Source organism: Centropristis striata, chromosome 6, assembly GCF_030273125.1.
Source record: "Centropristis striata isolate RG_2023a ecotype Rhode Island chromosome 6, C.striata_1.0, whole genome shotgun sequence".
Lineage (NCBI taxonomy): Eukaryota > Metazoa > Chordata > Actinopteri > Perciformes > Serranidae > Centropristis > Centropristis striata.
In genome coordinates this window covers 31,108,996-31,169,943 of record NC_081522.1, presented here as the reverse complement: position 1 = coordinate 31,169,943, position 60,948 = coordinate 31,108,996, and the positions used below count along the sequence as shown (strand labels likewise).

The following is a 60,948-nucleotide window of genomic DNA, read 5'->3' as shown; positions in this document are numbered from 1 at the left end:
CTGTTCAAGATTATAAGACTCAAATAGGTTAGTGAAATCAAGAGTAAGAGTAAAATCATTAGAGATAACATAATATCATAATTAACCCATATAAATGAAAGAAAATGGCCTATGTATTAAAACACACAGTTCAAAAGAAGGATCAAAGTGATAGTGAGGCCAGACAGTGGGGGGCACAGGACTGAGTGATGAAAAAATAATGAGTAATGTTTCACATAACACAACCTTGGTATAAATCAGAGGTTAGGAATTGGGATTGTAACTGGAGGTTTAAATCTGACAAGTCAAGGACTGAAGTGCCCTTGAGCAAGGCACCCAACCCCCAAACACAGCTCCTTCTGAATTCCTCCATTGTTGGATTAATAAAGGATACATCTTAAATCTACAGTCATGGAAAAAATTATGAGACCACCATTGTTTTTCTTCAATTTCTTTTAATGCCTGGTACAACTAAAGGTACATTTGTTTGGACAAATATAATGCTAACAACAAAAATAGCTCATAAAAGAGTTTAATTTTAGAGCTGATATCTAGCCATTTTCCATTGTTTTCTTGATAATAACCAAAATCATGATTAAGAAAACCATGGAACATGGCTGATTATCAGCTTTTAAATTAAACTCTTTTATGAGCTATTTTTGTTGTTATCATTATATTTATCCAAACAAATGTACCTTTAATTGTACCAGGCATTAAAATGAACAAGAAATTGAAGAAATCAAGGTTGGTCTATACATTTTTCCATGACTGTATCTTAAAATCTTAAATAAAAGCAAAACCCCTTTTATTGAGGGATGAAATGTTGGAGATGTGATGCATTTGAATGGTGTGATTGACAATGAGTTGATAATATTTAGAGTGTGTGAACTCAGACAGAGGCAGAGCAGCTGATGTGGACTGTGATGTTTCAGCCTGGATATCTGCTAATTTCACGGCAATAAAGGAAAGTGAAGTGTACTGAAGCTGAGTGAGGGATGAAGTGGAGAGAGATCACGGAGTCGCTCTCTCTCTCTCTCTCTCTCTCTCTCTCTGGCAGTCTCTCGGCCCTCCCACTGCTCTCCCTCCCTCCCTCTCTACTCCCTCCTCAGAGGAGCAGCTCTGTCTCTCTCTGCACTTGTCTCCTCAGTCAAGGAGAAACTAATTGGAGGAAAGAATAGAAGAAAGGAGCTGTTGGAAAACTAAACAAGCCAAAACTTTACTTCTCTACAGCATGCCACAGAAAGGTAAACTCACTCACTCACTCTCTCTCTCTCTCCTCTCCTCTCTCTCTCCTCCTCTCTCTCTCTCCCTCTCTCTCCCTCTCTCCCTTTCTGTCTCTCTCTCTCTCTGAATCGCTCCCTCTCTCCCTCTCCTCTCTCTCCATCAGTCTGGAGTTAAAAAGTTTATTTATCAGAAAAGGACAACATGAAGATGGATGAGTTTAGAAACTGGCAGAGGAAAAAAAGCAGAAAATGTTTGTCGTCTCGCGTTAAGAAAGTAAGAAACATGAGAAAAAGAGGGGAAAAGAAAAGTTTCGAAATGATTATATTTAAACTGAGTAATTCAAATCAGAGAATAATTAAGAAAAGAGCAGAAAATAACACATAACGAAGATCGTTTTCCGATCATTTCCTATTATTTATTGGCAGAAATGTTGTGAAAGTCAAATAGACAGCGAGAAAGAAGGGGGGGAGTTTTGATTTCTTTTGAATTTATTGTAAATATAACTGATTAATCATGTCTAACAGCTTCATTGTCGCTAAATTCTCCCATAATCTGGATTTCTCTGTCAAAGTCAGAAGTTTATGGATTTGCTGGGATATTGAATTCATGGCAGCCTAAATAAAATAATCAATAATCACCTAAACTTTGTCTAGACGTCCCTCTATAATAATGATAATATCAGAAATATACACTTTAGTTGTATTTGTAAGTGATGCCCGGACTGCTTTACCCCCGCCAACCCCCGGGAGACTCCGCTCTGACTAACAACAAACAAACAAACAAACAAACAACAGCAGCTGAGGGATGTGATTCATCAGAGCAGATTCTCTGACGGCTGGCAGGAGCAAAAGCTTCCCCACATCCGACCAGGACTTCTTCTTATTCTTATTCTCAGAAAGCGGATGAAGCGAAGTGTGCTGAAAAGTAGATGCGTGTGTGTGTGTGTGTGTGTGTGAGAGAGAGAGAGAGAGATAGACGTTTAAAGTCGTCGCTTATTGAAAGACTTAAAACTTTTCGCGTTTCTCCGTCAGGAAAGTTGTTGGATTATTGGATCCCTGCAAGTTTGGACGTTTTATCATCACGGCAACTTGTATAGGCCTACTTTCATTAACTAAGCATCTTTGTCACCTACCCTGAGCTCTCATAGCTCTTTTATTGTACTGAACAACTCAAATGACACGATCGCCCATGAAGTTGGAATACATTTTTGTAATCTCTTTCCATGAAATGATTCTGACAATGTGATTTATTCTTGACATATAAAGTCTATAACTTCTCAAAACTCTTCCGAACTATCACAATGAAAATGAAACCACAATTAACAGAGGATTGTGTCTGAAAACAGAATTATCCCAACTGTGTGTTAGACTATGTGGGTGTTATCAAGACATTTATCTTGACGCCTATCAACAATATTTATCTATAATCTCATTTCATATCGGCTCATTCAAACCATCATTCAGAGATGAGTGTCTTTATCTACAGACAATAAATAATACGTGTCTGCACTAGAATCAAGAATAGAAAAAGGAGAAAACAGACAGAATTTTTTTTTTTTCAGTGCAGTGGGGCCAACAAGGGAATGACAGGGAAACAAGGGTGTATTTGTTGTGCAAGTTTAGGAGTTTAGTGAAAGCGTTTCTTAAAGTGCTTTCCAAATATTCTTTAGCATATTTCTGCGTGGTTAAAATCTCTCTCTGTAGCTCTGTTTGACTCGAACATTAAATGATCAGACTACAACACATCTATTAAAATTAATCGATTGTTGTCAGTTAATTAGAATATTTTAAACTGAAGGTCTGTGGCTTTATCAAGTAATTTACCCTCATTACTTTATTGAAACAAATCAAATACGAGCTTATCCAGTGAAGGCCGAACATTTCTATCTCTTACTTTATGGAGGCCTGAAATACAGGTCTTTAAAGGCATCACAGCTCCCAGGACACATAAAGAACAGTCAGATTTTAAAAAATCCGTTTATATTGTAATCACATTTAAAAAATCATTTAAAATGTGGTTATGATTGTGGAACTGGTGTAATAAAACACACGCTGGTGTAATTGGGGCTTTTTAAAATCCCAAACCAGCGTTATATACAAGACGATAGTGCGTCTTAATTGATTATCTAATTAAGTCAGCTGTTAATTAACATCTTAATTAAATCGAATCCAATTAACTGCATGATTAATCAGGTCGGAAGTGAATTCATCCAACATGTGAACGTGGAGCAGTTTTTGTGTGTCACATGCAGGACGGAGCGGGCTGCTCAGCGCACCTGAGCCACGTTACATTTCTGACGAGCACTGCAGGCATCCAGCTGCAGCACGCGTTTACTGTTGACACTATAACAAATTACATGTGTTGCCTTTTTTTATTCATGCAGATTGTAGGCTTACTTGATCATTAGAAGTTGCATTGGCTGAATTCAGGAAATAGACTTATTAACCCGTGTGTTTATCCTTATTATATGTATTAAATTGCATCACAGAGGCAACATAAGGACAGTATATATCATGTCACTCTGATTTAAAACACAAAGCTCATCCTCTTAACACACATTGCTTAATAGAAACTTTAATCTCCGGTTTCTTGACACATCATATCTGGAGCATCACCTACAGCTTGACGTCCACATTCAGCTCACTAAATTTACCTCACTGATTATATTTTGATGTAAAGCGTTTGTTTTGTAGCTTATTTTTGCACTTTTTGCCCTCGTTTCAAATGAAATAGCTGATTAAGTGGCTGCTGCAACACAAGTTGTCATGCTCGTGCTTTGCTGCAGGGCTCACAGTGCAAACCCTTACTAATAAAAAACATCATTAAAACAGCTAAACACCATAAATAAAACTGAAAAATAAATGCACAAAAATAATGATTGTTTGTGCACATTATGAGACTGTTATTAAATCCATACCTAAAAAACGATAAAAAGGCCTACATATATAGGCTATAATTCATATAAATCCATTTAAATATTGTTTCCATATTTGTATTATTGTTATCTTGCACTGTTGGTTGATATTTTTACTATTCTTTGATGCTTTTGCAATATTATATCAGCTATTATCTAAACTTTCGTGCCAATAAAACCAGCCGAATTGAATCCAGCTAAAATAAATAAACGCTATTAATACAAAATATTCTGCAACCTCTCTATTAAATTCAGCAGGAGTTGATCCCAGCCTGTAACCTGTTGTGAAATTGTTGCCCACCTTTTGGTCTCACAGGTTTAAACTTTATTCTAAACGGACCACAATTTCCCTGTTGAGAAAATGAGTAAAGAATGATGTGCTTTCGCCAAGTTTATAGACTTAGCTGATGATATTATAGCGTCTGTATAAGTGATTTTACTGATAAAGGCCTATTATTAATCTATAAGCAACAGTGGCCTTAACTCAAAACTGTTGTTACCGGCGTAAACATTTATTACAATGTTAAAACAAAACATTTTTTATAATAAGTGTTATTACGATTATTATTATTACTATGAAGAGGCAGTGGTGTAAAGTAGGGTAAATCAGCAGCAGTGTCCGCGGTGCTCGGCAGCGGCTCTCCGGCTCTTTTCTCCTCATATGAGCGCGCTGAATGCGCCTGAATGAAACTTTTATATTGTCATCAGTGTGTTCAACAGAACTCCTTTATGTCAGTCGTACTGGTCAAATTGGGCTCCCCGCCGCGGTTTTGTGTTGCAGGTTTTTTAACGAGCCGCAACTAACGAGGCAACGACACCAAAATCCCGCCGACACACAAAGCCTGGCGGGTATTTACCGTGCAGAGCTGCGGCTCCGCTCCTCCGGCTCTTTGTCTCCTTTCACTGGGAGAAAGGCGCTGGGTTCTAGCGGGGACAAGGTGCCTATAGCCGGCCTGTGTGTGCGTGTGTGTGTGTGTGTGTGTGTGGTGTGTGTGTGTATCTGCTCCGTGTTCATTATGCAGGTTGTTAATGACAAGAGCTTCAGAGAAGTAGCTCCTTTGAAGCCTTTATAGGTTTGCTTTTTTTAAGCCAACCTAAAGGGGCTCTGGGGTTTTTTCAGCATTGGGATGAAGTCTAACGAATGTCATGTGCTTTCTACATTCATTAATGACAACAGATAGTTAAACTGGTCATCTTATCATAAATAATCCCCCTCCTACAGCAGTGCATCTTTTAAAATTTTGGATATGATAGTTTTGTTTAATCCAGTGTTTATTGAGGGCTCGCTCACACCAGTTATGTTTATCAGTAAATCTAAGAATTCTTTAAAATTGCAAAAAATATATAAATTCTGCAGTGTGGCTAAATGTGGTGTTATTCTTATAATTCAATCTCAAGCTTATTAAGAAGTAATTTTGATATGCTTATAATTTAATTAGCCCTTCCTTATACCTGGCAACTTATATAGGCAAATGAAAAAAGAAGAAGAAAGAAATCTAATGATATAAACAAATAAACAAAAATAAATAGAATGGCCCTGGAACAAACAGTTATACTGTTCATTTTTTTTCTTTTTTTAAATATAATTGATCCTTTTCTAGAAAAGTAATTCCATCTGGATTTATTTGCTTCAAGTTATTGCAGGTTGTTTTTATTTAATATATTTTGGGGGGAAATGTTCTGAAGATAAGTATACTTTATACCACGGAACATTTTATTTCAACAATCATTCCACTAATCTCAAAATTAATTGTTCTATCTATCTATCTATCTATCTATCTATCTATCTATCTATCTATCTATCAATCAAGAGAATTGGAGCAATTTATGAATGAACAGACAATAAAATCTGTCATTGTGAAAGCAGGAAATAGGATGAAATAACAGCTCATATTAATTCACAGGTTTCTGGTTATATATGTATTTATGCAACATTTTGTCCATATTTATTTCAGGACGACTTATTGCATTGCCATAATTTAGGCCCTGAAAATTACCTGGAATTCTCCCTTCATCTTTACAGCGATAAAAGTGATTAGATGAGATTCAGTGTCTGAGGCTCCAAGGATAACTATTGAAGAAGCAGCTGAATAAGAAGCATTTTAAGATGTCAGTCCAGGTTGGCTGTGTTCTCCAGGACCCACTGTGGCTCTTGTCTTTCACACCTGCATGACTTCTTAGGGAAAAAAGCCCCTACTTCCAATATTCACCTCTGATTGATCTTGTATTATATTTGGTAAAAACTCTGAATAATCTAATATCGATAAAGTCGTTTTCACTCCTATTTCCTGCCGTTTATATATCTTCTTGAAACATACACTCCCTGATTTTCTTAAAACAGCTCTCTCCCAAATCCCACAATATCATTCCACTTCCTTTCATTATATTTTTACTGTTGATGATCACAGAAAGATTTAGGTCCATCAGCAGTGAGGAAGACGCTATCAGGAGGCATTTTCCAAAATGTGATATAGTTATACAGCGTTGAAATGCCGGGGTGTATTCCTCAGGCTGTGCATTAATGTTCAGCAACACAAAGTATTGTTGGAAACAGTGTCCGAGCAGCAGAAGCACAAACAAGAAAAAGTATGAGCATCAGTCTGCACAAATAGGTTTGACAATGGACTTTCACATAGGAGGCATGTGTTTTCATCCTGTAAGAAACTTAGTCAATTTGAAGTTAATTTTGATTAACTAGGTTTTAGTTAAACCTATCATTTAATGGCAGCCACTTTTTTTCCCCCCAGATCTTATTGGAAACAGTGTCCACTTGAAGTATATGGAGGCTTTTTTTTGTTTGTTTGTTTTTTAATCCTGATTTTGTCCCTAATTTTGTTGGCTAAACATAAACAATTAGTTCTGGGGCACAAGTAGTTACAGCTGGTACTGGTTACAGCACTTCTGAACAGTTGAGATTCAACATATTTATGGTTTTGCAAAAATGTGCAATGCCAATATGTATCCTGGTGATGTTTCTTTTTCACACGCAAACAGCTTTTGTCTTTCTTTGCCAGTGTGTAATGTGTTTCCAAGAATAAAAATGGGCTGATCTGTACAGTACAGTACAGAACAGTAAGTAAGATAAATGATTAAATAAAGAGACAGGAATTCCAATGTGATTCCAATCTTCAGTGTAGTGGAGAAATCACCTTTTAGATTAATGACCGACTATAAATACTGAAAACTAATCCTTCTCTGTGTTATACATGAAGCTGCTCTGCTTTCAGTTTGTGGCAGCCCACAGGGCCTGTGTGTGAGAGCTGCAGGGACTCCCAGAGCGAGGCTCAAGTCTGTGCGCATAACTTTATGGACAATAGCATACATTAGCATCCACGGGATGGCTTGGCATTCAGCCATTCTGTCCACAGTGTCCTCATCATGTTATTCTATCTGATTATGTATGAAGATTTCCCCCAAATCCCCAACACATTTTAAAAAGAAAATAATTGTGTGTGCGTGTTTGGTATGTGACTGTGTGTGTGTCTAAGTGATTGTGCGTGTGTGTATGAGTGATTGTGTGTGTGTGTGTGTGTGTATGTGTTTGGTATGTGACTGTGCGTGTGTGTATGTGACTCTGTATGTGTCTGTGTGTGTGATTGTGTGTGTGTGTGTGTATGTATGGTATGTGACTGTGTGTGTGATTGTGTGTATGTGTGTGTATGGATGGTATGTGACTGTGTGTGTGTATGCAACTGTGTGTCTGTGCGTGTGAATGAGTGATTGTGTGTGTGATTATGTGTGTGTCTGTGTGTATGAGTGATTGTGTGTGTGTGTGTGTGTGTGTTTCTGTGTGTGTGTTTGTGTGTGTGTGTGTTCGTCTTTATCACCGCTTTAAAAAAGTTGATGAGACCAGAATTTAAAATTCAAAAGGGAAGCTTTCTGTTTCTTTCCTTTTTTCAGTGTCCATATTGGGATGTGTGTGATATTATATACATTAAAACATATCATTTCTATTATTTCTGCACAGATTTCAGGAGTCAAACAAGCTGGGAGACCGGTGTGGCCTCCATGATGCAAAACAGTGAGTTACATCTCAAAAGTATTGTTGTTATTATCATGTGTTGCCTCTGTATCTATATCTTCTGCAGTGAGTGATCACTTTAGTAAACAATGTTTTAATGATCCATTCTATACTAATGCACATACAATATTCAGACTACTGATAAAATCAATCCTGATTTAAAACATTTAGTCTGTTTCATCACTGTTTGTTTAGACCATCTGAAATTCTGCTTGACAAAATATCTGTTAACATTAAACAATTGGGGTTTGTTACATATTGGGTCAAAAATCTGTGTCTTTATGATATAACAATATATCAAATGACAATTTGAAAATCGGAAGCAATGGCCCGACAGAGAATCTGCAGGTCCCCTCAGCTACAGAGCTTTATACTGAGTTTCTGATCACTCTCACTCCTCTTGTAGCGTCGTTTTCTGCTGACGTTTTTCAGTGAAAAGGCTTCTGTACATAAGTACATTTTTGAGTATTTGAATTTTATGTAACTTTCTACATTACTACATTTTAGAGGCAAATATTTTACTCCACTACATTTAGCTGACAGCTTTAGTTACTTTTCATGTCAAGCTTTAACATAAAAAACATTATAGTGAAGTGATTAAAGTGACATTTGTTGAAATTAAACCTCATAACAGCATGTTAAAAATGTGTTATGACTACATAATGCATCAATAATAATATATATGGAATATATATAAAACAATCTGAGTGGGTGCCTTCAGCATAACGAGTACTTTTGCTTTTGATACTTTAAGTACATTTTGATGCTGATACTTTTATACTTTTACGACAGTAACTTTCGAATGCAGGACTTTAACTTGTAGTGGAGTAATTTCACAGTCTGGTATTAGTACTTTTACTTGAGTAAGAGATCTGAAAACTTTTTCCCCCACTGCTCCAAATGAATGATAACCTACTGTTGCATCATCTGCTGGATATGTATAAAGGCAAATGTAAGAAACACAAGCAGACATTTCTTACCCCACAGTGATGTCACTATGTTTCCATATGGTGAACAAAACAACAAAAATAAGGCCCAAGTTGTAAGAAACTGGAATTATCTTTTTGGTGCAAAACAGCTATATTCCTTGAATTCTGAGACATATCAAATGCAGATCTTCAACCAATAAATCAGACTTTTCAGTGATATTTGTACGTAAATGTATGTTGAATTAGGACAGCCATAAAGAAACTCATTGGAGCCTTGAACATCATGTAAATTATGACAAGTAAATGCCAAAAGCCTCCATGATCTGAGGTTGAATAAGTGGTTAAAAATACTGAATGAATACATGATTTTGAGTGGAAATGACAATGAACTCCACCTGATTTTCTCTTTCTTACTGCGGGACAAGAGGTCCATGCTGTCTGCAGTGAAGGTGTGTGGATTACTTCTCTTTTCTGTCTGTGCTTGTCTCTTTGTCCTACATCTATCTATCCTCTGGCCAGTGTCCACACTACACCCTGCATTAATGGATGATGCCACTTAAAATATATTTTTACAGAGGTTTCTGTTGGGCAGTAGACTAGCTGCTATTATCACATCACCTCCAATTTAATCAATTCTAATTCCAAATGGTGAAAATGGAGCCACTGGAGGTTGTTGAGGAGTAACTTCAGGTGAACACCAATATTCATTTGCTAAGATCATTAGTGAGTGAAGCACAGGTTACATTAGAAATTGATTGGAATGAAAGTGGGCTCAGTCAGTCTGGACTCCTGACACTCTGTTCAACATCTTACTCTCTTTTGATCTGTACATCTATTCATGTGTGTGTCAGTGGCGTAGTGAGAAATCGAATTACAGTTGGGTCTGAATAAAAGTGGATGGGACATAACATGAATTACCAAATTTCTCATTGCAGTACATTACAAGCAAAACTTGATTCAGAATCTGAACAAGCAGGGACATCATCAATGGTGGAATGTAACTAAGTACATTTACTCAAGTATTGTACTTAAGTATAATTTTGAGGTACTTGTACTTGAGTATTTCCATTTTATACAACCTTATACTTCTACTCCACTACATTTAGCTGCCAGCTGTACTTTACAGGTGGAAATTTAACATGAAAAACATTTTCTTTTTTTAAATTCAACCTCATAAAAGTATATTAGGTAGTTAAATGAGCCCTACCTTCAGGCAATTAAGACACTGCTTACATAAATACAAATATTCTAATGATGTATTTAGAATATATAATACGATCTAAGTGGGTCCATTCTGCATAACGAGCACTTTTACGTTTGATACTTTCAGTACATTTTGATGCTGATACTTTTGTACTTTTACTTCAGTAAGTTTTGAATGCAGGACTTTTACTTGTTGTGGAGTAATTTCACAGTGTAGTATTAGTAGTATGAGTACTTTTACTTAAGGGTCTGAATATTTCTTCCACCACTGCCCATTAGATGTTAGTTTTGCTAACTAACCAACAGAATAAACTACCTTTACCAGTTTCCCACCAATCCACACTAGATTCAACGAAACATACTGCTTGTCTGACTCTTCATGCAGCAGCTCAACTTTCCTTATGCCGCAGATCCAGTCAGTAAGAAGGCTGCGGCTTGCATAAATCCATATACGTCTTCCTGAAACATGCGTTTAAGTCCTGTCTATCCAGAATAGCATTCCAAATTTGTCTTGGATCTGTAAAGCTCTTTATACGTGAGTTTTTTCCCCAAGTGGTCCCCACAGCGTCACACAGCATTATATCCGCTGCGAGGAAGTCACATCTGAGCTCTTCAGTTAATTTGCAGAAGCTGAAACACTGTTTCAAAAAAGGTGCAGATATTTTCCAACACTTTAGCAGCAGTGCACAACAGTTCATAGTGCATATGTTCTATTGGTCTATGGGAGTGGCCTTGTATGCAAACAGCTTGTGGGATGGTTTGCTTCAGGAGAACATGTACTCCTTGTCTGTTTCAAGACTTAACTGATGCACCATCGAAACAAAATCTCATGCAGAGATTGATCCAGACCCAGAGGCTCTAGTACCTACAGACTCTTTATTGATATTCCTTCTGCAGACATATCAGACATGTCAGCAAATCCAACAGCCGTAATCGGTCCTTAATCACCACGCCCTTAAGGAAACAGACACTTTTGGAATGTTTTTCTTTTTCTTTTTTGTATTAATAAAGATGCTGCACATTCCAGTGAATCTCAGGGCGAATCACTGGAAGCTGCTGGAGCCTGATGCAAATATCAGGTCTTTAGTGGAGAAAAGTAACAAAGTACATTTACTCAAGTACTGTACTTAAGTAAAATTTTTGATAAAGTTCTATTTACTTGAGTATTTCCCATTTTATGTCACTTTATACTTGAACTTTGACATTTGTTGAAAATATTCCTCATTACAGTACACAGTATTAAGAAGAAAAAATGAATCCTTGAGAAAATGAAAATGCTTCTTCCATAATTGCATCAATAATAATATTGTAAAATCCAATAATATATTTAGAATATATATAAAACAATCTGAGTTGGTCCATTCTGCATAACGACTACTTCTGATACTTTGAGTACATTTTGATGCTGATACTTTTGTACTTTTACGTCAGTAAGTTTTGAATGCAGGACTTTTACTAGTCTTGGAGTTATTTCACAGTGTGGGATTAGTACTTTTACTTAAGTACTTTTCTCACCACTGCAGGTCTTACTAAAAATACTGTATGTAAAAATATGTCCAGAAAGTTTCCTCCATTTCTCTGTACCCACTGACAGTAATGTCTTTTTTGGAACACATCATGTTAATATCTATAACTACTTTTGCACGTTGACAGTCCACTTAAAGTTGTTAAAACCAATTTGTAGATAAGTAGCAGGATTTTCCCGATATGACAATTGAGTCTCTGATTCATGTTTTGAGTTTTCTGCAGCTCTGCTCGTCATATTCTTCAAGCACTGGTCCCAGACTCTGTGTTTATTTACATATAGAGCACGGAAGTGAGAGAAGTAGTCAATATAATTGGTCTTTATATAGCAACAAAGTCTGTGTAGCGAGGTGGTAGGTTTTTGTTTATTTTAACCAACGTGTCACTTTATGAATCAGGGTTTTATTCACCAGTGATATACTGACGATTTTGCAGGCACAGACGATGTCAATTTTTAGAAATCAAAGCATTTCAATTCAGTCTGGAGTGCATGGATCAACAACGTATTTATTGTTTAATTTGGAGAACTCGTTAAAAATAACAGTACATGGAAAGTGAAAGTTAATTAAAGTCAGGTTCAGTGTGAATGAGCTGATTTAAAGTGAAAGCTGCTGAGCCGCTCCCAGGGGCCCGCCTGCTGTGTGTGTGTGTGTGTGTGTGTGTGTGTGTGTGTGTGTGTGTGTGTGTGTGTCACAGAGGGACCACAGCCAAATTGACTCCATATGTCTGTCTATTAATTGTGTGTCAGCAGAGGTAAGCCCGGGTGTGTTCCTCTGGGAAATGACACTGTGATTAACATTTCTACAGCAAAGCGATCGACCCCTGAACACAAAGTGAACATGATGTGAGGCAGCATATGAGGGAGAGTCAGAGGGTGAAACAAATCAACATCACACTCAAAGTCCACAGCAGCTTCTGCACAGGCCAGGACTCTTCTTATAATTTAATTAACCAGAAAATAAGTGAGAAGTTCAAAAACACAAAGACATTGTCGCTGTATTGGAAGGTAAATCCTAGGTGATCCGGTTATGCATCTGTATCTGATTTTTTTTTTTTTTAGTGGTGTAGCTCTTGTTCAAGGTAGGAGAGGGGTGGAGGAGGAGTTCAGACAGAATCTATCCCCTGTATGGATCGAAAGGAATTAAAAATATTACCTTTATATTAGAGGTGTGTGGCCCCCCGGTACGATTTTATCCTGAAACATTATTGCGATTTTAAGCATTTTGCAATATGGTTATTGCGATACAATATATTGCGATTTAACTGTATTAACTGCATCTTGTGTCCACAAAATTAAATCAACAATTTTTTGTCCCACTTCAGTCTTTTTATTTCTCCACAATGAGAGTCAAACCCACAGACTGACCAATAAATTATTCAGTCAAACTGAACTGAACTGATATCAAACATGTATGGACGACAACAACTGCATCATTTTCTCAAACTTTACTCAACTTTAAGCTTCACTCCTCTGAAGTTTTTTAAATGAAACATAAAAAAGCCTAACTTCAGGAGACCCAGGATTTCTACACACGGCTGTTTACTGTAGTGAAACAACAAAAAACGGCATACAGAACATGAGTGGTGTGCACAGTGTTCTCCATGTTCTCCCGTCAAAGCAAGAGACAGCTTTTTTTCATGTTGCCACAATATTTCAACCTATATTAAATACAATTATCCCCAAAAAAAGAGACAATAGAACACCAATAAATTAAATTAATCAACACAAAGACATCAAATAACTAACAAACTTATCAAATGTGTATTCAATATGTACAGTCATGTAAAAATTTATTAGACCACCCTTTTTCTTCCATTTCTTTTTCAATTTAATGCCTGATACAACTAAAGGTACATTTGTTTGGACACATATACTGATAACAACAAAAATAGCTCATAAGAGTTTAATTTAGGAGCTAATATCAATTTTCTTGATAATAACCAAAATCATCATCAAGAAAACCATGTTAAACCATTAACGACACTTTGAAGTAACATTAATCCTCATGATACTTGTCATGTCATGTTTCTGACAGGCTTGTGTGACTCTTATGTAGACACCTTCAAAATAAAGTGTTACCATAGCTTGCTTAAGTCAGAAAGGCATGTTCAAAAAAATTGCCTAAGTCATTTATTTCTCTTAAGTTACATAATTTACAAACAGTTTTATTACTATGCCAATAGCCATCCTTTGTTACATTTTGTGTTTCCTGCTAAACTTGAAAAAATGACTTAGGCGATTATTTTAACAGGGTGACGATATGTTAACTAAACACCTTAAAAAAGTTTAAGCACAAATATGAATACACAAACAAAACAAAATCATATCCATACCTGTAGAAAAACAACAAAAAACGGCAGGCAGAAGATGAGTTGTGCACAGTGTTCTCCAAGCTCTGACGGAAGCATAATGGTTGCCGTTAGTAACAGAGCTAAGCAATGCTAGCACATTTAGCGCCGAATATTTACACACACAAAAACTCCACACAAACTGTACAAACTACGGCGAAACTAACAGGTATCATCTGTGACATCGTCATCCACTATATATGTCAGTCTGATATCATTTCAACCGCATATTATGTTTATCCGAGCTTTCACTTGAAGAGAACGACAGTTTTGCGCTTACCTCCGGTCAAACCAAGAGACGGCTTTAACGGGCACGCGCACGTCCGGTCTTACGTCATCGCGCAGACAGAGCCCACACACGTACAGGTGCATCCTATTTTATACAGTCTATGGGTGTATCTCAATAAATTAGAATATCATAGAAAAGTTGATTTATGTCAGTAATTCAATTCAAAATGTGGATATAACACATAATATAGATCCATTACACACAGAATTAAAAATGTCATGTCCTCATTTATTTAATTTCTTCTAATTATAATGATTATGGCTTACATTTAACGAAGACCTAAAATTCAGTGTCTCAAAAATCTCATATTACAAAAGACCAATTCTAAAAAACGTATGTTTAATATGGAAATGTTGGCCTCTGAAAAGTCTGTCCATCTATATGCACTCAGTACTTGGTTGGGGCTATTTGACTTGAACTACTGGAAATGGACTTTTCTATGATATTCTAATGTATTGAGATGTACCTGTATAACCACACAAGAACTGAGACAAAACTGACATACAGGCAGGAGATTAAAACAAAATATAATGGATGAATGGATGAATATAAATGTTTATATGGAATTCATATGTCTGAAGCTGCTACATATGCTGTATCGATTTTTTCCCCCACCTCTACTGTCAGTACATTTTTTTCATATTGTAAGCTGGTATTTCTATTTTAAGGGTGAATACTTGCTAACAACTTGCTTGCATTTAATTTGTAGGCCTTTTTATTTATTTTTTTCAATTAGCTGCCTCTGTGTTGTCAAAGTGGTGACTTAATTTGCTTTATTTTTCATGTGTTTCCTTAAGTTGAACTCCCAGTTGTTTGTAGCAACTCTAGTAGGACTGTGTGGTCAGCGCCAGGTTCAGGTTCATACCCGTAAGAACTATCACTCAGTGTCTTTGAGGGGCAAACAATATCGTACCTCTGGAAGCGCCAGGAATGTATGCATGCTGCCCATTCCCTTGTTGGCCCCACTGCACTGCAAAAAAATACATTTCTGTCTGTTTTCTGCTTTCTCTATTCTTGATTCTAGTGCAGCAACTTATTATTTACTGTCTGCAGATACACTCATCTCTGGAAGACATTAAATCAGCCAATACCTATATGAAATCAGATTAAACATGGGCAGTTTGTGGCCTAGAGGTAAGGAATTGGGCTTGCAACTGACAGGTCTGGACTGAAGTGCCCTTGAGCAAGGCACCTAACCCTCCCCGGGCGCAGTTATGTGCTGCCCACTGCTCCTTGCATGGTGTGTTCTCTTGTGTGTAAAAAAGGATGTGGTTAATGCAGAGGTTGAATTTCCCCATTGTGGGATTAATAAAGTAATTAATATTGATCTTAATATTGTTGATAGGGGTCAACATAAATATCTTGATAGCACCCACATAGTCAACCATAAAGTTGGGATCACTTTCCATTTTCCATGGTTTTCTTTTCAAGAAAAACATGGAAAATGTCTAGATATCAGCTCTTAAATTAAACTCTTATGAGCTATTTTTGTTGCTATCATTATATTTGTCCAAACAAATTTACCTTTAGTGGTATCAGGCATTAAAATCAACAAGAAAATGAAAAAAACACGGGTCTTAAATCTGTGAAGAATAAATCACATCATCACAATCATTTCATGGAAAGAGGTAAAAATAAATTTTATTCATGCGGCCGTGTATATTATTCTTTAGTGTGGGAAAAAAAATGAATACATTGTTGTTATTGGTATTTGTAGTGGTCATCCTTCTGATGATGACTGAGCAGAACGTATAGTCAAACCACTTTTGCTCTTTTGATTTACAGCAGCCCCGCTTCACGCTTAGACTGCGCGCATGTGTGTGTGTGTTTGTGTTGGCTGGTTGTATGATTTATTAATGCCCCGTTGAGAGGTTTATAAATCTGCAATATGCTTTCCCCCACAGAGCCATTAACAGACAATAGACAATTGATTCAGTGTAAATCCCTACTTAACCTGCACAGTGTCACAGCACAGACTGTGGTCTGCTGCTGCTGCTGAGAGAAACATGTTGAGCAGCAGACAGGGCGTTTTAAGCTCCACACAAAAACCTACACAGGGCCAGTCTGCAGCTTCACCTCGTTCACCGTCACCAGTGTTTGTCTCCCTCTATCTTAAAGCTGGAATTTGGATGCTGTGCTAAAACCTCCTGTTACGTTCGTTTCTCAGGAACAGCAATAATGTTCATGGGTCAATTTCCGGGGCATGTTTAATTATTCAAAAGTGTCAGAAACTAAAAAATCCCAATAAAGATTGTTTATATTTCATCATTTACTGCATTACTAACCATCTCAATCAATATTTAGTGCAATAGTGTTCTTTACCTCTCACAGATCATGGTTCAATAAGGATAATTCACTCGTTTTTCCTAAAAAAAAATGCATGTTAAAACTTTTTTTATGTATATTGGAAATACCTACATATGACATACAATGGTTTTACATGACATTGATTTTTTGCAAATATATGAAATAAACCATTTTCATTTTATATGTTGATTACACTTATTAAGCCAAGCAGAAGAAATTTTATCCCCCCAAAATACCTTTTTTTATTTTTAAACTTTGAAATGGTGCAATTTGACCTGCAACATAACAGGAGGGTTAGAATTTAACAGTTTTCTCTTTACTGTCCAGCTGTTAAAAGCTGAGATGATCATATAAATCCACTCATCTGTGAATGATCAGTCTTGATACAGGGTTTCACACGTCCTCTTCTTCTCTAGGATTAAAGCTAAAGGAGAGTTCTGTTGCTTTGTGAATTCTTTGGCCAGCATTTCCCTGATATCTATTTTAAATATTGTTTTATATGATATAATATACACTGTTACTAAATATAAATTACAGTACATTTTTGATTATGTTTTCTGTATGTATTGAATATAAAAGAGGGTATATATTATTTTATATTTATATATATATTATTGTATCTCTTTTTGTATGAAGTTGTATATCACTGTATTGGCAGACACCTGAACAGATATAAAAGCAATACACTCACCAGACACTTTTTTTAAGCTAGCAAGGTGTACCTAATAAAGTGGTTGGTGCACTGCAAAAAAAAAAAAGGGGGGGGGGGGGGGGGGGGGGGTCTGTTTAATTTACATAAATAATACAGTGAGTGTTTTTTGTTTTTTTTTAGTTTTTTTTTTACTGTAAATCCAAATGTAAATATCAGCAAAAACCTTAATTTGGACTTTGAAGTAGTCCCCTTTATTTTAGGTTAATTGTGTCCTTGTGACATTATGGTATTTCTCCTTTAATTTCACATGAAAAAAAAACTGTTTTCTACAGTTTAAAAGTTTTGTACTATTCCCTGATTTACAGTAATTATAATTAAAGGATCTACAATGGTTATATTACATTTTTAATTTTACGCCCTATTTCTGATGCAATTTGACAGTGTTTTACTGTAATTTCTGCAAACATTTTTTTACAATGTGTAGTCTTCTGCTGCCTTAGTCCATCTGCTTCAAGGTTGGACGTGTTGTGGGTTCAGAGATGGTCTTCTGCAGACCTTAATTGTAACGAGTGGTTATTTGAGTCACTGTTGCGTTTCTATCATCTCCAACCAGTCTTATAATTCTCCTCTGACCTCTGGCACCAACAAGGTATCAAGGCTCACTGGATAGTTTCTAGAGATGGTTGTTAGATCAGACGTCTTCTCCATTCTGATGCTCGCTTTGAGCTTCAGCAGCTCGTCTTCACCATGTCTTCATGCCTAAATGCATTGAGTTGCTGCCATGTGATTGGCTGATCAGATATTTGCATTAACCAGCACTTGAACAGGTGTGCCTAATGAAGAGGCTGGTGGGTGTATATCACATGTAACATAACGTTGTTGAAATAAATAAAAATAGAGTAAAACAACATAATAAAATTCAATGTATTTGCAAATTTTTCATGTCTTTAGATTATAATACATTAAAATCCTAAAATCTAGCATGTACTGTAAAGACAGAAAGATCTTCCAAAAAAACACACGTGGAACAAATTGTTTTTGGCTCAAGATATTTTTTTCCCTGCATCCCTCCCACCAGTGTTATTAGCTGAACTCCCCCCTCCTCCCTTGTATGTGCCTGATCAGTTCATTGCAGTTAGACTTCTCTTTCCATTTTCACTCAGTTTTTCTGATTTAAAATTATTTTTAAATCATTGTAGAGTAAAGTATAGCAAAGTAAACAAATTGCTGAAAACCTATATTTTACTTTCTCTTTGTGTGCGTGTGTGTGTGTTTAGGTCACAGTGGAGTAAACCAGCTGGGAGGTGTGTTTGTGAATGGGAGACCTTTACCTGATTCTACCAGGCAGAAAATAGTGGAGCTGGCACACAGTGGAGCTCGACCTTGTGACATATCCAGAATACTACAGGTAATCTCATCATGCTTAGAAATAAAACTGGTATGAACAGTGATACGGTACCTACAGGAATGATGAGCTAGTTGCAGAACCACACATTAATACAGATAACAACAACACACAGTAAAAATAAGAGGTGTGAATCAGCAGAGGCTCCACAATACGATTTTATCCCGATACTTGAGTCACGATACGATATTATTACGATTTTAAGCATTCTGCGATACAATATATTGCTGTTTAACTGAATTTGTGTTCACAAAATTAAATTCAATCAAGAATTGTTTGGTCAAATAAGAGAAAATTCTCAGTCTATTCATCTCACTTCAGTCTTTTTATTTCTCCACAATGAGAGTCAAACCCACAGACTGACCAACAAAGTATTCAGTCAAACTGAACTGAACTGATATCAAACATGTATGGACGACAACAACTGCAGCATTTTCTCAAATTTTCAAACAACTTTAAGCTTCACTGCTCTAAATCTTTTTGAATGAAAGACTAAAAAGTCTAACTTTGCGGTGTTACTTCAACAACTTCCTGACACACATAGTGCCTTTAGATTCCTTAGATCTTTTAGTTTGATTTGAGACCAGTATCTCCAGTATATTCTGAAAAATAAAAAAAAAACTGTGAAAACACTAACGACCCACCGGCCATCGGAACGCTAAATATCGATACTTGGCAGCCATAAATCAATATAATATTGCCACTGAAAATATCGCAATAATATGCTGTATTGATTTTTTCTCCCACCTCTTGTAAAAATGTTACAAAGATTTAGAAGTTAGGGATTAAGCACCCAGGTTCACTTTGTCACTGTACATAAAGACTGTCCTCTAAAGAAAAATGGAAGCACCAGTTATTTGCTGCTATTGGTGTCTGTGACAGCAGGCATAACAAAGAAGGGAGTGGTAATGCTGACATTCAACCAGCATGCCTTAAACCAAGGTGGTGGAAATGGATGATTGATTGACAAAGCTTCTGACTTTGACATTAGAGACCACTGCTTGTTTCCTGGTTCCTACGATCACTAGTGGGTTCTTTCTAAAGAGTATTCCACTGATTAAGCATTGCATTCCCATTATACTGTCAGATTCACAATGGACAGTTTGAAAAAAGCAGAACCACAGATTGTTTGTGTTTCAAATTTCATACTTTTCCTTTTTAACTTTTACTGCAGCTGTCCTTACAAAGTATAGGCTGATGCATGCATTATGCATATAACTGGGAGATAGTAATGAATAATACAGGTATTTCTAGTATAAGATAAGATAAGACAAGACTTTATTTATCTTGCTTTCGGGAAATTCAGTTGTCACAGCAGCAGAAGATACAGAAACATAGATATAAAAGGCAGAATGAATATAAAAAAATAAGACATACATACATTCTATACACATTACATACATACATTTCTGCTATTTGGCATTCATTATTAATATATATTTTTGTTTGTTTGTTTTCCTGAAAGTACCTTGCATTTAGCAGATTTTGCACATTGGAGAAAATATATTTTAAAATGTTAAATTGGTTGAATAAGTTGTTGCATGAATATTTAAATATATGAGTGGTATATGACATATTTAATATAGAAAAATACAGAAGGCCTAATATAGGCCTAATGTGGTTGGATGTAAAGAGAGATACAGCCTTTGACATACTACGTATATATGGACATTCTAAACCTTTTCCTGATATATTAAAAAAAAGTATGGTAGTTTGGGTATTTGTAGTATGGATATAGTATCATGGGACATTGCCCACAATGCATCCAGACCACCAGCCCCTCAGTGGGGGTTTTGAGCATGTATGGTAATCGCGGCTTATGTTGGCTGAAGCCATCTAGCCTGCAGCAGAGATGAGCAGCGGGCTATGGAGGTCTGTCTAAATTCTTTCACATCCTCTGACTCAACACTTCAGGCAGTTTACCAGACTTTGTACAGCTTCTTTCAGACAGACTAAGCAACTTTTTCATGCATGCGTAGTAATAATGATAATGAGTAATAATGAGTTTCCCTTTTAACCATTGCTTTTTCCGTTGATCATCTACCAAACTGAAACTTTTTGGAAGCCAAATAATAATGTGTGTGATGCGTTCTGTCTCTGTGTCCAGGTGTCTAACGGCTGTGTGAGTAAGATCTTGGGAAGGTATTACGAGACAGGTTCAATCCGTCCACGGGCCATAGGAGGGAGTAAACCCAGGGTGGCCACTCCAGAGGTGGTGGGAAAGATCGCTCAGTATAAGAGAGAGTGTCCGTCCATTTTCGCCTGGGAGATCAGAGACCGACTGCTGGCAGAGGGAGTCTGCACCAACGACAACATACCCAGTGTAAGTCTAGACTATTCAGTCAAACCTGATTGTTACTGTACACTGAAACAGGCTTGAAGGTGGGCTTGGTAGTTTGAGTGAGTGATGTGGCACAAAAAAAGTTGGATTAGGAAGATGCTGTGCTAAAAAAAATGTTAAACTTTAAATTGCCTATCAAAAGCCATACACTAATATCAAAATCAATAAAAACGATTCTTCAGCTCTGGGCAATTTCAGCATCTTTTACTTTTCCAAAGTAAACACATGAAGCCTTTGTTAGATCTCTGCACACATGTGGAACAGTTAGTCCTTATCTATATTAGCTCAATTCATCAATGTATATCAATTTATGGAAGGAAGTAAAGAGGAGGGAAATTGACCTGTAAACCTGGTAGAACAGTGTAAATTGTAATTTAACCCTCACCAGTGGTTGAAAAAGTATTCAGATCTCTTACTTAAGTAAAAGTAGTAGTACCACACTGTGAAATTACTCCACTACAAGTAAAAGTCCTGCATTTAAAACTTACTGAAGTACAAAAGTATCAGCATCAAAATGTACTTAAAGTATCAAAAGTAAAAGTACTTGTTATGAAGAATGGACCCACTCAGATTGTTATGAATATTCCAAATATATTATTGGTGATGCATTTATATAAGCAGTGTTTGAATTTTTCAAGGTAGGGCTCATTTAAACAACTTAATATACTGTTACGAGGTTTAATAAAAAATGTCTAATCACTTTAAATTTATCATGTTTTTTATGTTAAATCTCAACCTGAAAACTAACTAAAACCTGTCAGCTAAATGTAGTGGAATAAAAAGTATAATATTTTCCTCAAAATGTAATGGAGTAGAAGTATAAAGTTACATAACATAGAAATACTCCTCAAAATTGTACTTAAGCACAGTACTTGAGTAAATGTACCTAGTTACTTTCCTACTGTTTACTATAAACAGAATACTTGGTTTATAGAATTTTTTCTGACAATATGCCTACTTATATAATAAATAGGGCTTTGTCTAAAGTCCCTCGGCTTTTTCTCTGCTACAATTGTATTTTCGATAGGTCTAACAGATGGTTTCATTAAATGGACATGATGAAGCAGGCTGATTGTTGACTGTGGGGTATGAATGCTTTGGTTTGGATTTTATTTTGTGACATTTTTGGCGCCATAGTTTCTGTTCCTGCTCTTATGTAATCCCCTTGTTGTGTTTATCACCAGGTTTCATCAATAAATCGGGTGCTCAGGAACCTGGCCAGTGATAAACAGCAAATGGGCACAGTAGGAGCTGAAGGGATGTTTGACAAACTCAAGATGCTCAATGGACAAACTACTTGGGGTGGACGCTCAGGGTGGTACGCTGGGACTACACTAACTTCTACTGGTAAGACTCTAACTCCACTTCCTCTTCTTGACAACTTCTAATACTACCACTAGTACCAAGGGCAGACTGACCAATAGGAAATTCTGTCAAAGGCCTGAACGGCCGTCCCACAGACCCTTTTTGTAGTCTTTGTGGTTCGTCAGAAAAAAAAAATCTGATTAGCGATACATGTGTTTGCTTTTATTTTGAAGGTGGATCTAACACATTCTTACCATAACGCTTAGTAAATACATGCACTGGGAAAACAAGAACTGAGAAGTTCCACGCTTAGGTCACAAGATGACAGCAAGGCCTACTCCATGACCTGATAAAAACCATAAGATGCATTTCAAGGGTTTCCAAAAGGTAGAAAGTGGACCTTGAATTAATTGAATTATTTTCCTAAACATTATCATCCTGCTACTGAGGTTAGCATGCCTAGATTGTGACATTTTTTTTGACTTGATCTCAGGTCAATTTGTCCCACTGTGCCATGCATTCAGTTGTTGTTTTTTAAAAGTAGCAGCTGCAGTAAATTATCCACTTGCAAAATTGATTAAAAATCTGCATTATACAGGGCAGAGGACACATTGTATATAGTTGACATGAGCAGCTTCCTTTCCTTTTCCTTCAGTGTGTGTGGCTGAGGGCCCCATTTGCTGTATGGAGTAGGCTCATATGCTGCTGCTCCTCCTCCAGCACCCTGGGATTACAACAGTGAAACAAAGTCATGCTATACGGCCGCGGCTGCTGCTGCCTCCCTATCAGTCTACAACATGTTTGTTCCTGTGTGTGTGTGAGACAGAGAAAGAGAGAGAGAGAGGGAAAGAGGGAGGGAGAGGGGGCGCTTGCTCTCATTTGTGTCTCTTTCTGCCTCACTGACTGTGACACTGAGCAATGGCTTCATTCTGTTTTGCAGTCCCTGTCTGCTGGGGATAATGAATAATTAGGCTAGCACCACAAATAACATGAGTTCCACAGGGAGTTGGAGTCAAGCTCCCGTCTGCTCAGGGATCACATGTTGGAGAGCTACACTCTGAAGGGCCCTGTACCTTCACTCATCTTTACCTCACAAACATGCTTTATTTTTGTGGATTTGAAAATTACACATTATATGGTCTGCTTTGATCGATGCCGGAGTTTTAGTGACGTACTGCAGCTATTCATTTACAGTAGTTGTTATTGGTAAGTGCAATACCTGCTAGCTTTTGCAAGAAGCTATTCACTCAGCATGGAATAGTTTATCTATTCTTGCACTTACATAATTCGAAATGATAAGATAAGATAAGATAAGATAAGATAAAATAGAACCATATTAATCCCGAAGGAATTTTTTTGTTCCAGATTGCACCAAACCTCCAAAACATTTGCAAAAACAATCACAATATAGGATAATTTAAGAAAAACAATGACCAAAATATTCCATTTTTTTGTTAGCCTATACAAGACTATATGCTTTAATTTAATCAGTCAAACTTTACATATCTTCTTTTTTATTAAATAGCTACATATAGATTAGCACAAACCATTTTAATTTGAAGGATGTAAAAAGGAAATATATAACTATTTGGACCAACAGTTCATTAATACTTTACAAAAAGGAGCTTTATAATTATGTTAATAATAACAAAAGCCTACAGCCTAGACCCTGGGTTCTCAGTTCCAGACCTCCTGTTTACAGAAAGTTAAATATTAAAAATTAGAAAGTTAATATTAATAACCCAGACATGGTATTTAACCGACAGTGTATTCACTAACTGCCAGTGGTGGAAGAAGTATTCAGATCACTTACTTAAGTAAAAGTACTAATACCTCACTGTGGAATTACTCAACTACAAGTCCTGCATTCAAAACTTACTGAAGTAAAAGTATCAGCATCAAAATGTAGTATCAAAAGTAAAATTACTTGTTATGCAGAAGGCACCCACTCAGATTGTTATATTTAGTATTGGGTGATTTTTATTGATGCATTATGTAAGCATAAAAGCATTATATTCTTAATATACTGTTATGAGATGTAATTTAAAGCTGTCAGCTAAATGTAGAGGAGTAAAAAGTACAATATTTGCCTCTAAATGTAGTGAAGTAGAAGTATAAAGCTACTTAAAATGAAAATACTCAAGTTAAGTACAAGTACCTCAAAACTGTACTTATTCACAGTAATTGAGTAAATTTACATAGTTACTTTCCACCACTGCTAAGTACATTTATTAAGTTGGCATTCGTTTAGTGTGATCATTTCATCATCATGTATTATATTAATAAACAACCAGTGTTGAGGCAGCAGTCCAACAGAAACTGACAGATGATTCTCTGTCATCTGTGATATTATCTACTGCTCTTGATGGACCACCCCGTCCCGCCCTCTTAGTCGGCTCTTCCAGATGCTCACCACATTGTTGTTATGCTCATATGGTTTAGGATCTGCCTGATGACATTGCAATGTATGATGTGAGGGTATGGATGGTAGGGATGTAACCCCTTTGTAATCACTAACAGTTTTATTTGTAACTGGGATTTAATTCCATATTTTTAGCCGTAAAAAATATATTATAGTTCTATTTATTTCTTAATTACATAAGATAAGATACTTTATTTATCCCGCAGTGGGAAAATTTAGTTGTCACAGCAGCTCAAGATGCAGAAACATAGATATAGAAGACAGATTAAGAATATAAAAATAGGACATATACATACATTCTTAACACACTTTATTAATACATTTCTGCTATTTGGCATGTATTATTAATTTGTATTTTTCTGTTTGTTTTCTTGAAAGTACTTTGCAATTTACAGATATTGCACACTGGAGAAAATATATTTTAGCATGTTAAATAGGTTGAATAGGTTCTTGCATGTAGTATGAATACATATATTTAAATATATGCAGAGAAATACATAGTATAGTATAGGTGGTATATGACATATATAATATAGGAAAAATGCATAACACAGTCATGTGTAACTAGTTACTCCCTAACACTGATATTAATGTAGTTTTCATCTAAATGTTGATATAAGTGAGGCAGATAATAACAGCATTCAAAGAACTGGGGTTGTCTGGTGAAACAGAGATTATACAATAGAATGGCATTACACATCCTGCTGACTAATAATGTTGGCTAAACTAACAGAAAAAATATTCCTGATAAGTATGAGCAAAACCAGTCAAGCTCTATACCAAAGACACAGACCTGTTTTGAAAGTCTGTGCATTAAAATAATATGCTTTATTTTAACTTTATGCTGATAACATGCAATTTAAGGCAACATTTGCAAAAAAAAAGTATTTGAATATTTGTGCATACTGAGGTCCCTAAACAGGCTTTGAATTACATAAACTGGGTATCACTGGAAAACTGAGACTCTTGTGCATTCAATGAGCCGATTCCTCTTCATGTGGGATGATGTTAGTTATCAGTAAAAAAAAAAAAAAACAGAAACCAAGATTATACAATTGTGTATCATCTGCGTAACAATATTACACATTCTGCTGACTAATAATGTTGCCTAAAATAAAAATAAATTATCCATGATAAGTATGAGCAAAACCAGTCAAGCTCTATACCAGAGACACTGATCTATTTTGAAAGTCTGTTTATTAAAATTATATGCGTTTAGCCCCCACAGTTGGTAGGAGGATATTACTACATGTATCTTATGGCTGGAGTTATAGATTAAGATTTCACATGTAAACTCCTCAAAATATCTATATATATTACATGAGTACAAAGGTCTTTAATTTTCAAAATTCAGCTTTCATCTTGATTTACTACATTTTGAATGCATATCTTCTACTGGTAATGGAATGTAATTATGTTGTCATGTTGTTTATTTTTTTAATTACAAGATGTTGAAAACGTTTCAAACCCAACCCCAACTTTTTCCTTCCTCCCCTGATGCAGAGTGTCCACAGGCAGAGGGAGGGGAGAACACCATATCAGTTAGTTCCAATGGGGAGGACTCAGAGGAGACTCAGATGAGGCTTCAGCTGAAGAGGAAACTTCAGAGAAACCGGACATCTTTCACACAGGACCAGATAGAAGCACTGGAGAAAGGTAACTGGTCATTGTTAGTATATCATACAGCTAGATATCACACAATTAGATATCATACAACCACATATATATGATGGGGAAAAAGATAACTATACAGTGTTCTGTTGGCTTTCCATTGACTGTAAGGTAAAACCATCTGCAGTACTATTCGAGCTTAGAGTAACAAGGAGGAGGACAGGTGGATAGATCAAACAAATCCCTGACTTTGACCCAGGAGAAATGTGTGTGTGTGTGTGTGTGTGTGTGTCCAATGCGAAACCAAGAGTCAGTGTTGTTATTTTAGAACCATCACTCAACAGCCACTACATTAGGTACACCTTGCTAGTACCAGGTTGGACCCCATTTGCCTTCAGAACTGCCTTAATTATTTGCAGCATAGATTCAACAAGGTGCTGGAAACATTCCTCAGGGATTTTGATCCATACTGACGTGATAGCATCACACAGTTACTGCAGATTTGTCTGCTGCACATCCATGACGCCAATCTCCCGTTCCACCACATCCCAACAGTCTATTGGACTGAGGTCTGGTGACTATGGAGGCCATTGAGTACAGTGAACTCACTCTCATGTTCAAGAAACCAGTTTGAGTTGATTTGAGTCTCGTCACATGATGCTTTATCCTGCTGGAAGGATCCATCAGAAGATGGTACACTGTGGTCATAAAGGGATGGACATGGTCAGCAACAATACTCAGGGAGGCTGTGGTGTTCAAACCATGCTCAATGAGCATCTTAGAATTGTGGCCTCAGTTTCTTGTTCTTAGCTGATAGTAGTGGCACCTGGTGTAGTCTTCTGCTGCTGTCTGCTTTAAGGTTGGACGTGTTGTGTGTTCAGAGATGCTCTTCTGCATACCTTGGTTGTAACAACTAGTTCCTTTCTATCATCTCCAACCAGTCTGTCCATTCTCCTCTGACCTCTGGCATCAACAAGGCATCAAGGCTCACTGGATATTTTCTCTTTTTCGGACCATTCTCTGTAAACCCTAGAGATGGTTGTTAGGTCAGCAGTTTGTGAAATACTCAGAAAAACAACCATGCCATGTTCAAAGTCCCTTAAATGACCTTTCTTCCCCATTCTGATGCTCGCTTTGAACTTCAGCAGCTCGTCTTCACCATGTCTACATGCCTAAATGCATTGAGTTGCTGCCGTGTGATTGGCTTATCAAATATTTGCATTAACCAGCAGTTGAACAGGTGTACCTAATGAAGTGGCTGGTAAGTGTCCGTAACTGCATCCCAAGTGTGGAAGTAGTTGTTTTAAGGCCCTGTTATTTTACCTTCCTGATACGATTTAGCATATATTATGTGACTACTGAAGTTTTGCTCAATTTTTTACAAGTTGTGACACAATGGTTTTTGTTCCAGAGTTTGAAAGGACTCACTATCCTGATGTGTTTGCCCGAGAACGTCTTGCTAACAAAATAGACCTTCCAGAGGCAAGAATACAGGTATGCTCTATTATGTATCATTTTTAGGCATAATGGCCATAGTGTGTGATTGTGTGTGTGTGTGTGTGTTGCAATTGACCTTTAACCTTTTAACAATCTATGCTTTTTCTTCTACTCTGGCACATGCAGGTTTGGTTTTCCAACAGACGAGCGAAGTGGAGAAGAGAGGAGAAGCTGAGAAATCAACGTCGTCAGGTGTCCAACTCCTCCAACCATATTCCTATTAGCAGCAGCTTCAACACCAGTGTTTACCAGCCTATACCACAGCCTACTACGCCAGGTACTGACATGCACTACACATTTGACTGGCATTTTTATGGGCATAAAACGAATGTGTTTTTCACTGAAAAGATTTTGACTTGTCATATGTAAAGTGTCTAAGTGTCTTGCTTTGGTTTTGGATGTGTCAGGGATGGTTCCGCACTTTCCACTTGTTACATACATAGTGGCTTTTCAAAGAAAACTTTTGTGTTCACGGGAAACAGTTAACAGTAAAGCCACTTGACTGTGGTTGGGAAAAACACCTTCTTCTACACTTCCACACTCCCAGACACAATTATGCAGGTGGACTCCAAATAAGGAAACTTATTGGGATACCAATCATTTTCATTCAACTCTACATTTAATAAGAACTTTCCTTTACTTAAGTTTAACATCAAGACAACTCAGGTTGCGAGGTCACTGTGGTCCGTGTCAGCAGTCCAGCGCACCTCATGAAACTCAGATCAAACTGTCAAACTAGGCGGCGCTGGTCAAGTGCGGAAAAAAAAAATCTGATACTGCTTATTTCTTACCTCAAATGTTTTCAGAAACAACTTATATGTCATACCTTTATTGCTAGGATTCTGTACAAATCATTGGTTCTACAATCATTTCTCCATCCTTATCTCTCTAGTGTCCTTCTCATCGGGCTCCATGTTGGGTAGGTCGGATCCAGTTCTGTCCAACAGCTACAGCTTACCAGCCATGCCCAGCTTCAGTATGGCTGCCAGCCTGCCTATGCAAGTAAGAATATTTCACAGAACAGCACAACGCACAACTTAATAAAGCATCACCTCCAAGCTTGGACAGGCTGATATACATGTGAACAGCTTTGTTGGAATGTTTGTCACGGGTGGAAACGGATCAACTAGGATTCGATTTTATTGAATATGTAAATCTACCAAATGTTTTGCTACTCTTCGGCCTCTTTACTGGTGATGGAACATGTAATAAGTGTGGAGCATTAGTTGTGTTGGAGGCGAAGCTTACTGAATTGAATGTGTGGCTCCGCACAATGGAATATCCATTTGATTTGTAAAAGCTGTCGATGCAGGTTTTATTGTTAGCATGCCCAAAGTAGTCCACTCAGTCAGTCAATCAGTCACATACAGACCTGTGTGCAGGGCTGACCCCTGGTGGTCAGCCCCAAAAAGCCACAGGTATTTCTAGCGAAAGAGTCGAGCCTGACATAACTTTTGTATTGTCATGTGTCAATAAAATACAACAAGCGTGGTTCAAGACCAGCAAAGAGTGGATGCCACTCTGAAACCAGTTTTCTGGGCTGAGAGCTGGTACTTTGGCTGTCAAAAAGGGAGGAACTGGTTTGAAATTAGGCACCGGGTTCAAACCGGCATTGGAAGTGCCTCAGTCAAAAAGGGGTGCTCTTGTGCATTGGCTTCATTGAGCCATTGGGGTTGATATTCAAATACATTGTCAAGAGTTTTTCTTGAAGGAAAATACTACCGCTACCTTAATATGGCTTGTTGACCATGACCTTTTCTGTGGGGAAAAAAGCCACTAATTGAGTGATTATAATTACTTGATAAATACTAAAGTGAATTGACGGCAACTTACTTTGATAGTTCATGACTTTGACAACACTATTAATCTTGCATGACACTAACCCAACGGTTATGTTTCCAGGCATCCAACCAGACCTCTTATTCCTGCATGCTGCCCACCAGCCCCTCTGTAAATGGAAGAAGTTACGAAACATTCACTCCTTCACACATGCAGCCACACATCAACAGCCAGTCAATGACGTCTTCTGCAACGTCGTCAACAGGTAGGAAGTTACGATGGCTACTGTTTGATTCTCTGCATTCACTCCTTTCTGTCTGTGCAGACAGGATGCATGTTGATACTTAAATGTGACTGCATATGAGAATGTTTTTTGTAATAATAAAAGTGTTCGAACATTAATTTCAACAAAACAGTAAGAGGCCAACCCACTTGAGCTGCAGACGGAAACATTATGCCTTTTGCATCTTTTCATGCACATTTCCCCAAGATTAATTTGTCATGTTTGGTATTTTTGGAAACTTTGGAATCTTTGGAAACTTTCCTATTACTAGCATTTCAAATAAATTCTGTGGGTTTGGACAATGCTTATCTGTACTATTAGTACTAGTTTGTAGAGATGTAAGGTCCCGCAGAAATTGTCAGATTTAAATTAAAAGACCCTTTTTTACAACGTTATACAGGCCTTCCTTTGGTGCTTCCAATATGTCTACACAGTTTCTTTAGTCCAAATGCCTTGTGTGTACTCTGTTCAGAAGGGCAGACACTTTATTTGCAACTGATACTTACACACAAAATACACCTTTAAACTTGTCGTGTCTGTCAACTCTAATAGCTGTTTTGTTTTCCTATTGCTAGGTCTGATTTCTCCTGGTGTCTCAGTTCCAGTCCAAGTTCCAGGAAATGAAGCAGACATGTCACAGTACTGGCCACGCCTGCAGTGATGTCATTTTTACCCAGCAATTGTTTTTGCCTGCAGGGATCACCAGCAGTGACTGCTGCAACAGGACTGTATGGGACATCAAAGCATGACCAAACCCTACTTTACAGCTTGACCTGACATGACTCATACAGACTGCACTGCAGAAAATGAATATGAAAGGATAACTCTTATTAATGTCTGCAAGAAAATGTTCAAACCAAATTCTGGAGACAAGCAGGACAGAACTTTGAGTACTCTTCCAACTACAGGATTGTAATATCACTAAAACCAGAACAAGTTCAACTCCAACTGGATCAATAGTCTTGGGGAGTTCGGTCTCCACATCATTTTCCAGCTGCCATTCAGAGTCTGGTTTGTGGCGACACTGGTACAAGCCCCGGATGAAAAACTCTAGCCTGAGCTGTACTCAGGAAGCTCAGGAAGGTGGCCCATATTTTGGTAACACTAATCTCCAGACAGGAATAAACTGCTCAGTGTCCATTGGACATTCTGTGGGAAGACATATTACCTCTAATTTCAGTTTCTAATTTATATCATGTTGGTGTATTTGTAGCAAAAAAGATGTTGACTGAAACATAAAGGGAAGAACTTAATGAAACTTGAAATTAACTGTCTGCTGTGAATTTGTTTCATCAGCAGATTCCAAAAGCTCCGGCCTGGAATGTGTATAAAATTCAGAATGTGGACTCTGGTTATATGTGTTTGGTATTGTAAAAACCCTGACCTGGATGTGATATTGACTCTGGTTTGAACTGAAAAACTATGTCTAAATCTGAGTTTGTTTTAATTCCAAAGCTCCGATGTCCAGAGATTTAACAGTGAACCAACTATTGAAAGACTGGAAGCAGAACAAACACCTTGCTAGCTTATATACAATAGATTGTGTCTGAGATGTAAATCTGTTTCTAATTTTAAAGTGTAAAGTATTTGTCTTCTCCAGTGATCTGGGAGGATTTCCATAATAAAATAATTTGAAATATATTATGGATTTGGAAAAGTTATGAATTTCTTTATAACATGTTTTCTAATTATCAAACATCCCTTGTGGATCTGCGACAATAAGCATTGAAGTTGATTTAACGACATTGCTGTTGTATGCCTCTCTTTGTTGGAGGGAATTGTCAAGCTTCACAAAGACGTTTTCCAATTGTAACAGGTAGGTACGAACTGCCTGAACTTTCTGGGTCTTTGTCCTCCACAGCTTGTATATCCTCATCCCCCTGTTCTTCATCTATATCCTTGGGTTGTTTTCTCTTGTTGGTTTTCATCTCACATATGTCACATTTTGGTGTGGAGAGTTTTTTAGCCATGTCCTTGTGTAATGTCGTCATCCTGAAGTGGAAGACTTTGCATTTGCATCTTTGCATCTGCGTTTTGGCTTGGCTAAAGAGGCATTTCTTCTGCCAGAGTCTTTATTTCCAAAGATGACATAGTTTCTATTCTCCAACATTGCAATGCATGCCAGGAAAGTCAGTATTTGCACAAGTAGCAGAGTCTGCGCCTCTCAATGTTGCAGCATATGTACCTAGCAACTGCTGAAACTTTAGATGTAATGGATCTTTTTGCTTGATCTTGTTGTAGTCTTTGTTTCTTCTTTTTGCTTGATCTTGTTGTAGTCTTTGTTTCTTCATTAATTTGTTTCTAAATTAATTGTAATCCCAGTTTCAGCCACTCCTCATATCCAATGGTGGAAAGTAACTAATTACATTTTCTCAAGTACTGTACTTATGTACGATTTTGAGGTACTTATACTTCATTTCTATTTTACGTAACTTTTTTACTTCTACTCCACTACATTTAGAGGCAAATATTGTACTTTTTACTCCACTACATTTAGCTGACAGCCTGAGTGACTTTTCAGGCAGAGATATAACTTTTTTTTTTTTCTAAGTGATTCAACTTGGGTTTTTTAAATCAAACCTTTTGATGCAATTAAATGTTGCTTACATAAATTCATCATAATATTGATCCAATAATATATTTGGAATATATAAAACAATCTGAGTGGGTTCATTCTGCATAACAAGTACTTTTACTTTTGATACTTTAAGTACACTTTGATGCTGATACTTTTGTACTTTTACTTCAGTAAGTGTTGAATGCAGGGCTTTTACTTGTAGTGGAGTAATTTCACAGTGTGGTATTAGTACTTTTACTTTAGTAAGGGATCTGAATACTTCTTCCACCGCTGCTTATGTCCAGCTTGTTCATTCTTTGCCCAGTTGAACATGTGTGGAAATGCAAAGACCCAGCCTTTTTTTCAACCAGAGATTCCACAAATCCACCAGCGTTCATGCCCCTGCAAGTCCGTCCAGTGACTCTTTTCCTTTCATTTCCCTAATGGGAAACCAGTAGTCCCTCCCAAACATGTTGCTTAGCAGCAATGTGATTCAGCCCATTCGCCAACATAGATGGGGTGATGCTTAATATAATCGGTAACTAGTTTTGTAAATAGCTTACTTTGTGGTATAGCTCTGAAGCTATATGATATATACTATATATAGTTAAACACAGAGTCTTCCCCATGAGTTTTTGATGGATATGATGAACAAAAAAAACATCAATTATCAAATTTTATATTTTTCATTGATAAACTGATTAATAATGATAATAATCATGATTAAATGGATCCTTGTTTCTTCTTTATGACACCTGAAAAGAACACCAGGATGCCACAAAACAACCCCATGCACCTGCACACATCAGACTGGTGTGGTGTAATGTGGTATTATACTTGGATTACTCAGTCTAACCTAACTTATGTAAGGTTGTTCATTTAATAATATAAATGATTCTGTATTGATACAAAGGTCAGCATCACTATTTTCATTCACTTTTACTAAACAAACTTGATCAAATAAAACCCAAATAACTTTGAATAAATGAATCCCATAAAAACACTGATTCAAACATACAGCAATACAAAGATTCACACTTAAATATCAAGTCTTGTGTATTTGCAACTGTGTGAACAATCAGTCGTTGTATTCTGTTGGATGCCTTCATCGTATGAATGAAACTAGGACAATGCTATTACTGTAAATTACACGACACAATCAGCTGATCATTTTATTAAGAAGACTTTTCACTCTGTTGATGTTGTTAGAACTACAAAAACACAGTGGAGTGATCTTGCAGAGTGGAGGTTCTTAAAACCCTGTACCAGCTGAGTTCATCTGTCATAACTGAATCAACTTACATTCAAGCAACAGCTTCATTTACTGCCAGCCATATTTGTCATTTGAACTGCTGAAAGCAATCGTCAGTACTGGCTAAAACTCTGCTGCTATATGAATATGTTTTGGAAGATGCTTTTTGCTAATCATAAAGAGATTATACAAAAAAAAACTGTAACTGTAATTACACTGACCTTCACAAAGGTGATGAGAGGCAAACCTGAATAAATGTTTCCACATTTAACCACATGTGCTTTTTTCCATATAGGGCTTACTGAAAATAATCATATGCTATGGCTAGGGCTGGGCGATATGGCCAAAATCTTCTATCCCGATATAGGTAATTTCATATCTAAATAACAATATTTATCATGATCAACAAGTTCTCCAACCTAAACGGCAGAAGAGGTCGTGTGTCAGTACCACCCAATATGACACGTATCGCGGTTCGCGTTTCAAAGCACATATATACTTATCACGGCTCGCGGCTTGTGGCTCGCAATACTACGTTCTAAAAATTGCACACACGTGCGGTTTGTGCTGTCTGTTGTCTGTTGTAAAAAATGCTGCAGTTTCTATGGATTTATGTTGTAAAACCACTGACCTTAGGTTTAGGGGAAACAACTTCCTGATAAGAAGTTATAAAAAGCTGTTCGAACAGTAAATAAATGTACGTAAATGCTGGAGTTTAAATAGTTACAAGGGTCATGTGACTATCACAAGTTACGTAAAAAACAGGAGAGCGAACCCTACTCTCCTGGGTGAAAGTATGCTGTTTGTTCGACCAATCCACCACCCCAGCCTCCAACTGAAGGTGGAAATCAGAAATTTCAAATTTGCTTCAAAGTCAATCGCTACTACATCAACAAGATGGCAGCGGACGCATTGCAGTGGTCGGTGAAATACGTCAATATTGCTCATTTTTAACTGCCTGTACCCAAGACCTTTTTTGATGGTTGAACAGGCTGATCATGATATAGCTTGTTTTCTGGTTATTCTGTTAATAAATTGTCAATATGACATAACTACATGTTGTTTATGTAAGTTACATGAATCCTGTTTTTGAACGTAACTTGCGGTAGTCACGTGACCCTTGTAACTACTTCATTTCCGGCATTTACGTACATTTATTTACTGTTTAAGCTGTCTTTAATAACGCCTTCCTAGGAAGTTTTTTGAAACTGAAACTGCAGCCTTTTTACAACTGCGGGCTGTACGTGTGTGCTATTTTTAGAACGTGCCGTTATACCGCGAGCCGCGGTACGTACCTACGAATCGTAATGGGTGGTGCTAAAACACAACCTTTTCTGCCGTTTAGATAGGAGAACTTTTTGGAATGAAAGTATTTTTTCAAAAAGTTTGAATGCTTCTCTCCACTCTAGCTGTGACCATTTCGTGTAATACACACTGAGCTTATTTGAAGCTTTTTTAACCAAGCTTCAAATAATGTGTAATATTTCTGAAAGTTTTTATGGGATTTTAAAATTGAGTGACATGTAGAATGTCGGAAAAATGGGGAACATTTTAAGGTTTGAATGTAGTTTCTAGCTGAAAGCAATTCATGCTTGAAAAAGTGTCAAAAGAGTTACATTTTCACCACGTTCCCCATTCATTTGAATTGTATAACATATAAATTGAGACTTGTGATGGAACAACATCTTGCTATGTTCAGTTTTTCTTCATTTCTCACCAATTTGTTTTAACTACCAACATTCAGTTGTAGTCCATCATGTATTAAAATGACAGGTGTGAATTTAGGTATGATCTCTATAAGGCTTGGGATGGAATGGATGCAATGAAGTGGCAAATGGCATTCAGAATACTGCAATATTCGTGCAAGTACACACACACCACCTTCAAAGGTACAATTTTCATAGACTGCAAATTCAGAAGTGAGGTACTGTTGAATAGAAAAAAAACTATTCATTGGCTCTCTCCCTCTGTTTCATTCATTCATTCAGCCCGTCATCTCTTTCTGTCTTCCATCGGCCAGCGGGTGGCTGCAAAATGAGAATGGGGTCAACCTCTCCTCATTTACCTAACAAAAGACTGGAAAAAAGAGAGAGAAAGAGGAGCTGACGGCTGTCACAGAGAGAAAGAGAGAGGGGATCCAAGACAGATGACCTGCAGCTTCACTCTGAAAAGTTTCATTCCATTACATCTCACACAATCCACATCATGTCAGCACCTATCAATTACTGTCTGCATCACACAGCACAATAGGAACTTTAATCATCAAAGAGCATTTGGAGAGTGATCAATGATGGCTTCCTACTTTCCCCTACTGAAACAAGAGTGATGACAAGATCATTAGGTTATTCTGTTCATAATGACTGTATGATTATGTGTGTACGTGCTTGCATGTATGTGTGTGTGTGTTTGTGTTGAAGGTGATGCACCACACCCTGCAGAGAAAAAGGTTTCCAAGGTGATTTAACACAGCATTCAGCTTCTCTTGGTAGACCCCACCCGCTCACTTTGGAATTGTATTCAATACAACATAAGCAATGGGAATTTTAATTAAATTGGCCTGGCCTACAGAAAATTTGAATTGGGCTGAATTTAAATGGCAAGAGATTTAAATTATTATTATTCAAGGCAATTTAACTTTAATTGCCTTCCTGAAAAATATGCACTAAAGGTGTAATGTCTAATTTGTTGCCACATGCTTCAAATAAAAAAAAATAAAAAAAGGGGCAGCATTTCACTTTGTGCCAGACTTGCATGATTTATTAATCACAGCAATGACACATCTCAAGATTGGATGAAGTAACAGTGAGAGACACAAGTCCTCTAAGATGTAAAGCAAACTTTCCAAACTAATATTAAAACCTAGGACTGAATTAAGTTTCTGAGGTCATGGTCTAGCTCCATTTCAGGTTACTTGCTCAGAGAGACACACAGAGAGCAACAGCCTGGCAGAGAAGAACAACAGGTGCCTTGACACCTCAAAAACCTCCATCTGACTGTCTTGCTGGTAACCTGGGAAAATTTAGAATGAACGCAGATTTCAAGGTCACAAACATGGCATCAACATTTTTTCGGAGTTTTTTCAAGATCCCCTCAAGCCACAATTGCCCTTGATTTGACCCACACTGGTCAATCTAAATTTCATTTTAAAAGATCCTGGATCTGGAACAGCCTCAGTGCACAAAAATCTATTGCACCTCAACAAAAGGATAACATCTCTAAATATTTCATTTTTGCACATCTTGGGTAATTTTTTACTTTGGGAAAGTAAACAAATTCAGGCAAAAAAAAAGAGAAAGAAATTTGTGAACCTAACAGAATGTACGTCTAAAACTAAGAGTCTGGCCATTTCTTACACATTGCACCTTTAAAAAACATATTTATGAGGAATTTTAACGCTGTGCCAATTAACCTCCCCTTCCCCGACTAACATTAACTGGCAAATTAGCAAATTGACTTCAGTATTTGGATCATGCTGGAGATGAAGAGGCTGCCAAACTCCATTTCGGCGTGTCCTGCCACAACAGATCTGCACTCACATTCCTCTTCATTGCTTTTCTCTTTTCATTGTAGGTTTACTGTTGTCTAAGTACGTAAATTGAATAATCTGATTTGTAATATGAAGGTACCCAGTAGTAAAGGACTTGATAAAGGTCATGAGCAAAAAGCCTGATACCAATTTTTGACTGACATATGAGTCACTTGACACAGGGAGCCTTGACCTTAACCCCTCAGGCCTTTATTCTGAGGGGAGAGCTGGGACTCTTCTTCCAGGAAGAACCAGCATCTGTCATTAAAGTGCCACAAAACAACAAAATGTTGATGTTCAAGTGAGAAAGCCCTCTAGTGGCAAATCTGCAAAGGAAAGAAGTAAGGGTGGAGGGACACGGTGGTGTAGTGGTTAGCACTCTTGCCTCACAGCAAGAGGGTCGCGGGGGCTGGAGCTGACATTGGGCGACAATGGGCACAATCTGGACAGGTCTCTAGACTATCACAGGGCAGACACATAGAGAATGAGGCTCTCATTCACTCCTACGGACAACTAAGAGTCCCCAATTAAACCAGTGCATGTTTTTGGATTGTGGGAGGAAGCCGGAGTGAAACGTGAAAGCACTAACCACCACGCCACCACATGTAGCCCTGGTTGGTTCCAAACTGAAATTAGTTATTGTTACATTGATTAAATTACTTATATCTGACCATATGGCCTTAGTACAGTTATGTTGGAAATGAGACAAATCTGCTGAGCTTATTTTTATTTGCTCTGCCAGATGAGGCTGGTCACTCTACCATTCAGACTGATTTCCAGCCACCATGTTCCCAACCGGGCCAATCAGCAGGTTTACTAGATGACTGACATCCAGCACAAGTCACAAAACTCAGATGGAACTGTCTATATAGGCATATGACAGCAACTATATAATACAAAATGATGTTTAATTTTCTTACCAACTACAACAATGCCTTTTCCTTTACCTCAACCATCCAATAGTTTCCATGCATATATTGAAAAGCGAAGAAAAAAAGAAATAATTAAAACTACTGGTGGTAAAAAAAGAAGCAACATGTCAATCAATGCAAACAAGGTCCACCATGCCTTGATGGGGCCAAGAAGTTGGTGGTCGATTCAGGGGCTGTGTTTTAAATGGATCACACTAAATTATATAATTTTTGTCACTATGACCATTATCATGTCTGATCCTCTAATACAGATAATACAGAATACCAAATAATTAATTCTTTAGTAAGAAAGATGATCTATTTCAGTTAAGTTGCTATATAAGAGTACTTTTAGCCTATTGTGGCTCAGTTGGTAGAGTGATCGAACCACCGATCAGAAGGTCAGTGGTTCGATCACTGACCACGGCAGCCTACATGTCGAAGTATCCTTGAGCAAGATACTGAACCCCAAATTGCCCACCGATGCTGTGTTCATTGGTGTGTGAATGAATTCCCAATGGTGGCAGGTGGCACTGTTGTAAGATAGCCTCGGCCACCAGTATGAATGTGTGTGTGAATGGGTGAATGAGCGCAGTCTGTAGTGTAAAGTGCTTTGGATAAAAGCGCTATATAAGTGCAGTCCATTTACCATTTTACCATTTACCAAATATCATTGGAACCCAATCTGCTACAAACTGGTGTCCTTTTACGGAATAAAATGTGTGTGTGTGTGTGTGTGTGTGTGTGTGTGTGCGTGCGTACATGTGTAAATGCGTAAATGTTTGTGTCTGTTTGTGTGTGCATGCATGTGTGTGTGTGTGTGTGTATCTGTGTGTGTGTGTGTGTGTGTGTGTGTGTGTGTGTGTGTGTGTGTGCGTGTGTATCTGTGCATGCATGCGCGTGTGTGTGCGTTCATGTGTGTGTGCGTGCTTGCGAGCATGTGTGTGTCTCTGAGTGCATGTGTGTGTCTGTGTCTGTCTGTCTGTGCATGCATGTGTGTGTGCGTGCGTGTGTGCATGTGTGTCTGTGTGTTTGTGTGTGTATAAGTGTGCTTATACACTATACGCCTCAGTAGTTGCTATATAAGTATATAAGTTGCTATATAGTGTACATTAGTCTATTAAATATCATTGGAACCCAATCTTCTGCAAACTGGTGCGCCATTACTGAAAAAAGTGTGTGTGTGTGTGTGTGTGTGTGTAGGTGTGTGTGTGTGTGTGTGTGTGTGTGCGTGTGTGTGTGTGTGAGTGTGTGAGTGTGTGTGTGTGTGCATGTCTGTGTTGTGTCCAGGAAGAACAGAAAGAGAAACTGAGGGAGAAATAAAAGAGGAAGAACAGAATATTGTTATTGGATGAATGAAAGAGCAGCCATCCATCCATTCAGTCAGTCAGTCAGTCACAGAGACAACAGCTTGCTGTCACACTCCTCTCCCACAGCTGCTGATATCTTCATACAAATAATCATCATTTACATTCTAATTAAAAATCATCATTATGTTGATCATTTACATCCTAATGGAATACATTTGCATGGTAATCACAGCAGGATGGTATTGTGACAGGGAAGCATTTTGCCTTTTTACAGACAAATAAAGAGACGGACGAACAGAGCAGACAGACAGAGAGATAAAGGCAAACTGAAATGAAACCACACAGAGCAGATGGGAATCAACTCATTGTCTGATTCACTTTGACATCTTTATTTCAATTAGGGAGAGATTTTTTTCCACAGAGACCACTGTACACTAAGACCTTATTGTGATGAAAGCTGCTGTCCTGCAGCCTCTGATAACAACTAAAGAAAAGACTCGGAGGTTGTGATTACAATGGAATCGTGTCAACTGTCAATTGTTCCATCGATGATATAATTCTATCAAAGCAATTAGTAATTAATTCAGTTACCCTCCAATTGACTCTTCACTGGGAAATAAATAAAAATCATTTCACTTAGCTTATACCATTCAAGCCTCCACAAAAACATTCATGAGTACAGATCATTGATTTTTGCTCACACATGTGGCACACATCACATACCTAATATGCATTATCTAATTTTTTCAGATCACATGTGGACAGAAATTACAATTCAGTTTTTATCTCTCTGCTGATATGGATGGAAGACATACTTTTTTTTTTATATTAGACAGTTTGTTTCCACACAAAATCCTCTGTTAATTGCGGTTTCATTTTCATTTTTGAGATTGATTCATAAAGTTTCAAGAAGATATAAACATTATCTGTCAAGAATAAATCACATCGTCACAATCATTTCATGGAAAGAGGTAAAAAAGATTTTATTCCAACTTTATGAGCGACCATGTGGGCTGTAAACACACAAAATTCTCAAGCTTGGCATCAGGGCCTGCAGCCTGGAACTCAACATTTACCTACACATATTTGACTATGTCTCCTGCAAAGTAGGATAATGTATTCGTATACCAATGCAACCATTTTCCCTCATATTCACTGTTATATCCAGTGATGGAAGAAGTATTAAGATCCCTTACTTAAGTTAAAGTACACTGTGAAATGACTCCACTAAGAGTAAAAGTCCTGCATTCTAAACTTACTGAAGTAAAAGTACAAAAGTATCAGCATCAAAATGTACTTAAAATATCAAAAGTAAAAGTACTTGTTAAGCAGAATGGACCCACTCAGATAGTTTTATATATTCTAAATATATTATTGGATTATTATTATTATTGATGCATTTATGTAAGCAGCGTTTTAGTTTTGTAAAGATAGGACTCATTTTAATATAGGCCTACTATTATGAGGTTTGAAATATCGAATCACTCTAACTTTTATCATGTTTTTTATGTAAAATCTCAACCTGAAAACTAACTAAAGCTGTCAGCTAAATGTAGTGGAGTAAAATGTACAATATTTGCCTCAAAATGTAGTGAAGTAGAAGTATAAAGTTACATAAAATGGAAATACTCAAGTGCAGTACAAGTACCTCAAAACTGTACTTAAGTACATTACTTGAGTAAATGCACTTAGTTACTTTCCACCACTGGTTATCTGCATTCCTGTTGCTCCACAGCTCATCGTCTGTCTGTAGTATCTTCTAGCCTTCTGTTCTTCAACAGATACGTTTTAATACTGTTTATTGCAGATCAGTTCTGATGGATTTGGTAACAGCTATACTTGTGGCTGGACTTGTCCTACTCATTTCTAATTACTGTAAGCAATAGGCTGCCGCATCTTTATTTTCTATCTATATTTTATGAATAGTTATAGCAGAGAGTGAGCCATCATTCCAAACTAGACCTGTCAGTGATGATGATGACGATTCATTGTCACAAAGCTGGATTTAGTACAGAAAGCCATATAAATTGTATTATATATGCAATAAATAATACATGTTAACCAGCAATATTTGTGTTCCAACACAGCAGGAAATGTGATGTTTTATTACATTTAAAGGCAGCAGCAAGCAGGTGTGATATTAGAAAAGCTCTGACAAATGCTTGTAAGATTGTTAATAAGATAAGATGAGATGAGATGAGATGAGATGAGATGAGATGAGATGAGATGAGATGAGATATGACTTTATTTATCCCGCAGTGGGGAAATTCAATTGTCACGTCAGCTCAAAATACAGACACATAGATATAAGAACAGAATAAGAATATAAAAAATATGACATATACATACATTCTATACACAATAAATATATAAATTTCTGCTATTTGGCATTCATAATTAATTTATACATTTTGTGTTTCCTGAAAGTACTTTGCATTTTACAGATATTGCACATTGGAGAAAATATATTTAAAGCATGTTAAATTGGTTAAATACGTTGTTGCATGTAGTAGAATGAACATCAATTAATAAATATATTTAAATAAATGCAGAGATATACACAGTATAGTATAAGTGGTATATGACATATATAATATAGAAAAAATACAGAAGGCCTAATATAGGCCTAATGTGGAGAGAGATAATGCAAATAAACCAAACACCATTGCTAATAGTCGCAGTGAAATTATCACCATCTTCAGAAGGCTGGTGAGAAATGAAGCACATTCAGTGGCAGGACGCTCCCCTACCTTTCTTTTTTTTTTTTTTTTTCACATGAGAAATTCAGCTGCAGAACTTTAATAGTGTATGTGCACTGTGATATACTTAGTGCAATATCTTTAGTGAATCACGACAGTTGCAAGTGATGCACAATTCATGGCGCTATCAGCGGCTGCAATTCATTCTTTGTGAATCTGCCCCTCAGTGTGAATTCTAACAATACTTTATTAATCTGTCAAGAAAAAATCAGTGTATATTTTCAGCTGAAACTGGTGGTTTTACCTCAGTGTGAGAAGTATTACAGAGAACAAGATTTTATAGATATTGCACATTGGAGAAAATATATTTTAGCATGTTAAATAGGTTAAATAAGTTGTTGCATGTGAGGAATGAATCAAAGAGCATGTCGATGTTCCTTTCGTTTTCTTTATTATCAGACATCAAATTACACTGCTTAGGTACAGCAGAAGAACAATTTGTCAGAAGAAAGCAAAAAAAGAGGGTCCCATCTCCAATACAGTCCCTTGGTTCTCTGAGTCTCTCTCTGTGTCGGGGCGTATTTAACCTTTCTGCAAACCAGAATTGTGACGACATACAGCTCAATGTATGGTGCTTGTGTTCCTACACGTGCAAGCTGCTAGGTCTACTTTTAGACGTTAAAAGGACACAACTCATACTGTTTATATTATGCTCCCAAATGGCTCCAATATCCAACATCATCTCAAAGCCCTATAGCAAGTTAGTACCTTACAAGGAGCCTCTGGCTTGATGCTGGCTTTTATGCACTCAGTCAGAATGGGCCTAAACTTCAGCAAAAAGTCTTATGATTAAAGTAACAAAATATACCACTTGTAACATAAAATATACTACAGTGGCATATAAAATAATAAAGAAAAAATACAGAAGAATAATGGACTTCAAATGCTTCATGTTGACATAGTGTTCTGTTGTTGTTAAATTTCTCAAATGCCAGACTGATTGAAATGTTCGACTGCCTAATGGAGTGATAACCAAATGGCCATTCAGTGCGAACATCAGGCAGAGTTTTGGTGTGTCACACTAACTCCTGAACGGAGCCTTGTAAAGCTCTTTGCTCTCAGTATTAGAGGCTTTTCTTCGGGACAAAAGAAGGGGTTAGGCTGCTCTGCACATCAAATGTGGAGGTCAAACTGATTCACGTATTAAATAGAGAGGCTGGCCTGGGCCACACATCACACAGCGAGGCTGTACTGGGCCACACACTGGACACATTTAATCTGAACCCGGCCTGTCCTATTGGGACAGAGAGCTCAGACAGACAACACACAGCCGAACAGACTTACATCACCTCCGGCAGCTCGAGTGCTCCTTCTCTTCATGGCTTTTCTCCCTTTTCTTACCTTCTACTGTGGGCAATCTCCTTACAGCACAATAGCATGGAGGATCCCTTTAGACCACAATGCCGTGCTGCTGCGGCATGGACAATCCTGTGCAGCTAGAAAGCAGAACATTCTCTGCTGCTCAGCTTCAATTAGCTGTGCTCTGATACATCTCAATACAGCTTCAATACGGCTTCAGCGAAAATTTAAATATGGCTCAAAACATCTCAATTCAACCTCAGTGCTTCTCAATGCAGCTTCAATACTCCGTCCCTACATCTTAATACGGCTCAGTACATCTCAATACAGCTGCAGCACCTCTAAATACGTCCTCAGAGCCGGTCTATGAGACCATTCAGCGGCTCAGATTCTCTACCTGAAGCCCTCAGCGTGCCAGGCTCAGTTTGTTGCTGCTGTGGAAGAATGAGTGACAGAATGGAGAGAATTCCACTTGGGAAACTCAGTCAAGAGTTCAGCTTGACTCATAACGACGGGAGCTTAACGCTGACTTAACAAACTGAATGGTTGTCAGCGCTGCTAACTGAACTATGTTGGCTGGCTCTGGACATCCTAAGAAGAAAAGAACACTGCCTTGGATCAACATTTACCCCAAATAATGTGGGCCAGTGTTTACTGTCCTCTCCTGAGCTCTGAATAGAAGAATAAACACTTTGACTAAGCTTGTAACTATCAAGGTGGATACTCATTTAAAGAAAAAAGTGTTTGCTTTCAACATTGTGTCTATGCATCTGATATAGTATGCCACACTTAGTCAACACTCTGTAGAGGCTATGTAGGGGATTAGTTACTTCTAAATTGAAAGTAATGAAGCTCAGAGCATTTTTAATGTCTTATTTGAAAAATGAGAATCAAGTATTTAATCTGAGAGCAATGGGTTACAAGCCTGAGTCCAAAGAAGTTATTATGCTGTGTAAAAAAGTCAAAGAAAAAGAATGCATCAAATTCAGAATGAGTACATATTATAATATGATATATAGAGGTGGGGGAGAAAATCAATACAGCATAGTATCGCAATATTTTGCATGGCAATGTTATATCAAGTATTGATATTTAGCGTTCCGACATCTACTTTTAGGAATATACTGGTATCATATCAAACTAGAAGATCTAAGGAATCTATAGGCACCATGTGTGTCGAAATAATGATGCAAAGTTCGGCTTTTTAATGTTTCATCCAAATAATTTGGGGCAGTGAAGCTTAAAGTTGAGGAAAGTTTGATAAAATGCTGCAGTTGTTGTCGTCCATACATGTTTGATATCAGTTCAGTTCAGTTTGACTGAATACTTTGTTGGTCAGTCTGTGGGTTTGACTCTCATTGTGGAGAAATAAAAAGACTGAAGTGAGATGAATACACTGAGAATTTTCTCTTATTTTACAAAACAATTCTTGATTGAATTTAATTTTGTGGACACAAAATGAAGTTAAACAGTTAAATCGTGATATATTGTATCTCAATACACACCATATAGCAAAATGCTTAAAATTGCAATAATATCTTATTGTGACTCAAGCATCGGGATAAAATCGTATTGTGGGGCCTCTGCTGATTCACACCTCTAGTTAATATATAATATGTAAATATTTTCCCTGTTTGAGCATTAGGTGTCTTGTCTTTGTGCTGTATTCATTTGAATAAAGGTCTTAAAGGAACATCGAATTCTGTTTTTATTATATTTTTCAGAGCATCCCAATTTTTTTGAAAGCAGAGTTCTACACAGACAGCCGAAGGCCCCAGTCACAGCAGCATTAATAAAAGAAATCAACAACAGAATAACAAACAACAATTTATTTCAGTGGAATTTGTGGAAATGTTTAGCACACAATATATATATATATATATATATATATATATATATAGAGAGAGAGAGAGAGAGAGAGAGATATAGAGATTTTAATACCTGCTCAGGATGTCTAGTTTTAATTATATAAATATGTTATTTTATTAGCCAAAAAATAAACCAACTGACACACACAAAAAAACAGAGAGATAAACTGGCTACTAATACATCTACAAAGCAATAGCACATACAATCACTAAATAAGTGTTAGGGTAAGCTCTGGATAAATTAAGTACACAAAAAGGTAAGTAAGCAAGCAGACGTATTCATTTTGTCAGAAGTTCTCACCTAGATAGACACACAAATCTGCTTCCTATCAACAAGCCCACGCACGTACACACACACACACACACATAAACACACAATCAGATGTGTCACAATTACACTAAAGGCTTCATTACTCAGATGGAGACTTCATTAACAAAATGGAGGGGATTTATTGAGGAGGAGAGGACGCGCAATAAAGATTAAAAATCGTCAAATCCTTGGACATTTTTGGAGCTTCATAATACACACACAGGAGGAGAAAAAGACAGGCAGAGAAAGATTAACAAAATGCACACTGGTGCTACCCAGGCTGAGTCTAGGTTGGACTGAAAAGTGGGCCATGGTCAACAGGCATATTAATAGCTGATGTATACAGACTTTCCCCCCCAAAAATGTCAAAACCTTCACTGATTGATTAGCTATTTGATATATGCAATAGACAGTATTGTCCCCATGCACCACCAGGCAAGGAGAGCATTTAGCTTGATATAAAGGTTTTCAGTGCAATACAACAACCTGTAATTATCACCATAGCTACCTATATTGTACCAGTTTCAAATTACTATTTTTAGAATTGCTGAAAATATAAAACTGTTACATAATAAAGATGTTAACTCAGAAAAGTGATAGACTTTTTGTGAAAACCAGTGGTGGAATAAGAACATATACTCCAGTACTGTACTTAAGTATAATTTTGAGGTACTTGTACTTTAATTGAGTACTTCTATTATATGTAACTTCATACTTCTACTTCAATACATTTGAGGCAAATATTGTACTTTTTACTCCACTACATTTAGCTGACAGCTTTAGTTACTTTTCAGGTCAAGATTAAACATAAAAAATATGATCAATTTAAAGTGATAAGACATTTTTTAATACAATTTCACAACAGTATATTAGGTAGTTTAAATGAGCCCTGGCTTGAGAGCACTGCTTACATAAATGCATCAAAAATAATAATCAAATAATATATTTTGAATATTTAAAACAATCTGAGTGGGTCCATTCTGCATAACAAGTTCTTTTACTTTTGATACTTTAAGTACATTTTGATGCTGATACTTTTGTACTTTTACTTCAGTCAGTTTTGAATGCAGGATTTTTACTTGTAGTGGGGTAATTTCACAGTGTGGTATTTGTGCTTTTACTTAAGTAAGGGATCTGAATACTTTTTCCACCACTGGTGAACACAAATTTGGCTATAAATGACTGCAGGGGCGGCTGTGGCTCAGATTGTCACCCAATAGACATTGAACCCCAAGTAGCTCCTGATGCTGCACAACGGTGTGTGCATGTTAATTCCTGATGGTGGCAGGTTGCACCTGTAGGGCAGCCCCAGCCACCAGTGTGTGAATGTGTAGTGTAGTGTAAAAGGGCTTTGAGTGGTCGCACCACCACTGAGGCATTTGGCTGAAAGTCTACCAGGGTCATTAATCCGTCACACCATAGAGCCAATATGGTCGCGACCAACATGTGGATGGATGACTACTAACTTAGCGGCTGGCTAGTTAGCTAGCTTGCTAATTCCATTATGCTCTAACTGCCATCTCTGACATGTCCAAAACTGCTTCTAGAGGGGCAGGGGGGGCCTGACCAATAGGAAATACTGTCAATGTCCAGAATGGACATCCCATCAGACCCTGTCAGTCTCCAGCCTCTGTGGTTCATAAGGAAAAAAAATCTGATTAGCAATATTAACATCAAAACAACAGTGGTGCCAATATGGTCATTAATCACGTGGGGAAAAGACACAAAACATGATAAATCTGATGTCCAACCTTATGTGCTTCTCTCTCTCTCTCTCTCTCTCTCTCTCTCTCTCTCACACACACACACACACACACACACACGAAGAAACCCATTTTTTTAAGAATTTGTTAATAATTTGTTTCTGGTTGAAGATAGTTGCAACTCAAGAAATGACAGGGACAGTGCAGGGATGTGCCAGGATGCTTTACATCGCAAAATTTTTATTGTTATTATTTTAAGACTGGTGCTAGCTAGGCTACATAAAAAAACACAACACAAATAATCACTGATGTGAAATGTTATTAGCTGTGGATATCTTGTCTAGTAGGCTTGTGGTAAAATATCTTGACACGTTGGCAAGTGGTTTTTTAAACGCGTAATCATGTATAGGTTGAGGGCCTAAATTTCGGGCCTTTTCTTAGTCCCAGTCCGTCTCTGTAGAAGGGTACCTAGAGAGTCTATGTTGGTTTGATAGATGTTGTATGTAAGTAAGCCTGCATTAACTAACATTGCACCGGCTGGCCATTACTATCACATATTCATTCCAAATGAAACACAAATATAATGAAATATGAATTAAAAACAAAAATGTATAGAAAAAAATGCACATGAATCACATTAAATTATAATTTTTTTCAAGTCAAATAGATTTTGCCTGCCATAACCATGCAACTACATTTAAAAAAACATTGTAATTAATAGCTTTTCGCATGTAAAAAAGTAGCATCAAATGAGCAGGTTTTTGAGAGTTGACATATTAATTACTGTGCTCATTTTGAGTTGAACTTTAAGAGGCTTTCCTGATGTGAGAGCCGTGTGAAGAGAGGGCACAGATTAGGTACTTGTAGCCGATACTCACAGGCTCCTTTGGCGGCATAAGAGGCTTTGGTTGCTCGCTGTCTGTATGGAAGCCAAACAATAAAACAACTGTAGAGAGAATGGAGAGTCTAATACAACTGTTATGGTGACTGTGGCTAATCTTAACTGGTTAAAATGAGGGAGGGAGGTCCTGTCAGAAGCTTTGACTGAATACAAGATCTCAGAACAATAGACAGCTAAATACAGAGAGGTGATGAAGACGTCCAGCCCACCCTGGTCCACTTAAAAGACCGACCTTCAACAAAAGGCTGAGCAAGTGTCTCAATAAAGTCTTCTCACACAGGACCAGTACCCTTAAAGCCCTGTGTGATAGGTGAAAATGACTGAGGTCGTCTCTGGTCTCAGTGCCCTGGGAATGTGTCAAGTCTGTGAGAAAAAAATACCACAATTTGCCTTTTAACTGGATAATTAATTATGGACACTGCAGCAGAAAACATTAAAAGTAAACCAAAAACACATTATTTCTCTTTTCATGAAGATAGAGCTCGTCTTATTTATCCAGGTTTTGAGATATTGCGTTGCTTATTCCACTTTTTCCTCTTTGAGGCAGTGGTGAGACAAATATTTTGATACTTTACTGAAGGGAAAATAGTATTGCAGCATCAAAAACTTGCATTCAACAACAGTAGTCATATCAAAATGATTACATTATATTACATTTCTGGATTATTTATTTTTATTTATTTAGTTATTTAATCATTCATTAACTGACTGACTGACTGACTTACTTACTTACTTACTTACTTACTTACTTATTTTTTTATTTTTTTATTTATCTATTTATTTATTTATTTATTTATTTATTTATTTATTTATTTATATTTATTATCACTAATGCATTACAGCATTAAACTGCTGAATGTTTAATAGGTTTTTGTGGTTTATAATAATGTATCATTTATGTATTTTATGATGTAATAAATACTGTAAAGTATCCACCAGCTGTGTAGTAAAAAGTAGAACATTTCTCAAAAGTACATTTAAGTAGTTGTACTTCAATGGCATCCCTTTTTTTCCAGAGCTCAACAGTGAGTTCATCTGGCTCTGGTAAGATAGGATAAGATAAGATACGATAACATAATGTACGATACGATAAGATACAGTACAATACGATAAGATAATGTAAGATATGATAAGATAATATATGATAACATATGATAAGATAAGACACGATACAATATGATAAGATATGGTAAGACAAGATAAGATAATGGAAGATTCGATACGATAACATAAGTTAATGTAAGATATGATACGATACGATGCCATACTATACGATATGATACTATACGATATGATACTATACTATACTATACGATACGATACGATACGATAGAACTGTATTAATCAAGAAGGAAATTCTGGTTCCAGATTGCTCCAAAGCCTCCAAAACAATTACAAAAACAATCACAATAAACGATAATATAAGAAAAACAACTAGAAAATTTCCTCTGGGGGAAATTTTGAAAGGGCCACGGGGGCTACTGCCGGTGTGTGTACACTATGATGAGATTCTTCAGAGATTTCAAACAATTAATACTAGTAATGTTATGATACTATATAATATACAAGGAGCACACCTACAACAAACATTCCTCTTCAAGTATTTATTTATACAGCAACCTATGACCTTTAACCTCAAAATGTGTGTGTGTGTGAAACATTTGTATCTGGAGGAGTGTGCACGCTTACTTGCACCAGTGTGTGTGTGCGTGCGTATATCTTTAACTGATATTACATTAAATGACCAGTGTGTGTGTGCGTGCGTGTATCTTTAACTGATATTACATTAAATGACCAGTGTGTGTGTGTGTGTACGTGCGTGTATCTTTAACTGTTATTACATTAAATGACCATTGTGTGTGTGTGTGTGTGTGTGCGTGTATCTTTAACTGTTATTACATTAAATGACCAGTGTGTGTGTGTGCGTGCGTGTATCTGTAACTGTAATCACATCGAAGCATCAAAGCGTTGGGGTCGACCAATCAGAGCAGAGCAATCAACGGAATTAACAGCTGTGGAATCTTCTGGCAGAGTGAAAGCAGCCAGAGGTGGGCAGAGTGAAATTTCTGGCCTCGAACAGAAAGCATTTTTGGCAAAACCATAATACCTATCATTGATCCGACTTCACTTTGAGTGTCCTGAGTTCTTCCTGAACCTCTACATATGTTTTTTTTTAAGAAAAATGAAAAAATAGCTTTGTTAGAGCGATCTAAAAAAACAGTTAAATCTCACTTTTTCCGAAATCTTCCTGCGTTTTTAATATGGGACCCAATGAGGCTGTTGGTGGTTTTGGTGGCGCATCTTTGCGTCGTACGCCCAAACTATAACTCTGACAGCTTTACCAGAGGATTGTGAGTGAGAAGACAAATTTTCCTACATTTCTATGTATAAATTATTTCTGTAGAGTGGAATTTGCGGCTTGGAGTGCAGTTTTCAAATTTATTTTTTGACAGTTTTACCTCTCCCTCTACACTCTGAGCGATGACATCACACACTCTGACACGAACATTCCGTGCAATACACACCCATTATAATCTCAGAATTTCTCCAAAAATGATCATGGTCATTGAACAGGGATTGATAAAAAACTATATAACCTATCGAAATGCAAATTAATACACCAATACACAAGACTTGTGTCTACTGTTTAAAGTTGAAATGGAGTCTCTAGGGGAAATTATGCCGGAGAAGTAGACGTCTGAAAATCTTCGATTAATGTTCTTTTTTGCTCATTTTCTTTCGGCCGTCCCATTCATTTCAATGCAAAATTTTGGGCAGTTTTTCGCGACTTACGTCGCGAAAAATTCGTATTCCATAGAGAAAAGTAATAGCACACCGATCCCGATCAAACCACACGTTTTGATATATAATTTGTCCTGCAAGTCTAGTAGCGGGACGAAATTGCGTCCGCAAGAGGAATAAGAAGAAATCCACAGTATAACAGTAGTGCTCGGGGCTTTGCCCCGAGGCCCTTATAAACAAAACAGGTAAAAATAACAATATATAATATATCACATAAAAAATTAAGTGTCTAAGGAGTAAAGTGAGTAGAGTGCAGATGACTATCAAAACCTGGCAAAGCACCTAGGCTACAGTATAACTAATGTTCACTACAGGACTGTAAGAGCTGCTCAAATCTTTTTCACCTAATTGCAAGCATACACACACACAAACACACGTGCACACACACACACACAGAGAGAGAAAGAGAGAGAGAGAGAGGGAGTCAGTCTCCCAGACAGTGTTTGTCATTATTTAGCTGGTGAGTACAGTTGTTTTCCTGCGGGCCCCTGGGGACCAACCTGACACACAAAGAAAACCCAAGAGGCTCCACCATGTTTCAGCCTGCCAAACACACACTCATATACACACACGGGAAAACAACTCAGTGTATGTGTGTGTGTATTCCCCTCAGGGAACAGCAATGGTTCTTGTCAGACACCCCCACCCCGGGGTTTCTATAGCAACAGGCATGTCATAACAGTTCCCTGCAATGGCGTCACCAAGCTACACACACACACACACACACACACACACACACACGATCATCAGTATCATTATCTTGTCAATGGTAATATCTTGACTTTACTTTATTCAAGAGGAGGAAAAATATATAATATAACAAAAATATCTTCAGCTGAGTTTTATCATGAGAACAAATATGTGACTCAAGTCATTTCGTCCAAGTCTCACAGGTTATTTCAAGTCAAGTCGAGTCCTTAGTCACAACATAAAACATAATATTTCAACTGATAAAAGGTCTTTTAATGCAGAATTAAATTACAAACATCTTATAAAGTTTTCAACATTGAAACATAAATAAACTTAAAGATGGGCTTTCAATGTATCCATGGTTAATAGAAGTGTAACATTATAATGCCAGGGTAATTCTAGAGAACAGATTTGTGTGAGAGTTAACGCTGACTAACAGACACCTGCTGATCCATATAGGTCTTAAAATGACAAACAAAGCTTTATGTTGTAGTAACAGGTAACATTACACAGGCACTTGTCGTTTCAAAATTTAAACACATTGAATATTTAAAAAAAAATTATATTTAAACTGAAAACATTAAAAGTGAATACAGTTCAGTCAGACAACTCACGTTATGCATTATATTTATTGCAACAGCAGAACATATTAGATTTGGCATCTAGGCTCCGACGTCATCACTCCTCAGGCAGTTTAATGAGGTACTGAGGAGTGATGTAGTAAAATCCTACAGGTGGATTCTGGGGTGGTGGTGGAGCTGAGAAAGTAACCAGCAATACAGATGAGAGGGTGTGTCCTGGTGGAGGATGTATGAGGAGTTGGGCATGTCCTGTGTATGGCAGCACAGCTCAAGTTGCCTGCCTGAACTACCTAGCAGGCGTCGCTCCATAATAGTTAATAGAGTCATCATGTCTTATGTCAAGTCAAGTTACAAGTCTTTAACTTCCCGAGTCCACGTCAAGTCTGAAGTCAGTACTTTCACAGTCAAGTTGAAATCATTGGGTCTCATTCACCAAAAACGGATGAAGTTTTTTCTCAAAATTTTGAAAGAAAGTTCCTAAGAAAAGTCAATGTCATTTTCATGAAGGTATTCTAAAACTCCTGAATAGGTCAAATTAAGCATCTTTACCAGGCCTTTAAAGTCTTTGAAGTGTGGAAATTCTATTAAGACCTCAAAATTTTTTTCTTCGTCAAGCACTATACTGCAATATTATTCAAATGTCATCTTCATCTTCTGCTTGGTAGCAGACTCATCAGAGGTATACGGACATGGACTCCTTGCATTGCTCTTCAATCATGGTCACCTCAGGACTAAAGGAAGCATGTCTTCTAGCCGTAAGCTGGCGTAGTGACTCTCTGTTCTCTGATGAAGCACTCTTCCTTTGGATGGTTTTGAGCATTAAATTAAATTAAATTTGAGAAATACGGTGCTCTTGCTTCTTTAACTATAAGTTACACATAGCAACTTTCCAAAGTTCATAAAATTAATGAAAATGTGTATTTTTCTATTTTCTTTCCTTTCTGCGACAGTCTCTCTTAAATGCTTGGGTTGTTTCTTTCAGTCAGGGCTGGAGTGTTCAATTTGCCTTTTATTTTGTGAAAGGGGGCAACAGAGTCCAGGACAGTTTGACAGGTGTGAATAAAAAAGAGACCAGCCTCTCTGTGTTAAAATGCGGCTCTAAAGCAGTCAAAGAAGCAGCAGTGAAAAGCTTAGAAAACTGACTGGCAGACACACAGCAGGCAAATGTGTTGGGATTAAAATGTAGTTGCGATAAGACCACGCTAAATAAAAATGCTTTATGATCAGACAGTTGTGAGACCACTGCACAGAACTAATTCCAGAGTGTGACCTTTTGCATGTGTGGGTTCTTGTATTGTTTGAATGAGGTGTATCCATAAAATCAAAGGTTTGAGAGGGGCAGCAGACATGTATGTTAAAATCACCTAGAATAAGGCCCTGTTTAGATGGAGACGATCTGGACAGAAAACGCAAAAGTGGTGTTGCGTTCTTGCTTCTTATTCTGTATTTAGACCAGTGTCTTTAGGGGGAGATCTGCATGCATGGTGACGCAGATGTCTGTGAAACTTGATGTAGTATGCAGCAAGGTGGCTAGGTGGTACTGTGAAGCACTGCCACACAACACCACCAAGAGCTCACACATGCAATAGAATAGAAAGAGAAAAAATTGCCCTAGGTAATTAATGCACCTTCTCTGTTCTGTTATATTATCTGTGATAATTCTGCGTGACTGCTGAAATGACTTATCAGAACTGCTCGGGCAACTTGAATGTCTGACTGATAGAAATAGTCAGACATGTTTGTTGTCGTTTGCCTGGACTGTACATGGATGTGGAGAAAACGCGTACGCGATGAGAGCCAGTGTGAGCTAATCAGAGCACGATTTCGCGTTTTCAACCATTTAGATGGAAACGTAAGGGTGGAGCGATTTCTGGAGTGTGGGTTCATTTTTTGTGTGTTTTTAAGCCCCAAAAATGCCGTTGCCGTCTAAACGAGAAGCACATCTGATAAAATATTTTGTCGTTTTCACCCGAGAACATTGACGTGTAAACAGGCCCTAAGTCCAGAGTGTGACCTTTTGCATGTGTGGGTTCTTGTATTGTTTGAGTGAGGTGTATCCATAAAATCAGTGACAAAAGTTTGAGAGGGGCAGCAGACATGTATGTAAACACCTAGAATAGAATAGAATAGAATAGAATATCTTTGTCATTGTACAATGTACAATACAAATGAAAAGAACGTCACTTTAAAAATATAACAAGACAACAAGAACTTTGTCATATGTTTAAATACAATCAGATAAAAACTATTCTTCATTTGCTGGGTTCAAAGCATCAACCTCTTTTCCAATTATGTAGAACTACTCTAAAATTGGGATGCATTGAAAAACCACTCTCCTCTCCCTGACAGCCTGGGTTGGTGAAGGTGTGTACAATCAGGGGGGTTGACACATCATTACACTCACACAGAAAAAGGCCATTGACACTACCACAGCGCTTACAGGCTTGGAATTAAGCCATCTCACAAGACGTCTGTCAGATGTTAGTTTTATTGGCCAGGCCATTCCCGAAGCACACAAACACCTGTCAACGCACATGCCAACGCACAAACTGGACGAAGTAAATGCATTTTGCCTCCACGTCACCCATGTGGGGTGGAAGACAGAAAGCATCAAGCTGTATAACTACCCCCGACCTGAAAGAACTCCCTTAAGTTCTTGGGGACAAAAGAGGGATTTGGTCAGAGAGAAGCACAACTGCAGTCACCACGAAGCAGCAAGCTGTAGCGCACTGACAGGGTGATTAGTTCACACACTGTAATGGCTGGGGTCATCTGGCTTGATTGATAAATATAATTGGGTGTCGTCAGCATAACAAAGAAAGTTAATTGAATGTTTTTAATGATGTTTCCTAAAGGGAGCATGTAAAGAGTGAATAAAATTGGTCCAAGCACAGAACCCTGTGGAACACCATGACTAACAACAGTGTACACAGAGGATTCATTGTTCACGTAAACAAACTGGTATTGGTCTGATACATATGATTAAAACCAGTTTAGTGTTGTTCCTCTAATGCCAATTAAATGTTCCAGTCTTTGCTAAAGGATGTGATGGTCAATTGTTTCAAATGCAGCACTCAGATCTAGCAAGACAAGTATAGAGACAAGTCCTTTGTCTGAAGCAATTAAAAGGTAATTTGTAATTTTTACCAGTGCTTTCTGTTTTATGATGAAATCCTGACTGAAAGTCCTCATATAACCATATAAACAAGCTGTAGTGCACCGACAGGGTGATTAGTTCACACACTATAATGGCTGAGGTCAGTTCAAGCAGCACAGTTGTCTTCAGAGAGGAGGGATCCCTCAGTCAGGCCTTGAGCATGACCAGCAGTTCCCTTTGAGAGGAGGGGGCATGCATCATCACCAACGCTACCACAGCCAACTACAACAAGTTAACAATACTAACGTGAGTTAAGATGCATGGCCCGACTGTTGGGTAAAGGGATCAAATTTGTTTCAAGAATTTTTCTGGATCATTGTCAAAAATAAAAGGCTCCATGTTCCATGGCTTGCCTCTCAGAAAGAGCAGGCCTGGAGCTGTCACGGAGTGGAGTGGGTAATTTCTGCCTTTGGTACTGACAAAGCTAGACAGAAACATTCATTGCATGAATAAATCAAGGAACAGATGCCAGAACTCCCTTAAAAGGAGCAAACTGAAAAAATGTAACCACACAGAGCTAAACAGGATAACCGGGTACTCCGGCTTCTTCCCACAGTCCAAAAACTTAGGTTTATTTGATGACTCTAAATTGCCCGTAGGTGTTAATGAGAGCGTGGTTGTCTGTCTCTATGTGTCAGCCCTGTGATAGTCTGGCGACCTGTCCTAAGGATAATGAACAAATGAAAGAATAAACAGGATACCAGCTGCAGACTGAATCTTACAGCTCGGTTTAGAACTGGACTCAAGTGCAGGACACAAAGAAGTCATGTGCAAGCAAGAAACAAATTTATTTCCAGAGTGAAGAATCCATTTAGAATACTCACAAAGGCCGAAAATGAAAAGGAGTTGGGGACAATTGGAGGTCCTGAACGGTGCGAGAAAAACAGACGCTTAGAAACACACACCAAAAACACTGACAAAGTTGTCATAGAGAGTGGCCGGAGCACAACTTACTAGTCACGACGTGGAACAAACTGGCACTGGATCACAGGTTCCAAAGGGTTTAAGAAGGGATCAGGGGAGAGTGGAGACAGCCGAGCACCTGGCTCAGGTGCAGACAGACAGAAACACATTAGGGAAAACAGGAGGGAGATATCCGGACAGACTGGGATCCTTATGCCAAAATCATTAAGCATGGTCGTCCATATACAGACATGTCAATGGATGTAAGCTGAGAGAGTCAACTGGAGTGAACATGAGCCTTAATTTTGTATCAAGATGTGTTCCTATATCATTGATCATATTGCAACAGAGATGAAGGAAAATATTGCCAATTACATAATAAAAACACACGAAAATTGTGTGTGTTGATTGAGGAATCCACTACAGTCAGAGGCAGTTCTGTGCTGGTGACACAATATTTTATGAGCTGTTAGAGTTAGAAGGGACAGCAAATGATATGACAGAGACATTACTGGCATGTCTTCACAAATGGCTTTATCACTTTTTCCACACATCTGCATATTTTATTTGAGCATGAACATCTTTTTTTTGTAATTTGCCTACAACTATGACATTTCAATATACAATATACATCATTTTTTGTCCTTATCGAATTCCTATTTTTGACGCCAATCAACAAGCACAGCCTTAAGAATTTTCCTATTTTTGTATGTGGCAAATAAACCTTTAATAATGAATCCAAAGTACTTGGTACTTGTAATACCAAGGACAGGAGGTAATTATTGTCTTCAAACTAATTCCTTTTTTGAATTAGTGTTTACATTTGTTTGGGTATTTTGGTGGGTGAAGGGCTGTGCTTTACAATAGTCTGGATCTTTTAGTCGTGTGTGTGTATAGTGGTTTACACAGAAACAATACAAATGTGTCAAGCAAAGTGTGCAGTCAGTGAAGCAGCAGTTATCTCTGACTTAAGTCTATGCAGTAAATCGGTGTAGACACACACACTGCATGGAAGTGAAGTGTTAAGTGATTTCCACAACAAGTAATTATGCTGAGCCACTGAGCAGAATTACAAAGTAAAGGAAGTGTAAGCAGTGTCTTTGTGTCTACAACTCCTGCACATTTACACCATCTGGTGGAGTCAGCACAACAGAACCAAAGCTTGAGTCTGGTTGGTTTCGTAAAATGTTTGATTTATTCAACAATGTCTTGGCCTGTTGCAAATGTTACGTGATCACTCGATCTCAATGTAAGAAATGTTGCAACAAATCTGAAAATAATCTGATTTGTTAGTCAGATGTGCATCAATGAGCTACTGTTGGGCAGGTTCTTCTGTTTCAGCTCATAGATACCATATTTCTCACTTTCTGATGCAAGATTTGTTTTCATTTGACAGCTCTGGATGAATTGATGCTGGAGATCATTTACAGACAGTCCTTCAAACAGTGTTGAAAATAGTCTCATTGTATTGTTTAACCACTTACCAGTCCAGGTCCTTCTTTATTTTTAGAACTGGTGGTTGTGGGCAGTGGATGTTTAGGGGGAGATTGCAGGTCAACAATAAATGCCACATAGTAGTGGTGGACATCATCTGAAAGCTGTGAACCTGAAGATTAATTTGAGATGCAAGACACACAGAGCTCAGTACTGTGTGTCAAGTTGTTCTGGTCAAAAATATCTAACAAAAATGACTTAATGAATTAATTATTTATTTATTGAAACCCATTAGGGTGTAGAAAGGGTCATAACATTAGTGGTGGCTTACTGAAGTCTGTTTCCATGTTCAACTATATCCCATAAGTTGTTGCAGCAATTTTTGGGTTGATACCACTTGTTACAAACTTGGTGCTGAATAATGCAATTTTATTCATATCGAGAATGGATAAAAATGGTCAAAAAAAACATCCAGAATATTACATCAAGATGCCAAGACCTTTGGAACAACATAGAAGAATACATGCTGTGGTTTTATAGTAAAAATGTTGTAATAGTGACATAAAATGAACAGGAACAATTTTTTTGTGTTCCAAATAACGCTGTATCCCTCTGTAAACTTTGTCCTCGAGAATAGTGCACTCTGTGGTTGAATTTTCAGTGATCTCTCCTGTTTTCATGATTTTGTCATATTTTTGTTTGTTAGATGATGGTAAGGTGAGGTCCTCTTCCGCTGGAGATTCCATTGCTTGCAGGTTTCTTCAAAGACAGAAGACACAAACTGTAGAATATTCCAGAGGTTAACAGGTTCATTGGTAACAGGTGAAGAGGTATAAATGGGGCATCCTTGAAAGGTTCAGTTGTTTCAGTAACAGAACAGGTGATGCAACACAGTTTTGTGTTGTGTTGCTGGCATGAAATTCAAAATTTGTAAGTGTTGAGTGTATATGAATAATACAGTTTATCAGTCTGGACATTACATTAAATTGATTGTCTTTTTAATTGTTTTAGACAACTTCTTTAGGTGGATTTGGGTTATAACACAAAAAAAAAGTATTAGCCTACATAAAGAATTATCAAATACAATCTTCCAATACCTATAATTTCTTTCTTAAAATTTAGTATTTATTGGCCAAGCACACCGTTTAAGTAAATGCAAGATATGTTTACCTTCCTGATTATACATTGAATGTTTTTTTAGATTTACTGAACAAGAAACTGTAGAAGGTGAACATCAAAAGGGTTCTGCAGTTCATATACAGGTGGGGGTTTTTTTTGTGACAAATTATTCCTATATTAAACTTTTCATTAATTCTAAGACAGAGTTCAAAAAGCAAAAATGTGACGAATTGAATATTAAAGTTGAAGTAAACGGTAAAAAGAACATTTGAACTTTAAACATTATGGAACACATATAAAGACATTTCTCCACTGACAGATCCTTCAATGCTCTTTTCATCTGGCGGAGCAGCAGTTGACGGGTCTGCTGTCACGTACTTAACTTCATTATGACAGCACATGTAGAAGAAGAGCAACTAATGACAGAATATATGCTCTCTGCCACCAGGTCACATCTGACAAGCTGCTCCTGTCAAAGCTTTTATACTTTAAATGTGAGAATTTTCTCTGCCAGTCATCCACGTGGCATGATTGATTGTCTTCTCTTCTCTTCTTTTCTTCCCCCTGTTTTAACACTGTACAGCCCTCAGCAAGATTGTGAGGAGAGTTACATTTGTGCTTTTGGATGTTTTAACAATTTTAAGATGTGCCACCTCTAACACAGCAACAACTGTCAGATAAAGGCTTTTGAGCTTTTTGAACATACGGTTTCTACACGTATTCATTTCCTTTTGAAAGAAACATGCAGACATCTTTTCTTTTATTTCTAATCAAAACCACATGAAAAAGGTTTGTTAGCCCGTCCCTCAATATTTCCTGACCTCTACCTGTCTGTGCCCCTCGAATAAGCCCACTCGTTTTTACTGAAGACGTACATTTTTAAAACTGCTATAAAATCTATTGTTTTATAAAAGCAAAAAAAAAAAATTGTATTCTGTTTTCAGTAGAAGATTGATCCTCATTAGGTTCTTTAGTGAGTATTTTTGGCAGCAGGACACCATAAATTCAAGTCAGTTTTATTTATATAGCCCAGAAACACAAATCACAGATTTGCTTCAAAGGGCTTCTGTACAAGGTACCACACCCTCTGACTTTTGATCCTCACAGCGGTCAAGAAAAAAAAAAAAAAACCTTTTAGCAGGGGAAAAAAGAAGAAACCTCAGGGAGAGCAACAGAGGAGGGATCCCCCTTCCAGAACGGACAGACGTGCAAGATGTCTTTGTAGAGGACAGATCAACAGAGTAGAATAGAGTAGATAGAGTTTGAGAGGGGAGAAAGGGGGAGGATGGAGGGGAGGGCTGAGAGGGGGAGAGACAGACAGGGAAGAGCAAGGTGGACAATTACAACACTGTCTAAGATAGTAGAAGTTGGTCAAGGTTTTTATGTCTTTAAGGCATGAAGTTTAGCTAGCTGATCAATTTCATCTGGCTTGATTGATATATATTACTGGGTGTCATCAGCATAACAATGAAAGTTAATTGAATGTTTTCTAATGATATTACCTAAAGGGAGCATATAAACATGAATAAAAATGGTCCAAGCACAGAACCTTGTGGAACACCGTGGTTAACATCAGTGTGCACGGAGGATTCATTGTGCATGAACAACCTGGGGTACCAGTTTAGTGCCGTTCTCTAATGCCAATTAAATGTTCCAGTCTCTGTAATAGGATGTGATGGTCAACTGTATCAAATGCAGCACTCAGATCTAGCAAGACAAGGACAGAGACAAGTCCTTTGTCCAAAGCAGTTAAAAGGTCTGTGACAAAGTGGGTGAGAACACACCATTTGTCCCTAATTTGTCATGGCAGCATTTCACAATAATTTAACTGT

General features: G+C 37.5%; 1 protein-coding gene across 1 annotated transcript; it reads left to right on the top strand.

The window, feature by feature from the left end:
• The first annotated feature begins 1,210 nt into the window (after window positions 1–1,210).
• Window positions 1,211–31,666, top strand: LOC131974014 (paired box protein Pax-6-like). Its single transcript, XM_059336173.1, has 11 exons — window positions 1,211–1,223; window positions 8,085–8,138; window positions 18,669–18,799; window positions 20,904–21,119; window positions 22,322–22,484; window positions 26,368–26,520; window positions 27,887–27,969; window positions 28,099–28,249; window positions 28,865–28,974; window positions 29,875–30,016; window positions 30,610–31,666. Exons 1-11 carry the CDS (start codon window positions 1,211–1,213, stop codon window positions 30,693–30,695), a joined length of 1,302 nt encoding a protein of 433 aa, XP_059192156.1. The 3' UTR covers window positions 30,696–31,666.
• The last annotated feature ends 29,282 nt before the right edge of the window (window positions 31,667–60,948 follow it).

Coding starts and splice junctions, on each gene's coding strand:
- LOC131974014 (XM_059336173.1), top strand. Junction 28,250..28,864: donor ACCACAGCCTACTACGCCAG/GTACTGACATGC, acceptor TTATCTCTCTAG/TGTCCTTCTCATCGGGCTCC. Junction 28,975..29,874: donor CTGCCAGCCTGCCTATGCAA/GTAAGAATATTT, acceptor TTATGTTTCCAG/GCATCCAACCAGACCTCTTA.